Below are 68,326 nucleotides of genomic sequence, written 5' to 3'. Positions count from 1 at the left end.
CCAGAACCAAGGCCACGTCCTGTGGCTCCTGGCAGACCAGCATTTCACGCAGCACGGACAAAGCCTGTGCCTCCAGCTGCCCACCCAGGATGTTATTGATCTCCTGTGCCAGTGTCTCCACGACCCTCAGCTGCTGCCAGTTCAGCACCATCTCTGCATGCCGGATGTAGAGGAGCCGCTGGGCACCACCAGACGGGCACACATAGATAACTTGTGACTGGGAGCTGCCCTCCACCTTTGCCCCACTGTGCACCAGCACAGTGCAGATGTCCTTGCAGCACTGCACTTTCACCTGCTCCACTGCAAAGCCACCATCCCCCTCCATTCCCATCGTAGCCTTGGGGGTCTGCCACTGCAGCAGGGACTCCAGCCCCAGCCTAAACCACGGGGATACCAGCAGGGTCTGGAGACGCCTCTGCGCAGCGCACTGAGAGCCGTAATGACATGGCTGTGGACCACCCTCCTCCAGCTGCTTCTCTGTCACCTCTGAGAGTGCCCGCGGCCGCAGGTGCGGTGGCAGCCTTTGCAGCAGCCACCTGACATTACACCCAGACACTGGCAGCGCAGCCATGAGCACAAAGGTCTTCTCTAGGGCCCCAGCGGTCTCTGAGGGCACACAGTCATTGAAGCACAGTCTGTGGGATGGCTCCAGGCAGTCAGCAGTGCTCAGCAGGTACAGCTCAGCCACAGCAGAGCAATCGGGGGGCTCCGGTTCCTCCCGCAGCAGCTGGAAGAAATGCCGTGTGGCCAGCAGGACTGTCTTCTCCTGGCTACTGGAAAGGGTTCCACTGCCATGGCTCTCCTGGTAGATTTGGGCCAGGACACGGCTGTAGTGAGTCAGTGTGGGGACCAGGACGACACCAAGGTGTTGCAGGAGATCTCTAAAGGCAGCCACGTGGGGGTGAGGCGTGAGGAGGTAGGGGTAAAAGTCAGCCTCGTCCGGGAGTGATGTCACCACCTGCCGTGGCCTGGCCATGTCCCATGACTTGGCCAGCACCACGGGCAGCTCAGAGAGGTGCTCTGCGTCCACCTCCTTCAGACGGGTCTGCAGGAAGCTGTACATGCTATGGAGCACCCTGGCCCGTGTGCTTACCTGCAGTTCTGTCGAGCAGGCTGCCCTGCACACATGCTCCAGGTTGGCCACCACCAGGGCAGTGGGTATCTCTGCAAAGACTTCCATGGCCTCCAGGGACCGCTCCTCAAGTTCAAGGGATTCTGGCAGGATGGTGGCTGATGTCCACAGGAGCTCAGCCACATTTTTGCAGTAGGAAACGCTGCCTTTCAGAGCCACGGCCTTACTGCAGTCTGCAAAAGGAGGGTGGAGGTTCATCAAGTTTGGGGGGATATCCAGTGGAGGCAGGAATTGGATTGAGGCAATTTTCCTCAGGAAATTTTCCTCAGGATTTTCCAACAGGATTGCAAGTTGCTTGAGCATCTCCTGCTGTCGCTCCAGCAGTTCTGCAGCATGGCATGTAGTCTGAGTGGCTTCACGCTCTATCTCCTCAGCCAGCGCCACAAAGTCCTCTACAGAGAGGCTGGTGCGGACACCTGCCTTAAGGAAGAAATCCACAATTACTATGCAGTTCAAAGGCAGCTTCTTAAAGAAAGATTTAGGCGCAAAGCGGTTTTGGAGCCGCATGTCATGGTAGAAGTAGGAGGCCAGGCGCAGTGTTCTGTGGGCATCTGGTATAAAGGCCGCCTTCCGAAATGCTGCCACAATGGCGTCCACGCTCTGAGTGGAACAGATGGGTCGCAGGACAAAGAACAAGCGTACAGCTTCCATGAGGTCTTGCTGTGTGAGCTGGGACAGCCGGGGAAGTACCACAGTCATGAAGAGCTCTTGGTCATCGGTGAACTCCCCCTTCAAACGCTTGGCCAGCCATTTGGGGTCCTGGCTTAGTGTGAGAAGCAGCATGCTTCTCCATGGAGGAGCTGCTCCAGTGCACGTGAATCCAGCTTTCCCTCCTGGACAAACCTTAGCAGGGCTGACACGTCCTGCTCCCCTAAATCCCCCCAGCAGAGATCAGCTCTTGTGTCTGCCAGATGGGCCACTACAGCCCTGGCATCTGTGACCTGCAGTGCCCTTGGCTTCAGGCAACAGTAGGCAAAACTCCAGGGCAGCAGGGACTGCTGGAGCACAGGGATGCCCAGTTTGTGCAGCACCTTTTCTACTTTAGAGTGACACTCAAAAAGAACCTTGGAGAGGGAGGATAGTGGCAGTAGGTGCTTTGAGTCTGTCTTACTCCCCTGAATAGGCAGCACTGCCGTATTCTGGAGATGATTCATGAACGACTTCATGTCCACATCTGAAGTCCTGGAGGGGACCATCCTGTCAAAGAAGGTCCACAGCCCCTCGAGCCACCTTTCTCCCTCTGTGGTCCACTCCAGCTGACCCAATACCTCCTGGATGAGTGGTGTGGCCTCTGGGAGGTCAAGCTCCTTCACAAAGCAAGGTGGCATCCATTCAGGAATACACTTCCCCAAACGCCTATCTCTTCCTGGGATGCTCCAGTGCACTGGTTTTGGCTGGGATAGAGTTAATTTTCTTCCCAGAAGTGTGTCCAGGGCTACATTCAGGATTTAGCATGAGAACAGTGTTGGTTGCACACTGATGTTTGAGTTGCAGCCCAGTCAAGGACTTTTCAGTGTCCCACGCTCTGCCAGCAAGGGGCAGCATGGCCAGGAGACCTGACCCCAACTGGCCAGAGGGATATTCTGGACCACAGAACCTCCTGCCCAGTACAGAAACTGGGAGGGGGTTGGCCAAAAGCCTCCCCCCCTCTGCCCCCCAGAAAGAAAACCCCCACAGCCCCCTTCCCGCAACCGGTTCGGGAAAAATTTCCTCAGAGAGAAGTGGAGAAAACCTGTTTATTTAACAGGCAAAGCACTGTCCCGCGCAAAAAAATGAACAATACCAGATGACAAAACTCATTTGCTGCTCTGAAGAGATGACAAATTCAGAAAGTCTCTCCTGTGGCTGCTCGCTCTGTTATCAGTCCCTCCGGCACTGGGAAAGGCTGCTGCCCAGAGTAGGCCACAAAGTGCGAGCTCTCGGTGCTCCCCGGGTCCTGGTCCAGAGCAGGTTCGAATGGTTCCAGGAAAAGGGAAAGAAAGAAAGACAGTCCAGGGAAAACTTCACTGCCTCAGCTAGCTAAACTAACTAAAAAGCAAAGGAGCGCTCTGTTCTGCTCCATTTGTGCCCAGACAACACAGTCAAGCAGAATGTGGAGGAGTGCGATCTGGTAACAAACTCCGTGCTTCGTCTTCTCCCCTCCTTTGCTCTCAGAACCAGTCTTGAAGGCACTGAATACAATATCCAGCATAAACAGAACAGACGACTGGGGATACAAGCATCATAACATCACCCTAGGACAGAAAGAGAAACAGCACAATGGACTACTTAAGACGAGACAAGGGGTCTTGAGAGACTTATCCCACCAATTGGCAAGAACAAGCAATAGATAAGCTCTCGTGGCAGGGGAGATGCCCTGCCACACCAGGGAACCCTGCTGCACCTTGCCCGGTTTCTTACGGGCAGAGCCCAGCGGATGCACGGCCTGGGCTCTGCTCCAGCTCTCAGGCAGCCCTGTTGTTAAGGAAACTTCCCTGTCTGAGCATCCCCGAGGCACTCTGGCATTCACACTCCCATCACCAGACTGTTCCTGCAGGGACCAAATCCCCTTTGCAGTGGGTGGCTCAGGTGAGCCAAAGGGTGCCCCCATTGACTCCCTGCACTCCCCCCACTCTCACACAGTCAGGCCAGGTTTCCCACAGCAGAGTCTCACGTGTCTCATTCCAAAAAACAATTTATTTGCAGCACAGGAACACAGAAATAGCCCGAGCCGGTGCCTCCAGGGAGGGACCTCGAACCCCTGGGCTGTTACACCTTCACGGTCAGAGCACATCAAAGTCTCAGCTCTTCCTCCCGAGGCTTGGCATCTGCCCTGTCTCTGAGCGGCCACTGTCTCTGGCTGTGCCACAGGTCCTTGGGCTCTTTGTCATGCCAAGGGTCAGCAGGTCACGGGCTCTTCCCTTGGGCTCCTGCCAGCCAGAGCTCAGCCTGGAGCTGGCACTGCAGCTGCACCCCGAGCTACCTGCACCAGGTGTATTCCTCAGCACCTGTGCTTTGCAGCTGCCGAGGAACTGCACACAGGACCGCCCACTCGGCCTCCGGGACCGCACGCTGGAGCTGCTGGAGCTGCCTGAGCACTGCCCCAGCTGCGGGTGTGCGTGAATGCGCTGCGGGGCTCACGGCCCTCGTGGCTGAGCAGTCCACGTGGCCCAGGGAAGCTGGGGCTAAGCCAATGCTGCTCCTCCCCTGGCCAAGCTGGAGAAGAGCTGCAGCTGGAGCGTGTGCCAGGAACTGCTTTGGGAGCAGAGGAACAGCGTCCCTGGGCTGCGCCCCTCGCTGTTTCCCAAGAGCCCCGTGGTGATCAATCACTGCACCTCCAACAGATTGCTCTGCCTGTCTCTTGCCTTTGTGCAAAGAGCGAGGCTGGCAGGGCTCTGTAGGGTGAAAGCTGCCCCAAGGAACCAGACAGGCTGGAGGAACGGGCGCCAGAGACCTCGCCACATCCAGCCAAGAAGGGGTAGGAACAGAGAGTGTCACCAAACAGGAAAAAGGGAACTTATCCAATACCAATTTGATGTGAATAAGCAGACACTTCTTTATTCAGGTGCTGGGAACACAGGGATAACTCCTCTGGAAGTGTGTTCCACTTAACAAACAAAACCCATCCATTTTATTTACTTTTTCTGCTGAATCATCATTATGTGCCTTCTTTTACATACTGCGCATACTATGCCCACTCTTAAATTTAACCTTTACATTGATTGGTTCTAAGAGTTAATAACTTCGCCAATATTCTAAACCAATCATTGCTCATCTCTCCTGAGGTCTACTGACTGGAATCCTTAATCTTAAAATCAAGATGGGAAGGATAGTGGGTTTCCAAGCAGTGTTACTGGTGAGCGTGACTGCAACAGAAGGGTCCAGTAACTTCCTGGGGAGGTTTCACCAGTTACATTCCAAACACAGCGCTCCTGACATTTCTATACCTTATACTTCACAACTGTCTACTTATAATCATAGTAACCCTTTTATATGATCTGATTATTTGATCAAAGCATTCATCACAAGAGCAGACAGGAACAGCAGAAGCCAGAGCAGGGGAGACTGGGAAGGTGGCAGAGAGGTGTCTGGGCTGAAGGGGATCCTGAGGAAAGGGGAGGAGAAGGCTTTCCCTCAGCCCGTGCTTCTCTTCTCTTTCTCAAAACATGACCAAGGAATCTCACGTTGCCAGGGATGGGCCAAATATCCAGTTTTCTGCAATTTCCCCAGCCGTTGCTGCTTGGCCATGACAGGGAAGAAGCCCTAAAAAGGGAAAGGAGGAAAAGCAGCCCCCAAACTGGGCATCTTTGGCGTGGCAATTCCTCCCATTCCTTCCTGTTGGTGAGGAAGCTTTGCCTGACAGAATGACACAACAGGGGAGGGGGGAAGGGGCCTGTGGACAGGAGCACCACAAGAGCTCTTGGAAGGAGCTGTGGAGCTCCATCTCACTGCTGGTGTCCTGCCAAAAGGCAGAGGCACTGCTGAGTGCACTGGGAATGACGGGGAGGAAAGCAGTGGGCTGATAGAGAGAGCTCAGCCGCTGAGCCTGGGGCATGCGGGTCTGCTCTAGGCCTAAGGACCCTCAAGAGCCTCAGCTCCTTCTCCTGCACCTGCTGTGCAGGAGGCTTCTTGAGCTACTGCCCAAGTGTCTGTGTCTTCACAGATTGGCCCCGGAACGCCACACCTGGGAGACTGAGCCACCGGGCTGATGGATTCTGACCTGCTGGACCTCCCACTCGGAGTCAAGATCTAGGTGAAGCCCAAGTCCAACTCTGTCTTCTGCAAGGGAAAGCTGGGGGAAAAGGTAAGGAAATAAAAGAGCGCAGAAAAGCTCTCCTCTTTCATGGGGTCCTCATCATGCACAGAAGTTCTTGTGGCCACCTCCTCTACAGCAGGAGCTGCAGCCCTACAGTCAGGCAGGGCTGGGCAGCAGAGGGAAGCTCCAGGCTGACACAGCCCTTGAGCCTGCCTAACCCGAGGAGACTGGTTTCATCCCCTCTCCACTGTCTGCATTTGAAGCACTGGGCCTGACCTTTTCAGCTGGAAGGTTCATTTGTGGGTGGGTCAGCAGTTCTTCCTGGTGGCCTAAGGTGTCTATTTGCTGCTGGGGTTTGTTTTCTCTCCCTCAGCCCATCCCATCACAGCCCAGCCTGGCCCAGCACGGCCCCGCAGTCTTTCTGTGAGGGTCTCTGTGTCTTCAGAAGGATGGTCTTCAAAGTGTTGGTCTTCAAAGTACCTTGCTCTTTCCACAGGTACCGCATGGCACCTCTTTACAGCTCTCCGGCCTCCTTCATACTCTGGGAAATGTCTCTTACAGCTTCACTGGCAATGTCCTTCTTTCAGTCTGGACGACCCCTACATGCACCACCTGAACCTGCAATACAACTGCCTGCATGACCCCCACCTTCAGGACTACCACAAGCGCAAGGACATCCTGCGGATGCTGAAGAAACAGGGCTGCAGCACCAGTGACAACAAGGTAGGTTTGGACATCAGGCTGATCAAGAACAGCCCTCTTCAAGCAGGGCTCCCACAGCCCCTGCTGCAGCCGCCTGCTGCTGCCAGAGGACAGAGCCGTGCGCTGGTGTCTCTGGGAGCAGAAGCAGCGCCAACATCGCCCTGGCAAGCCCCAGTCCTGCCCTTCTCAGCCTGCCCCACGCTGCCTCTTCAGCCCTGGCTGGGGGGACATCAGTGGCCCCAACACCAGGGTATGGGGGGAGGGCTTGGGGGCAGCTCCTCTCCCACTGAGGTCAGGCTGTTTTGGGGAAGGCTGACAGCATGGCTTGACAGTTTCTGGGAGATTCTGTCCTCATCCCTCCACAGGTGATTTGCACTGTGAAGGAGTTCAACGAGTGCAGGCAGTGCCTGACCAGGACCAAGCTGCAGTCGGAGCAGATCTTGGGGCGGCAAGAGGTAGGCAAAGCGTTGTGTTCAGGGCCATGGGACTGTGCAGGGCTGTGCTGCTGGGCTGGGTGCTGTGGTGTGGAAAGGACTCCACGGCTGGGAGCTGAGCCAGCGCAGGGCGCTGAGCTGGGCACGGGCAGCAGGGCCATGTGCAGGCACACCCCGTGCTGAGGGAAGCCCTTCTCTCCTGCCCTCGTGGCCTGGCTGAAGCAGAGTGCCGGCCTGGGCCCGCAGGAATCCTCAGCACGCAGGGGCTGAGTGCTTGTCCAGGCGCCATGACCCACAACCTGGTGTCACCTTTCTGGAAGGGCTTCTGCCACTTTTGGCCAAATTAAAGGATGGTCCCAAACTGTCAGGAACCACTGACACTTCCTGCAGGGCACAGCGGCAGCTGCAGCCTCAGAAACCTTCCTGCCCACCTCCACAGAAGAGCAAAGAGACCCCCCTGAAATCAGGGAGATTCAGAAGAGTGAAAGCACCTTTAGACAAGGGCCAAACCCACTCCACAGCTGAGCTGGCTCAGGAAGATGCCAGCAGAGCCGCTGGCTCCCAGAGGAAGCCGGACAACACTGCCGATGGCCTCTTTAAAGCTGTCTTTGAGCAGCTGACCACAGCAGAAGGCCAGAAGCTCCAAGAGCTGGTTGAGACCATTGTGTACAAAGTGTTTGCGAGGCAGAAGGTTCCTTGGGACCAGCGTGTCAGTGTCTTAAGAAACACTGCTCAGGGGATCAGAGGAAGAGTTTTTGGCAGCTCTGTGAGAACAGAGCCTGCAGAGCCACCACTAGACCGCCAACAGGAAATAGAACTGGTGGCCAAGGAGCTTCCAGCGATGGTGTTGGAGATCTTGGGGGACCATCTGGAGTCCAAAGCTTCTGAGTCAGGGAGGGCAGCCAGGCAGAAGGAGCAGCTTGTTGATGGAGGAGCCACCCAAGCAGACACACCCAAGGAAGCTGAAACAGACAGAGGACGTTTACACGCTTGCCTTGACTATCTCACCATCCAAGTTGTCAAGAATATTCCCTGCCTCTAGAAATCCATGGTAGCTTCTCAGTTTGGAGGAGACTCCAGCTGTGACTACACCAAAATCCTGAAGCTTCCCAAGGGTAAGGTCTCCAGAGGACAGATGCCACCAGGATTCCCTGGAGCATCTGAAAAACAGAGCCAGGAAGAAAGCACGGGAGTAAAGCTGCCTGCCTTAGGAACACAGCTCCATGCAAAAGGGACAGGCTATGCCAAAACCATGGAGCCCGAGTATCCAGCAATGGTGAAGGGGGACTTGGTGAGAGAAAGGAATCCAGCAATCTCAGGCAACACTTGGGACATAAGGACCATGGCAAATTGGATCGTTCAGTCTGTATTAGGGTGGGTTGTTCGGCATAGGCCTGCACCAACCTGCAGGCAGAATTTCCAATGGCCTGTCCCAAACCCAGCCACGTGCCAAGGCAGAGAGGAGAGCTGTGCTGCTGAGGACACTCTCCCCTCCTTGGACCCACAGTTTTCCCCACAGCCCATCCCTCCGGAGGGTCCAACGCCCCCTGCCCAGGACAGAGCACGGCACAGATCAGTGCACTCAAAGCTCGTCTGAGGCGAGCAAGGCGTGTGGCAGGAGAGCTGAAGGGCCTCTAGACAGCAAACTTCACACCCTTGTTCCATCAATAAAGAGTTTATCCATAAGGCCTTGCTTGTGCTTCCTCCAAACCAGGCCAAACTGCATCCACGCATTTTCCCTGTTCCCCCATCTCTCCCCCGCAGTCTGCTCCCACAACCTGCCCAGAAGCCCCCAGGATCTCCCAGGACCTCCCCAGAGCCACCCAGGACCCGACCATCTCCCCTCCTATATCTCCCACCCAGGACTCTGTACTACCCATCTGCCTCCCATATATCTCTTCCCAGCCCATCCAGGACTGCCTGAATCCCCTCAAGGAGTCCTCAGCTCCCTGTGCCTCTCATATCTCTCCTATGTCTCCCTTCCATGAGGCCCCCAGGACCCTGTACCCCCTGTATCCCCCCCCATTTCTCCAGCCATATCCCCACTCGGGACCCCATAGCTTCCTGTATTCCCTCATATTCCCCCCATATCTCCCCCTGTTTCCCCTATCAGACCCCTGAAGGACCCTCTCAGCCCCCTCCAGATAGCCAGAGATCCCCCGAGCCCTGCCCTAGGACTGCCCCAGGATGGCTTGTACCTGATGGTGGAGAGCCAGTGTCCCCCATATCTTCCCCCACAGAGCCCCCAGGATCCTCCCCAGATCCCCCCCGGCAGTGGAGTGCCACCCACCGAGGATGAGGGTGTGGGAGGGGGGTGGAAGACCATGGAGTAGCTGGTGGTGGGCAGGTGGAGGGCTTCCCCTTCCCCCAAGCCCCAACCACTCCCAAGGGCCCCCCCTCACAGCGGGAACTGGAACAGCTCTGAGGAGAAAACATCCTCAGATGTGCAGCCTGGGGAGGGGACCCCAAAATCAGGAAGGGACCCTGGACCCTAAGAAGTTGGGACCCCTAAAGCCCCCACCCAGATGAGAGGAGAAAATGGCCTGAGCTGTGTGGTCCCCGCCCAAAAATCAGGAGGGGCCCCAAAATCAGCCTCCCCAGCCCCCTCCACACCTCCGAAGATATAGAGCAAGTCGCCCACCAGCCACCCCAGCCCTCCCATATCTCCCCTATTCCAAATGTCCTCCAGCCCCCCCAGATCCCCTGAAGCTCTCCCAGCCCATTTAGCCCTGCCCAAAGTTCCCCAGAGCTCCCCTCAGACTCCCTGAAGCTCCTCCCCATCTCCAAACAAGGAGACCCAGTTGTCTCCCAGCCCTTCAAAAGCCCCCAACCACCCGTCCCCAAATTCCTCCAGCACCTCCAACCCCTCCAGCCCCCCCTCCATCCTGTAGAACCCCAAAACCTTCCCTAAACCCCCCTAGAACGCCCCTCAGGGCTCCTCCTGACCTCCAGTCATGTAGAGCTGCCAACCCCAGCCCCCCAGACGCCACCACCTTGCCCCCATTCTGAATTTTCCCTGACTCCCCCAAACTCCCCAGGCCCCCTTGTCTTGTAGCTGCCCCAAATCCCCCTAGGATTCACCCAGGACCCCCGAGCCCCCTCCCCACCTCCAAACACATAGAGCCATTCATCCACCAGTGCAGCAAGGGTTGGGGGGTCTCTGGGGAGGTTTTGGGGGTCTGGAGAAGGTGACATCACCTTCATCACCTTTATACAGTTACATCACCGAGATACATGCATATTCGTGTGTTTTGTACATTAGTCAAACATTCTTTTGAACTTTCTGAGGTTTCGGGAACTCCTTTGTTTGATTTCTTCACACTCCGGCTTGTCTGCATAACATCCTGGGTATCAGGTCAATATATTTTATTTCTTCTTGTGTCTCCATCCTGCTGTTTTACATCCTCTGTTAAGGATTTAGTGTGTCCTCCTTAAATGGAACATGGCATTCTCTAATTGTCCTCCGGTGCTCTGGTTTGTGTGACGGTTATCTTATCACTTGGACGGGTCGGTCAGTGGACGGCCTTACATTGTTCTTCTTAGTTACACAAAAGCCTTTTCTATTCTACAATACGTTCATCACACTCTTATTTCCATAACTGCTACACAGATATTATATTCATTACACTATTTCTATGAGCAATACAGTGCACACTTAAGCTGATAGATTCTATTATATTCACAAGCAGCTAAAAAGAGTTACAGTTGGTACTATTTCTAAATACTTATAATCACTGACCACATGCAAAAGCTAATACGTAAAGGTGAAAGCCAATATTATGTAGTCATTTTACACAGACTTTTGCTGCAATTTTGTTCAGGTTTAATAAACCTTTGGAATTTTAAAAGTGAGCATAATTTCTCACAAAGTTAATATTCAAAACCCTATTAAGTCTTTATTCTTCTTCCCTGAGAAGAAGTCCATGGCAATTAGTAAAGCTTTCTAAAATAAATTAATGGATTCAGCTGATTGCAATGATCATGGCTTGTGTGTCTTACAGAGGGCACATACTAAGGGGGACACGGATAGGCGGATCAGGAAGTCCCGAGTACCTCCCAAGTAGCTCAGCCAAAGGGGAAAGGGACTGAGGAGAAAATGCAGCCGGGAAAGGAGAAAAGAAGGCTGCTTGCTCCAGCTAATTGAGAGAGACCCTGATGGACTCCCTCCCTTTGTTCCAGCCAAGGGACTTTTACAGGACTCCTCTGTCTCCTTTGTGGACACGACCCTCGAGCCACGTGAATTTGACGCTCTGGGCGGTGGGGGGTGCTGGAACTCCACTACCTGGGCAGGGGGGAGAATAAACCAGCATAAACCAGTCCAGACTGGGGCAGCTGGGCAAAGTTCAGAGTCACAAGGGGCCGCTGGCAGCGAGGCAGGGGAGCGGCGGCAGTGATGGGCAAGGGGAGGGCGGGGAGGAGTTCCGGCCTCAGCCCGACCCCCCTCAGTGAGTGACAACGGGGAAAAGTGCCCTCAGGGATTGGCTGGGAGGGTACGCAAAATGACCCCAAAAAGCCTCAAAACCTCCTCGAAATTTACACAAAACTGACCAAAATGGAATAAATTTGAATAAGTAGGAAATATTTCAGGCTATATTTTAGTTCCATTTAGACAATGGAGTGTGGGAAAGGCAGACTATGCACTGAAACGTGGCAAAACCAAGAAAAACCCCAAAGGCCCTTTAAGAATCCCTGAAAATTAAGTAAAATTGAGTAGAGGCATAACAAATATCAATAAATATAAATCAGTTAAAGCCATAATTAACATATCAGTATAAAAGGGGGATGTGTAATATGGGGCTTGGGGTGCTCAAATGCCTCAAGAAAGTACCAGGAAACCCCAAGCACCACATTCCCCTCATGCTTGGGCTGGCTGTTGAGCAGCTCAAGTAGAAGAGTCCTCCAGGAACTGAAGGGAGCAGCAGCCCTCGTGCTGAGGCACAGCCTGTGGAAAAAGGGCTCGGTGGCCCAAATGTGTGCTTTGGAAATCAGAGTTGGGTTCCTAAATCCCCTCAGAACTCTCTCTAACAGACCTGTGGTGGCTGAGGGATGTCCGTGGGAAGGCTTTGCCAGCCTTGAACTGGACCTGTTGATCATCTGAGCTCTGCTCTGTGTGGGAGCCTGTTCCCTTCCCCTTGCCCCAGGGCAGAGAGTTGGTGAGGGCTGGAGTTGGAGGCTGTGTCTGCCCCGAGAGCCGGTACCGTGGGGCTGCAGGTGCTCCTGCCAGCGTGGGCTTGTCTGAGCCGGGCCTTGTGCCTCTTTCAGGTGTCCCTGCTGCAGTCACAGCTGGCCCAAGACCGACAGGACCACCGGCAGAACTACACTGAGAGCTGTGCAAGGACCAGGCAGGAGCTGTCAGACCTTCAGCAGGAGCTGTCCTGCTCCTTTGCAGCTCTGCTCAAGGAGCCCAAAGCTGCTCTTGTGGAAGCAGACACTTGAAGCTGCATCGGTCTCTGAACCTTAACTTGGCAGTGACATCCAGGGGCTGTCCGTCTCTGGAGAGACAGGCCCTGCAGAAGACAGGTGCAGTTCTTCTCTTCCACGCAGGATTTGTGCCCTGCTCAGAAGCCAATTCCTGTCGACTGGGGCACAAAATTCCTCCCTAGGTCACAGATGAACGCTATCGAAGATGAGGGCAAAAAATACCTGCCAAAGCTTTTACAAGCAGGCTCATTTAGTTCTTGAAGGTCTGTTCCTAGAGAGGAATCTCTGATGTAAGCAGCAAGACTTTTCTTCTGCCTAGAAAACCTAGTGATATATTGCCAAACAGAGAGCAGAGAAAAAAAATGCACTTGTGGTTGTCTCAGCATTCTTAATCACTTTTATAAGCCTTAAACACTGCAGCTCTTGGCATTTCTCTGTAGGAATTTGAAAAGCCCCTGAAACACCATTCTTCCTCCTCATGCGGCTGTTCTAAAGGCAAAGCTTTACTTTCATGAATATTTGTCAGCAGCAAGAACCTTTGCAGGCTTTTTCTTCCATCTCTCCTTTGTCAGGAAAGACAGAAGAATTCCTGTGGCTCAGGAACCAAGCACATCCCTAAAGAGCCCGCAGGTCTTGAGAACGCTGAGCCTTAAAACTGACACTGTCTGCACCAGCAACTTTGAACTCATGTTATGAGCCAGGTCCCTGCCCAGCTGCCCAACAGGGCTCTGGGGACACGGGGGAGGCAGGGCCCGTGCCAGTGGTATAAATAAATTTGTTTTAATAGGCCGGCTTAATAATAGTTCATCGTTTTAATGAGTTGTAATGAATTGCTAATTAATATAATTAATTGTTGGAATTGATGTAGTAAGTTACAAAGTTAAAGGTATTGTCGGTCAAGTGTGCGTGCATAGCTGTCAATCACGGAAAAGAGGGGTCGGAAAAGGTGTCAAGGCAAGAATCTTCTAGACGGGTTACATCATGGAGCGATGTCAGCAACTCAACCTATGACTGGGAGACTAACCAGCCAATAGTGCCTCAGAATTCCAGGATGATTGGCCAGGAATGCGCTGTCTTATGGAGCAACCAGCTACCAGGAGGTGGACCAATCAACAAGTGGATCAAAAGTGCACCAGTCTTGCACCTTTCAGAGACTTTAAAAACCCCTGGGTGCCGAGCACCCGGGTCTTTCTGCAGAACTAGTATCCACAGAAACTCCCTGTGTAGCACAGAGTTACTTGGATCTCTGACTTGCCCCTGAGGCCCTGGGCTTATCCTGGGGCCTCGTCTTCAGTTGTCTTTGTTTTTAATAAACAGGCCCAGGCCTTTTAAAATGTCTTGGCTCCAGTTCGCCTGCTTTTAACACCAGGACCAGCAGGAAGATGGGATGGGGGGAGAGCCAGGGAGGGCCTCTCCAAGAGCCCCTGGAATGCTGGGCTATGGACCCTGGTAACCATCGCAAAGGCTGTGGAATGTTGGGAGTTGGAGCCTGACAACTGTCACAAAGGCCATGGAATGTTGGGGGTTGGAGCCCGAGAACTGTCACAAAGGCCATGGAATGTTGGGGCTTAGACCCTGGCGACAACCAACAGCTCCTGGCTATTGGGGTTTGGACCCTGGAGCTGTCAACAGCTCATGAGCTTTGGGGCTTGGACTTTGCAAAGGCCAAGGGCACGTGGATTGTGTGCTATTGACCCTGCAAAGGCCAAGAGCCTTTGGATATTGGGGTTTAGACCCTACAAAGGCCAAGGGCCTTTGGATATTGGGGTTTAGACCCTGCTAAGTCCAAGGGCCTTTGGGCATTGCTGTTTACTCTCTGCTCGTGCCAAGGGGAGGATGGAGACCCGGCGGGTGAGTGAGAAAGCCACTGCTCTCCTTGTGCCAAGCCCAGCAGGGACCTGGGAGGGCCTGGGCTGGGCCTCGGGGAACAGTTCCCTTTGGCAATAGCAAGGGATTAACAGTTGGCTGTTCCGGAGCTGGCAGCAGCTTTGGTGCTCGCTGTGGGGACAGGTGTGGGAGGGAATGGGTGGCTCCTGGCCATCCCAGAGCACAGCCACATCTCCTCCTCCATCCTTGTCCCACTGGAGGCTGTGGGCACAAACAAGGGAGCAGCTTTTCATTGCCTTCCCCTCACCCAAATTACAGCACAGCCTCAGTGCTTCCCAGAGTCCAGAATGAGTTTCTCCCAGACATCTCTGAAATGATCCCTAGTGGCCCAGAGGAGGTCACAAGCATGATAGGAAGATGCTCCAAGGGCTGGAGCACCAGTGGCAAGGGAAAAGGATGCAAGAGTTGGGGTTGTCCAGCCTGGAGAAGGTTCCAGGGTGACCTTAGAGCCCCTTCCAATGCATGAAAGGGCTGCATGAGAGCTGGAGATGGACTTAAGCCAGTGGCCTGCAGGGACAGGACAAATGACAAAAGCTTCCCACCAAGACAGGGCAGGGATGGATGGGATATTGGGAGGGAGTTCTGCCCTCTGAGGGTGCTGAGGCCCTGGCACCCAGGCTTGAGGTTTCCCAGAGAAGCTGTGGCTGCCCCTGGATCCCTGGGAGTGTTCAAGGCCAGACTGGCTGGGGCTCTGGGCAACTCCCCTTCTGGTGCTCTTAGAAGTGATGAAACACCTTCCAGCATGTTCATTTCTGCTGCTGTCAAACTACTGGGCTGAAAATATTCCCAAGGAGGGGAGGAAGAGCTCAGCTGGAATTGCTGTGCTCTGGGACAGGCTGGGAGGCACTCAGAGGCGACTGCCTCAGGGGCAGCCATGCAGTCTGAGTGTGCTCTTCCCCGTGCTCTTGCAGGGAGCTCGAGGGCTTTCTCAGCAGGGACGTTCCTCCGGAGCCCCTGAGGTGAGTAAAGTGTGCTGAGCTGGCTGGCATTTTGAAACTGGTTCTCCATGAATGGATGCTGGTTCTTGTGGGATCAGAAAAGAGGTATCTCAGTGCTGCTTTGGAATGGGAACAGAACACCTGACTAACAGCTGGATGTGGGCTTTCAGGCGCTGGTAGGCGACAGTGACAGCATGGCCAATTCCATCATCTGCACCGACAATCCTGGGAACATCCTCTCAACTCTGACATCCACTGATGAACAGCATCCTTTTGAATTGGTTCGGGAAGCTACAGAGAACTGGGGGCGCATGCAGCGGCATTTTGATCAAATGGAGGAGAGAACTCAGAGGATCAGAAGCCGCTGCCAGCTGATAGACTCTCTGCTAGAAGAAATCAGTAGGTGAGTCTTTCCTCCTCCTCCTCCTCCTCCTCCTGCATTCCAGAAACAATCTGCTTCCAGGCCAGGGAGTTCAGAGGAGTCCCTGGTGAAGAAGTCACCTGCCTACCATGTGTAGTCCTCAGTGTGGCCCTCGAGCATCGTCCTGTCTGGTTTTTCCATGCTCTTCTGTGACTCCCAAGGCTGTCTGGGAGCTGCAGAGCCATGTTGCAATAGGAGACTCCTTCTCGCCGTGCTGCTTCCCTGAATTCTGTTCTTTAAGTGCCCCTGCCCAGCCATAGCTTCTCACTGAAAGAAGGCAGCCTCTGGAGGATTTTCCTGGGAGGGAAAGAGCAAGGTCTTCCTTAGCCCACTGCCCCCAGCTCCATCCTGGAGAGCTGAAAATGGCATTGCTGACTCTTCAGGCCTCTTGATTCTTCTGACTGAGCCTTGTCTCTGCAGTGACTGTGCAAACCTTGAGAAGTCCAGGGAAATGCTGCTGCAATGCACTGGAATCCCGGAGACAGGAGCCTTGTGTCTGCATCTGAAGAACACCAAGCAGCGGAAGGAAGCATCAGCCCAGGCCGAACAGGCAGAGCAGCAGGACAGGATGGAGGTTGGTTTTGGAAATGAGACTGCTTTTCCCTTGAAAACTCGTCTTGCCCCTTCTTCTACATTGGAGGACTTGGCTGCACTCGAGGGAGAAGACCCATTGTTGCAGAGCGAGCTGGAAGTCAAGAGGCAGTCATTGGAGGAATTGCAGCTTCAGAGGGATCTGCTGCAGCAGGAGAGGGATGATGTTAGCACGGCTCTGAACACCTTATTGCTCGGCAGCACCTGTGGGAGGGGGAGTTGTGGCAGCCAGATCAGCCCAGATGCTGTTGCTGGCAGGAGAAGACGGGCACACTGCTGTGCACACCTGGCTCAAGACGGCACATGCGTTTATGAGCCAGGGATATGCGTGTTCATCAGCAAAGTGTTGCATGCTTCTGCAAAATGTGTTGCTTTGGGCAGCCACAGAGCCTCTAAAACGGGGATCGGAGCTGGGGAAGGGTCTGGAGCACAGGTGTGACCAGGAGCAGCTGAGGGAGCTGGGGGGGCTCAGCCTGGAGAAAAGGAGGCTCAGGGGGCACCTTCTTGCCTTCTACAGCTCTCTGTGACAGGAAGCTGCAGCCAGGTGAGGGTCAGGCTCTGCTCCCAGGGAACAAGGGACAGGACAAGAGGAAACAGCCCCAAGGTGTGCCAGAGGAGGTTTAGATTGGGTGTTACAGGATAGCTGCAAGAGAAGGCTTTGTTTCTGATGGTCTCTGTCAGACAGTCTCAGTTCTGGGGAATGTGATAGGTTGGGCAAATGCACAGCAGACGTTCTGATTTGGCCACATCAGGCAGGCGTCCACAAGTCACAAAATGTCTGCTCAGCACAAGAGCCATTTCCAGGCGAGGCATCCTCTCCTTGCAGAGAGCTGCGTAGAATATGTGAGGAGGAGAAACTTAGACGAGAGTTTTGATGTGGCAGGGGGAAATCCTGTATATTTCCCCTTGATTCAGCAAGCAAATTTGTTTTCACAAATCTTCCTGAAAATGTCCAGCAATGAAATACATCCAGATAATAATTTTGTTTCCCAAGTGGCAGTTGCAGAAGATGCAGTATTTTTGGGTGACAACACGGAGTTTGGAGTGGGGATGTTTGTTGGGAAGGAGCTGTCTGGTCCCAGGCAAGCCAGCAGGGCCTGACACAGCACTTCCAAGGTAACAGTGCCAGAGGCTTTTGGCAGCCCCGGCTATCAGAGCTGCATAGGGCAGATGCTGTGAAACTTTGAGCCCAGAGCACAGGTGCTCCTTGTCCTCTGGCTGCCTGCGAGGTGCCACTGGCTGGCTCTGCACAGGCCTCCCGAGGAAGGGCTCGAGCTGTACCTTGTCCCACTTCCAGGTTTCCCAGGAGCAAGATTCATCGAGCTGCTCTCTGGAGCAGCTGGGCCCGGAATCCTCTGGCCAAGGGCACGCACTGGCCCAGGTGTGCCGAGAGCAGGAGCTGCTGGGCCAGAAGGCTGACCTTGAGGGCCGACTGGCAGCCATGGAGTGGCTCCAACAAGACCTTTCCAGGCAGCTGGAGGAGACCAGGTAAAGGCAGGGAGCAGAACCTTTTCAGATCTATTTACATTCCATGGACAGAATATGGAAGAGTCCCAAGAACAAAAATATGCCACAATGTGAAGGTTCTTTTTCTGACACCTAAAGCCAGCAAAGCTCTCGTGAGCCTTGGGCTCCTGTTTGTGCTGCCGAGCACACTCCTGTGGGAAGTCCAAAGCAATCCACCCAGCCCTGAACTGAGTAGTAGGTAAACCATGCAGATGCTGAGTGAAACCTCAGGTTTCTCTTGGCTTTGGTTTCTTCTTCTGGGCATTGAACGTCCCTCATTCCTTAGCAAGTAGCTTGACATGATCCTGATCTTCAGAACTGAAGCTTCGTCTTCAGCATTCCAGGCTCCGACCTTGGCACGTTGGGGGTAGCACACTGCCATTCAGGGGGAAGCCAGAGGCTCCTGCTGAAAATCTTGAGGGCTTTCTGCTTCCAAGCACACTCTTGAGAAGTGTGGGACAGGCCCTAGAGCTGGCTGGAGAGCAGCAGGGAAAGCTCTTTGGAATTCTCAACAGCCTCTGGGGATTCTTGCTGATTGTTGATGGGCACCCAGCTGCCAAACCTGCCAACCTCCCTTTGGATGGTCCCTCTCACTCTGTAAAGAAGGACAAGTGCCTCGGGCTACTGCCTGCTTGCCCCGCAACACTAAAATAAAGGTGGCAAGTCTACTCCATGACCTTGCAAGAGTTTAAACTGCAGTCTCTGCATTCAGGTAGTTGTTCTTCAGACAAAAGGGTGGCCTGATTTTTTACAAGTGCTGCTATGAGATGACCATGAGATTTTACTGTGTCACGCAAAGTAGTTCTGAAGCCACATAAATACAGGGTGTCTGGAAGATGATGGACCTTTATGTCCATTATCAAGAGCATTAAAAAGTCAGCAGTCAGCAAGGACAAGAGTCTGTTGTGTCCCCCTGCAGAGAAGCTTGGAAGTGCTGATGAGAGAAGGGCTGTGAGCAGAGGCTGGGCTTTTGCTCGTCGCCCCAGCCTGTTTGGACACAGCTAGCCAGTGTCATAGATCAGGATCAGCAACTGAAGGTTTGGCTGTTGAGGCCAAGTTGGGCTGGGCTGTCTGTGCTGTGCCAGGCCATAGGGAAGGCCTGGGCAGTCCCTCAGAGGGCCCTGCTCTGCTGTTGAGATGGCACAAATGTGCCTTGCCTGGGCGAGTTTCCACGTGGCCCATTTCCCATACTCAGGTGTGGGGATCTTGAGCCACGTTGTCCTGGAATACCCGGCTGTGGGTGTCTGGAGCAAGCAACTCATGTCTCTCCGTATGTGCAACTCATAGGTCAGCAAAGGAGAGCCTGGAATCCAGGCTGAGTGCTGCTCAGCAGCAGATATCTCAGCTGGAGACCACCAGGAACCATCTGGAGGCTCAAGTGCTCACAGTCACACAGGCCAAGGAGGTGATAGAAGGTGAGAACCTCGTGTGCTTTGTTTGTGGTGCTGCCCCTGCCTAGAGAACTAAGCACCCTGTAAAGCTGCCTCTGTCCACAGAGCTTCTGAGAAGTGGTGGGGCTGGTGGCACTGAAAGGGCCTGAGGTCAGTAAAGTCAGTAAAGACTCTGACTCTTGCTGTTGGTCGTGTTTGTAGGAGAAGTGAAGTGCCTGCAAGATGAGCTGGAAGCAGAGAGATCTCTCAGGAGGCAGGAACGGGAAGACACAGCTCAACAGCTCCTGCAGGCAGAGCAGCAGCATCACAAAAGCCTCAGGCTTCAGGGAACTGCTCAGCAACTGGAAATAAAGAAGCTCCTGCAAGACCTGGTAGGGGACAGTACACTTCTGGAGTGTCCAAGCCAGCCCTGTGGGTTGGTTTAGCACAAGCAGAGCCTGAGGGTGTGAAAGGGCAGCAATCCTCTGCCAAGGCCTCCCGCTGCTGGGCCGGGCAGCAGAGGCAGCAGCTTGGACTTGGAGGTGCCTGAGAGCCCCCAGGATGGTGCTGGGACAGTAAATGCAGCCACAGCTTCAGTGAGGGCGTAAGAGGAGTTCCAGAGCAGGTTGGGCAGTGCCCACCCAAAGCGTGGCAGCCCAGGGCAGGATTGTCCCTGAGTCCCACCTGCCACGGAGCAGATGCCAGCGTGGAGCACTTGCCGGCATGGAGCAGATGCCAACAGTGCTGCTGGCTGCAGGCGTGGGAACTCGGTTCCTTTCTTGCTGTGCTTCCATGGTGGACAGAGGGATTAGCTTTGGGCTGGAAGCAAAGGGAACAGGCCCCTTGTCCCTGGTCCTTCAGTCCTTGTGACTGGGGTGTCAGGGAAGGGAAGGTGACACCTCCTTTTCTGAGCACTTGGACTCGACGCTTGGGAAGGTCTTTGCCAACAGAAGAGATTCCACGAGTCTGTGATTCTTGCACCTGCTGAGCCTCCTTTTGAATTCCATGACAGGACACGGTTTCTGGAGTGCTGTTGTCTTTTCCGGTTGGGGGTTGTGGGAGGGATGAAGCTTCACCTTTTTCAGCAGGGAGCTTGCCTGGGACTTCATCTTGCAAATTTCTCCTCCCCTCCTCAGGCAAGTGAGCGCGAAAGGCACCGTGCAGAGATGCAGGAGACGCTGGAGCAATGGGAAAAAGAGAAGGCAGAGAGAGAGCAGGAGCACAAGAAGGTGCTGTTTGAGATGAGGCAGAAAGATGCCACCCTGCTGGCCCAACAAGAAGAACTAAGGAGATTTGAAAATGCCAAGCGACAGGTAATGACTGAGAGAGGAGAACTGGTGTGATTTTTTGCAAGGCTGGAGCTGTGGGAGATGGCAGGACATGGGGCTGTGTGGAGCATGCCCTCCGTGTCTTCTACATTGAACTGGGGGAGGTGAAAGCTGAACGGGGCTGTCTTTGGGACCAGCAATGAGCCCTCTCATAGGAAGCCAGGCAGAAACATCAGCTATCAGCTGAGATCTTTGTGCTGCTCTTGTGCTCTGTTGTTCTAAGATGTACCTCAGGGTACCTTCGCTGTTCTCTTTCCGCTCCCCTTTTGGTGTGTACTGGTAGGTGTTCACAGCTAAAGTGAGTTTGTAGCTCTTTTCTTATGTGGAAACGGGGGGGGAGGGGGGTGCAGCAGCAACACTGACAAGAGAAAAATCTTTTTAAAGACTTGCCTGGAGTATTTCTGAACAGTAACCCAGAGATGTCTTCTGGGCTGTGTTTTAAGTCACTTCCTGGGAAGCTGTGTTGGCCCCGGGGCAGGCAGTGGCCCAGGGGAGCAGCAGCCGAGTGCTGTGAGAGCACGTGAGCCCATCAGTCTTTGCCTCTGCTACACGGATGCTGCAGGAGAAGTGTGAAGCCCTCTGCTCTTTCCTTCGGTGCAGGTGCTGCTGGAAGAGCAGAAGGAGAAGAGTGCTTTATCAGAGGCACTGCTCCAGACTCAGGGAGAGCTCAGCCGAGCCCACCAGCAGGTCCAGCAGCTCAGGCAGGAGGTGAAAGAGCTGCAAGAGAAGGGGCAGGTAAGTGTGAGTAGGCAGGCAACAGAGGGCAGGGCAGGGACAAGGGCACAAAAGGCAGCTCCTGGGACTGAGGAGGCAAGGGCTGCTTCAGGCCCTGGGAGCACAGAGCCTGGTAAGCTCCAGAGCTCAGCCCCAGGAAGGAAGGCTTGCAGTGGAAGCAGAGCTGGCTAGAGAAGCCAAAAGAAGCAGCTGAAGGAATGGGATTTTGAGGCAGCACGTGGAACAAGCTGAGCCTGAGGGTAGGTCCCAGGAAGTTGCTCTGCATTTTGTTGCCAGACCATCAAGGCAAATCTGCAAGCTGAGCTGCAGGAAGCTCGCAGTGAAGTCCAGGCAGTGCAGAGGAGGCACAAGGAAGAGCTACACGGCCTCAAAGAGGAAATGAATCTGCTCCTTGAGCAGAGGGAGGCTCTACAAAAGCAGGTGAGTGAAACAGCACTGGCATGGCAGCCATGCAGCGAGGGGTCTGTGGCCTTCTTGCTTTTCCATGGCAGAGCAGCAGCTGGTGGGGTGATCCCTGGGGCTGTCTCGGGCTCTGGGGGCTCCATGGCAGCTGCTCTGTAGGACACACAGTGCTCTGCTGAATCTCAGCTGCTGCTCTGGACAGCTGGGCTAGTCCTCTGGGCTGTTGGCCAGCAACCATCAGCATGGATTCCTGCTGGCCTCTCCTTGCCAGCCTTGGTTTGGGAGGTGCTTTTTCAGGTGCCCTTGGTGGTGGGCCACTTAGAGACTGAAACAAGTTGTCCATATCCAGTGTGAATCTGGTGCTCTCAGGACAGGGAGAAATGGAAAGTTGTCCTTTGCCTTTCCTCTCAGCCTGTGCTGTGGCTGACAGTGACAAGCTGTGGCTGCAGCCCCTGACTGCTTTGTTCCCTTTGACTGGAGGTGGGAGAGTTGACATCTCAGCTGGCAGCCTCCCGAGAGTCCCGGGAAACGACTGTCCAGAGAGCCCAGCAAGAGGTGAGGGAGGCCCAGGAAGAGTCCAGGCAGAAGCTGTCGGAGGTTGAGCACGTCCAGAAGATCCTGGAGGAGGCAGAAAATCTGAACAAGGAGCTGCAAGTGCATGTGGAGTCCTTGAAGAGGGAAAGGAATCGCTGGGAAGAAGTGGCTCAGCAAAATTCAGAATTGCAGGCTTCGGTGGATGTCCTAGAGAGTGAAAAAGCCAGGTAAATGAAAGCCTGTAGGACTCTGCATTGTGGTGAATGGATTCCCTCTTTGCCCTCTTTGCACCTGCCAGGGGCTCTGGCAGCATTTCCTAAGTGGCAGATTCTGAACTCTCCGTGCAGACACTTCTCCTTGTCTGGATGTTGTCTTTCATTTTCTTTACTTTTAAGACTTCAAACAGAGTTTTTCTGCAGAGAAAGGATTTGGGGGTAGCTCTTTCCCTCTAGGGGGTATTGTGTTTTTAGGTGGGTGTGTTGACACTGCCCGAGCTGCATTGTAAGGAGCTGGATACATCCATCAGCTCCACCTTGGGTCCTGTAATTTGAAGCCTCTGGGATGTGGATCAGCCTGGCCTCTGATGCTTTTTCTGGGCAGAACCATCTGAAGGCCCTGATTGCTGATCTAGGCCAGATTGCCCTCGGAGGCAGCCCAGCAACAAGAGCGGCTCTGTTGCATGGTTCCTCATAAAATGTGCCCCGGTGCCTGGAGGGCGTCTTCATTGCAAGACTTTGTTAGGTTTGTATTCACATTCCCACCTCAAAAAGAAGGTAGGGCATGTAGGCAGGAACTCCCTGTTCTTTCAGGGCCAAAAGCAGAGTAGGCACATGCTGGGCTTTGACTGCAGGGAGAACAAACAGCCAAGTTGTTTAGACAGACCTCATCAGACAGAGGAGTTTTTCCTTGAGGTGCTGCAAGTCCTGAGAGTTTATAAAATCTGATACCGTGTAGCAATGAGTTGCTTGCTTCCCTTCTAGGCTGATAGTGTCTCTGGAGGAGAAGAACCAGCGCCTCAGAACTCTGGAAAAACAGAACCTGCTTCTGAACTATCAGGTGTCTCAGTATCACTCTGCTCTTCAGCAGGCAGAGCAGCTCTCTTCTCACCGCGCTGGACAACTGCGGGAGCTCAACACCCAGGTAAGCTGTGCAGTGGCATCCTCTTCTCCAGGGACACACAACAGCACCTTTGCCTTGGAGGCCCCAACCTCTTTCCCCTCCCAGCAGCACGCACAGCTGCCGTCTTCTGCCCGGGGCTGCTGCTGCACCCTGAGGCCGAGGCTGGATCTGCTGTCTGCTGCCCAAGTTTTGCACCGTTCTCTCCCGGCTCCCAGCAGGAAATCTGGGAGGGGAGCAGCAGCAGACTCCTCTGGAGCCTCTGTGTCCCTCAGTTAGCAGTGTTGTCCCAGACAGAGTTGGTGCCTGTGCCGGGCACTGAGCAATGTGGGGACACAGAGGTGGCTATGGCAGGCTGGGCAGGGCACTTCCAGCGCAGCCATCTCAGCTGCTGTTCAGAGCTGCAGCCTCAAGGATGCCCATTGCCTCCCTTTCCCTCTTTTCTCTACATTGGTCTCCTTTGGGATCCTTGCTTTTCTGCCTTTTGGTTTGGCATGGTTTTTGTCTGAAATCATTTCTTCTTTGCTGCTCTCCCTGCGGCCCACTCTGCAGCCTCAGGAGCAGCCCTGTCCCTGAGGCTCTGTGCATCCATCTTCCAGATCCAGGCCCTGCAGGACACAGTGCTGCAGATGGAGGCTTCCCAAACAACTCGAAAGAAGCAGCTGCTGCAGACGTTTGAGGAGTCTCGAGCAGGCGAATGGGCTTTGAGGGACTCTGTGGACGTGCTGGAGGCTGAGGTGTCTGAGCTGCGTGTGAGGCTCCAGAGCTCTGAGGAAAGAGCAGAGGCCATGGCCATACAGTGTAAGGACGTGGAGCTGGAGCTGAGGAAGACACAGGCTCAGAGGGACCATCTCAGAGCCCACAATCAGGAGCTGCTGAAACAGCTGGAGCAAAGTGAGCAAGGTACAGCTTCTCCTCTCCCACCCACTGCCCCATCCTGCCTCACCTGCGGGGATCTCGCTGATGGCTCGCAGAGGAAAAGTGCCCAGAGATGGCAGAGGGGAAAAACAACCAGCAGGAGATTTATCCATCCAAGTGCCAGTGAAAGCTTTTTTTTGAGAAAGATGCTGTGGCTGCCAGTGCCATCCAGCTGTGTCATGGCTGATCCCGTGCACAGCTGGAGCCTTCCAGGTGCCGTGTCTGTGCTGAGGAGCTGTAGGAGGATGCCTCAGCTCGATTCCCCCAAACTCCAGGCCCTACCAGAGCCTCCAGGCTACTGGCTTCTCTGGAGCAGGGCTGCACAGGCATCCCCTCTCCTTTGTCTCTCTTGGATTGCTCACTCTGCACAAGGCCAAGAGCAAACACCCTTTCCTGTCCCTCTGAACCTTGCCCCTTTCATTCCTGCTTTTTTCTCTGCCTGCAAATTTCCTTCATTTCTGTCAGATTTGGAGCCCTTGTGGGCTCAGGGCCTGGCAAACCCAGGCAGGCAGAGAAGTCAGTGCTGTTGTCTCTGCAGGATGCACATCAGTTTGCCTTTGCTTTGCTTTTCCCCTTCTCCTTTCTCCTGTTCCTTCCCCCTCCCTGCTGCAGATTTGTGGGAGGCAGCAGTCAAGCACACCTCTCGAGAAACTGCCCTGGATGAAGAGGCCTGTGAAAGGCAGGAAGAGGCTGTGACTCTTCGTCAGGAGGTGGCATCTCTGCAGAGGAAATTGGAGAGCCTGCAGAAGGAAAGGATGGATGTGCTGGTGAGATTGGCGGATGCCACAAAGGGCCATTTCCTAGCTGTGTTTGCACATTCAGTTAATAGTTCTAAGGAGCACCTTTTTCCAGTTAAACTTCTCCAACTGCGTTCTTCTGAATAAGGAGGAGAAGATGTTGTAGTCATGTCAAAGCCAGTTAATGCTGAGCCTGCTGATTTTCCTCCATGCTGGGCTTCTGTGCCCTAGAAGCTTTAGTCCTCAATGTCCACACTGCCTCTATGGACATTGCATGCTTTGGGGAATTCCTCGTGTCCAAACCCATGTCCAGATTCCTAAATATCTGGATCTGGAAGGAGGGGTGAGAAGACCAAGTTTGCTGTGAATAGAAAGGTGTTTGGCCTTGGCCATCTGAGAGCAGCCAGTGGGGAGAGAAGAGAGGAAAGCCAAGTGCTGATCCACACCAGGACGTGTGCCTGCAAGGGGAGAACTCGTCCTGAGTGGCAGCAGAGGATGACAGAGGGATCTGGCCATTGCTGCTCCAAGAGAGGGCAGTGGGGCTCTCGGGGATGGAGCCATGGAAACTCTACACAGCAGAGCTGGAAAACCACTGCTGTCAGCCCAAGCCCAGGGAAGGAAATGCTGGCGGTGTTTGCTCTTCCCTTCCTCCCTGATGGAGAGCACATCCTCGTGGCACTGCCTAAATCCTGCTTAGCATGGACTTGAAATCCTGGCTGCAGTTCTGGCAGCTCCTCCCCAGAGGAGCACTGGAGTGGGGCTGCAAGAGCTTGGGGAAGGGCAGAAAGGAAGCTGGGACAGGCTGAGGGAAGGAGCGGTATCAAGGGGGGAAGACCAGCAAAGGTCTGCAGCATCCCGAGGGGCAGAGAGAGAGGGGCAGCCAGTGCCTGCCCCTGCAGCAGGAGTCCAGATCTGGTCTGAAAAGCAAACCGAGGGGGCGATAGAGTGACCCTTTTTCTCCCTGTTTTGGCAGCATGGACAGGAATTGAACCAGCAGCACATGAGAGATGTGGAAGAGAAGAATGAAATGCATGCAGCTGAGTTAAGATATCATAAGGAAAATACTCAAGAATGGGAAGTGGAGAGAGAAGGCGAGCAGGAAGAGTTGGAGCATGGGGCTGCTTCTTTGAAGAAATGGAGAGAGAACACCCAAGTACTGAGTGCTGCACTGAAGAAAAGTGAAATTGCCAAAGGGACTCTGATGAAACACTTGTACATCCTGAAGGGAAAGTCTGGTATCCAGGCAGGCACTGACATTGAGCCCCAGTCCACTCCAGGGTCCCTGAATTATTCCAGTGCTGTTTCCCATGAGGAGGTGGGTCTCTATCCCTGTCAGTCCAGGCCTGCTTGGGTAAAGCAGCCCGGGCTGCAGCAGGCAGCCTTGTCTGTCTGCCTGGCTCCAGCCAGAGACCATTGACTGCCAGATTGTTTCCTGGCTCGCCCAGAAAGACTGCTCCAGCTCTGGAGCTTACTGTTCCAGTCTGCTCCAGGCCAAAAGCTAGGCATGGGGAGCTGCTTTTCCTGTGCCCATGCAACACATGGGGGTTTGGATTTGGTGTGGGAAGTAATGGAGCAGGTGAGCAGAGGGATGCACTAAACCCAGCTGAGTTTTGTACTGAGAGGGCTGAAGAGCAGCTGCACTGCTGGTGCTTCGAGGATGCTTCCTGAGATGGAGATTCCTGAGGGACAGCTTCTGTGGTGTTTGAAATATGGGCATCATCTCCTCTCTAAATACCCTGCAGGCTGTTGGAGCACAAGTGGAACAGCTGTTACGTGGCTCAGGGACCATCCTGGAACCCAAGCAACCAATTGCATCACTAGAAGAGGAGAAGAGAGAGAGGCCTGAATTAACCACTGAGCCCAGAAGTGGCGAGCGGGTAAATTGGGCTTTCACTGCCTCTGCCGAGCCTCAGGCTCCTCTGGAACTTGGCACGTTAGCCCAGGCAGTGCTTTGGAGACCTCTGCTTGTTTCCTTGCCTCTCCCTGTCCCTGCTGTGGGCACACCCTTTTGTTTGTCCTCTCTCTTGGGGCAGCCCATGGCTTTCACAAGGGCACCTTCACTCCGCTGCCTCCCTCCCTGGCCCTGTGTCCCCGCACACACACTGGCCTCTCTTGCACAGCCCCCAGCGAGAGCTTTTTGCCCCCAGTGTTGTCTAGTGCAATTCAGGGTCTCAGAGCAGAGATCTCCTTGCCATGATGTCCACAGGTCTTTTTGCTCCGTGTTTGCTGACAGGTTTCTGTGACCCTCTCTCCCATCCAACGTGCAGGTGGAACCTGAAAGGAGAAGAAACAGAACTTTTAGGAGAGTGTTCCCCCCAGATTGCTTTACGTTTCCTGTCCACAAGCCTGCCTATCGAAATCGTCGACTTCTACAACAGAAGACTCCTCCAGTAGCTCAGGGAAGCAGCAGCCCTCCTGCTGATGCACAGCCTGTGGAGAAAGGGGTCAGTGGCCCAAATTTGGAAATCAGAGTTGGGTTCCTAAATCCCCTCGGAACTCTCTCTAACAGACCTGTGGTGGCTGGGGGATGTCCGTGGGAAGGCTTTGCCAGCCTTGAACTGGACCTGTTGATCATCTGAGCTCTGCTCTGTGTGGGAGCCTGTTCCCTTCCCCTTGCCCCAGGGCAGAGAGTTGGTGAGGGCTGGAGTTGGAGGCTGTGTCTGCCCCGAGAGCCGGTACCGTGGGGCTGCAGGTGCTCCTGCCAGCGTGGGCTTGTCTGAGCCGGGCCTTGTGCCTCTTTCAGGTGTCCCTGCTGCAGTCACAGCTGGCCCAAGACCGACAGGACCACCTGGAGAGCTGTGCAGGGAGCAGGCAGGAGACACAAGGTGCAGAAGGGACCTCCTTGCTTCCTGAACGACTCAGAGAGCAGCCAGGGTGCAGCTGGATGCAGTCTTAGACTTAGTCAGTAGTTTATGTTTAAAGGATAGTATAGGTGAAATTGAACCTTTACACAACTGTGTTCCATAGGATGAAAGATATATTTATAGAAAAATAAAGAGTTTATGATGATCATGATTAAACTAATAGATCTTTATCAGGGTTATTTACTACCCAGTACAGAGACCTATAACTTCCAGTATAGTGCATTATGTTTTGAAGCAACATTGTAGCAATTCTAGTCAAGCCAGCAAAACCAATTCTTGAAGATTGATGCTACTCACCCAAAGCAAGGACCACGGGCAAACATTTCTCTCAGCCTCAAGGCATGACCTTGAGAAGCATCCTCACTCCAGGGTGGAATCTGCAGAAGGGAGACATGTGACATGAACCACTTTGGTGAGAGCAGGAGAAACCTGCCATGTGTGGAGCTTTGTCATTTGTCCTTAGGAAACTGCAGCCTGATTATTCTCAGAGTCCCAGAATCTCAGGCCGGGGGAGGCTGGAAGCACCTCTGCAGGTCACCTTGCCCAGCCCCTGCTCCATCAGGGCCACCCAGAGCCAGCTGCCCAGGATGTGTCCAGGTGGCTTTTGAGTCTCTCCAGGGATGGAGACTCCACCACCTCCCTGGGCACCTGCACCAGTGCTCGGCCACCCTCCCAGTGCAGAAGTGCCTCCTGAGCTCAGAGAGCCCCTCCTGTGTGTCACTTGGTGCCCGAGGCCCCTGGAATGTCCCTGGCTCTGTCCCCTCTGCAGCCTCCCCCCGGGTATTTATCCCCAGGGATGAGATGCTCTGAGCCTGCTCTGCTCCAGGCTGGGCAGTGCCAGCTCTCTCAGCCTCTCCTCACGGCAGAGATGCTCCAGTCCCTCCGTCACCTTCATGGCCCTGTGCTGGACTCTGTCCAGTCTGTCCCTGTCTCCTGTACTGGGCAGCCCAGCTCTGGGCCCAGCACTCCAGGGCTGGCCTCACTGCTGTGGAGCAGAGGGAAAGGATCCCCTCCCTCCAGCAGCTGTGTCGCAGCTCCCGGTGCAGCCCAGGACGCTGTTCTGCATTGCTGCAGGAGCACATTGCTGGCCCGTGGGCATCCTGGTGTCCAGCAGGACCCTGCCAAACTTTAGTTTTTCAACCGGGTGGCCCCCAGCAGATACCGGTGCCTGTGGTTGTTCCTTCCCAAGGACAGGACTCAGCACCTGTCATAGAACTGTCACCCTTGTTGAACTGTCCCTCGGGATGGCAGCACTTCTCTCTGGCAGAGCAGCCACCGCTCCCGGTTTGTGGGAGGGCACCCCCTGGCCCCATCACCCAGTTTACTGACAAAGGTGTCAGCAAGGACTGGACTCAGCATTGTCCTCCAGGCTCCACCGCTAGACTTTGTGCCACTGACCTCCAGGGTTCCAAGAAGGTAGATTCTGTGCAAGGCGTCTTTGCTTGTATGCACAAATTCAGAAAGAATTGGCAGGATTTACAACAGGGATTTCTGCTCCATATCTTAAGTGGGAAAAAATGTAATGATCCATGCTCCCTCTCACTGGCAGTGGCTAAAGGAAAAGAGGTCCTGTTGTTGGTGACAGTGGAGGTCACCTGCAGAGGAACTGTGCCAGACTGGTGTGACATACAAGGTCAAGGGTTGAGGGCATAATTTAAAATAACTTAGCAAAGTGAAAAGCAGAATCACAACCCTGGGTGATAGGAGATCAAGTGAACCGGAAACTTCTGACCAACCTCATCTCAGAAAGGAGGGATGTGGAAGAAGAATCAAGTTATCCAGGGGGCGTGTACAGACATTGCTGTGGAAGCAGTTATGGAGTTAAGAGGAAGCCTGCCCTGCATCATGTGAGCAAGAATGCTGAGAAATGGGGAAGAAAGCTGATTACACACGATCTGAAAACTGGAAAGGCGTCCTGATTGTCAAGCCTGTAAACCTTGTGAGAAGAAGAACAAGCCGTCAAAAGGACGGATTTATTACAGGCCTGCAACCGCTTTTGAGCAAACTGCTGAGCACAGTTTCTCACAATAAAATGTATAAATAATGTCTTAACTTTGCAATAAACCCAATTCACTTGCTTCTAGCTTGTGTCTCTCACATTCATATGCCACAGCAGTAGGGAAGGGGGAGAATAGTTAGGGAGAATAGTTAGAATCTTAAGCCAGGCATACACCAGGTCTAAGGACTGGAGGAAGCTACGTCAGCTGTCCATTGTCTTCAGAAGAGCCTGGCCAGTGCAGGTGGTTCCTGAGAACTTCCTGAGAACTACAGCAGTCTTAAAGATGGGCACAAAGGAGGGTCTGAAGACCTACAGGCTAATCAGCTGCTTTGGAATCCCTGGGAAAGTGATGGAGCAAATCCTCCTGGACACCCTTTCAAGCAACTGAGAGAGAAGGGCATTGGGAACAGCCAGCACAGATTTAGCACAGGGACATGGTGCCTGGCCAACCTGAGCGACTCTGCAAATTACGGGAGACCAGGCATGGTGTTGCCCGACATTGCAAAACATTCAGCAGCCACGCAGTCCCCTTACAGCCCGACTGGTGAGATATGGACTGAGTGAATGGCCAAGGGAAAACCGCCCAAACCAGCGGGCTCAGTGCTGCTGGATCAGATGTATGAAGTGGCCAGGCTGTGGTGACACCACCCACTCCAGATCATCCCTGGAGCCAGCATTACTGTTGATTAATGACTAATATTTATATGCAGAGAATGTCTCCTCTAATCGAAGAAACTTTACAACAGGGGGTTTATTCCACCATGATCATACATATCACAAGGTAGTTCCTAGCTCATACATAAACATTACTTTTCATAGAACTATTTTACCCACCTCTGCCTCTTGCTGGAAGTCCCTTTATGGTCTTGGAGGGTCATCTAAAGAGGTCTCTGGTGGTCATATTCACAGTGAGCCCTCAAAACTGGAAGTGCCCTTGCCTTGAACTTCTCTTAGGGCATGCACTGTTGTTTCTTGTTACATAACTTTGCCACAAAACCCACTTGGGTGCCTTATAATCTGTTTTTCCACTGCTTCCAGCTCTGTTCAACATCCCGTCTGTCTACTTTTACATTCTTTTATCTCATTTGCTAGTTAGTCTTTAAGCTGTATTTTGCAACCAACACTTTCTGTTTTCCACGTTTTCTGTCACGGTGAGTGGCAGCAATGCGTCTTCCTGGCTGGAGCCACCCCCATTTCTGTGGTCCCTGCGGCTGACAGACATGCCACGCACTGATGTCATGTCCAGCCTCAGCTCAGCTCGCATCCCTTGCCCAGACAGGGGAGAACCACAGGCAGGAGAGGCAGAAGCCATGTGCTCAGGCTGCCCCGCCTTGAAGGCACAAGAGCCTCCAGCTTCTACCGGTCAAGGGTCAGGGCACCTGACAGTGAGCCTTCAGCACTGAGTGATGGCATCCCACTTCTGCAGCTTTGGCCCAGTCAGATGACCCTGTCTCCTCAGGAGCTGCCCTTTGACCTTGCCAGGGACCACTCAATGGACATGATGCCATGGCAGCTTGGCAACCCCTGGATTTGGCATCAACTATGGTGATGTTTCACCTCAGCATAGAATCCCCGACTGGCTTGGGCTGGAGAGACCTCAAAGCTCATCCTATTCCACCCCCCGCCATGGGCAGGGACACCTGCCACCAGACCAGGTTGCTCCAAGCCGCCTCCAACCTGGCCTCGGACACGTGCAGGGACGGGACAGCCACAGCTGCTCTGGGCAACCTGTGCCAGTGTCTTACCATCCCCACAGGGAAGAGTTTCTTCTAACCCTGCCCTCTGCCAGTGGAAAGCCATTCCCCTTGTCCTGGCGTTCCAAGCCCTTGTCCAAGGTCAGCCCTCAGCTCTCTTAGAGTCCCTTTAGGCATTGGAAATGTCTCTAAGGTCTCCCTGAAGCCTTCTCTTCTCCAGGCTGAACACTCCCAGCTCTCCCAGCTCGGCTCAGAGCAGAGGGGCTCCAGACCTTGGAGCATCTCTTTGGCCTCTCTGGACTCACTCCAGCAGCTCCACATCCTTCTGATGCTGGACCCGAGGGCTGGAGGCAGCTCTGCAGGTGGGGTCTCACCTGAGCAGGGCAGAGGTGCAGAATCCCCCTTGTCCCCTGCTGCCCACTCTGTGGGGCCAGCCCAGGACATGGGGCTTTCTGGGTGACAGCGCAAGGGGTTGGGGCACACTGGGACTTCTGTCCACCAACATGCCCCAGTCCTTCTGCTCAGAGCTGCTCTCAACCCCTGCCCTGCCCAGCCTGAGTCTGTGCTTGGGATTGCCCTGGCCCAGGGGCAGGCCATGTCCTTGGCCTCATACCAGCAGAGTCACACTGGGACTTTGGTGATGGTCTCTGGGCCTATGGCAATGACTCCAGCTCCTTGAAACTTTTAAGCTCCTCTTGCTGCTTCCCCTACCTCATGCTTTTCTTGAGAACCCCATGCTCCCTTTGGTACTGCCTCATCATCCTTGTCGCAGGTTTGCGTGGTCACATCCGGGTAGCAGGGGCCCGCAGGGTGACCCTCTATGAGAAGACACCAGAAGCTGCTCCCGTGTTGGGCAGAGCCGGCTCCAGAGGGCTCCAGGAGGGACCTGCCACTGGCTAAGGCTGAGCCAACCAGTGATGCTGGGAGGGCCTCTGGGATTAGGTACTAAAAAAGGGCTAAACACTGCTGTGCAACAGCAGCTGGCAGGGAGGAAGAAGATGGGAAAGCAACAGTGGATTTTGACCCATAGCCCGTGTAGGTGAGCAGAGGAACAGATCCCCAGTGCAGCCCATGTGAGGAGCCCACAGCACAGCGGGTGGGGATGCCCTGAAGGGATCTGCAGCCTGGAAGGAGCCCACGCTCCAGCAGGTATTGTAAAGGCAGGCGAACCCAGTGGGAAGAATGATGATGTCTGACTCAGTTCAGAAGGCTGAACGATTTCTTTATTATAACTATGCTATAATACATTCATTGACTATATAAAGGAGGATACTAAAACTACATGCTACTTTCTCTAACACTACTAAATCTAACTAACCAACAGCTTGTGACCCTGTTCTCCAGAGTCCAGACACAGGTGGATCCGATTGGCATCAGGCCCAAACAATTCTGACCAGAATCCAATCCAGCAATCACCCCAGGTAAACAACTCTCCAAACACATTCCACAAGGAAAAACAAGGAGCAGAAATAGAAACTGTTTTCTCCTTCTTTCTCTCTGTGCACCTCTAAGAAAAATCCTGAGAGAGAGAGAAATGTGCTTGCCACAAGCGGGCTCCTGGCAGGGGCTATGCTCTGTGGAGAGGAGTCCATGCAGGAGTTGGCAGAACACTGGAGCAGGCTGTTCCTGAAGGACTGGACCCCAGGGAAAGGCACCTTGCTGGAGCAGTTCTTAGAGAACTGCAGCCCGTGGGAAGGACCCACATTGGGAAAGTTGGTGCAGGACTGTCTCCCATGGAGAGGGGAATCTATGAGGAGAAAGGAGCAGCAGAGACAAGTGTTATGAGCTGACAGCAATCCACGTTCCCCATCTTGCGCACTGCTCAAGGGGAGGAGGTAAAAGAGTTGGGAGTAAAGCTGAGTCTGGGAAGAAGGGAGGGTAGGGGGAGGTGGTTTTAGGTTTATTCTTAGTTCTCATTTTCCTACTTTGTTTAAGTGGTTATAAAATAAATTAATTTCCCCGAGGTGAGTCTGCTTTGACTGTGGCAGTAATTGGTGAGTGATCTCCCTGACCCGTGGGATTTTTATCACATTTTCTTCTCCTTTTCAGTCAAAGAGGGGAAGTAATGGAGTGGCTCAGTGAGCACCTGGCTAGCCAAAATTGACCAACCACAGTTCTCCAAACTCCTTCATCACCACCTCCACCTTCAACACCCATTGCCCATGACTTCTTCATGTCCCTGACTCCACTGTCAGTGAAGGGTCTTCCAGCATTGCAGCATTTATTTTGCACTTTATTTACTGCACACTCCAGACATGCCAATGGCACAGGCAACTCTGTGATGTCCAGTGCTCTGGGCCCGCGTCTGCCACCAGAACTCCCCTGCCAGGGCTGGACAGTCTGGAATTGGCTGTGGCAGGTCTGTGGCACGCCCACGGCAAGTCCACAACAGGTCCATGGTGGGTCTCTGATGGGCGCCTGATGGTCCTTTGGCCCAGGTGCCGTGCGCCTTGGTGGGGAGCTGTCACTTTCTGCCCACGTGGTCCTTCAGTGTTACCAGCACTTTTTGTGCCCGCTTCAGGACCTCCTCCTCATCCACGCTGGGGAAGGCCTCACTGGGGGTCATGGGAAAGGGATGGTAACTCGGGTACTGTGTGGCCTTGCCGTCCGTGCCACGGTCACACAACCACTGCACGTCCAGGACAAGGCCCCTCAGCTCCGGCTCCTCCGCCTCCAGCCTTTGGGCCGTACCCATCGGCCCCCTGTGGCCCGCAAAAGCTTCACCACGGCAAAGCACGGCCGCCACCAGTGCCCTCTCCAGGGCCTGGTGCACTTTGAAGAGCACCCAGTTGGGGCAGCAGTGCCGGATGTCATTGCGGGCTGCCTGCAGGTCACTCGTGGCCTGACACAGCCAACGCAGGGCCTCGGGGACGGATGGAGTCAGGGCCATGAGCTCCTCACTGCTCAGCCAGGAGCCACAGCCTCCCTGTCTGTGGTGCTGGGCAGCACTCACAGGTTTGTATTGGACCCACACCTTTGGCCCCCTGACACCATGCAGAGGCCTCAAGGCTGGCAGGCTGGGAGCCTTCCATGGATCAGCTTCAGCCTCCTCCTGCAGCCTTTTCTCTGGCTCTGGTGCAGCACCCACCAGTGCCACGTTGTTCGCCTCCAGAACCAAGGCCACGTCCTGTGGCTCCTGGCAGACCAGCATTTCACGCAGCACGGACAAAGCCTGTGCCTCCAGCTGCCCACCCAGGATGTTATTGATCTCCTGTGCCAGTGTCTCCACGACCCTCAGCTGCTGCCAGTTCAGCACCATCTCTGCATGCCGGATGTAGAGGAGCCGCTGGGCACCACCAGACGGGCACACATAGATAACTTGTGACTGGGAGCTGCCCTCCACCTTTGCCCCACTGTGCACCAGCACAGTGCAGATGTCCTTGCAGCACTGCACTTTCACCTGCTCCACTGCAAAGCCACCATCCCCCTCCATTCCCATCGTAGCCTTGGGGGTCTGCCACTGCAGCAGGGACTCCAGCCCCAGCCTAAACCACGGGGATACCAGCAGGGTCTGGAGACGCCTCTGCGCAGCGCACTGAGAGCCGTAATGACATGGCTGCGGACCACCCTCCTCCAGCTGCTTCTCTGTCACCTCTGAGAGTGCCCGCGGCCGCAGGTGCGGTGGCAGCCTTTGCAGCAGCCACCTGACATTACACCCAGACACTGGCAGCGCAGCCATGAGCACAAAGGTCTTCTCTAGGGCCCGAGCGGTCTCTGAGGGCACACAGTCATTGAAGCACAGTCTGTGGGATGGCTCCAGGCAGTCAGCAGTGCTCAGCAGGTACAGCTCAGCCACAGCAGAGCAATCGGGGGGCTCCGGTTCCTCCCGCAGCAGCTGGAAGAAATGCCGTGTGGCCAGCAGGACTGTCTTCTCCTGGCTACTGGAAAGGGTTCCACTGCCATGGCTCTCCTGGTAGATTTGGGCCAGGACACGGCTGTAGTGAGTCAGTGTGGGGACCAGGACGACACCAAGGTGTTGCAGGAGATCTCCAAAGGCAGCCACGTGGGGGTGAGGCGTGAGGAGGTAGGGGTAAAAGTCAGCCTCGTCCGGGAGTGATGTCACCACCTGCCGTGGCCTGGCCATGTCCCATGACTTGGCCAGCACCACGGGCAGCTCAGAGAGGTGCTCTGCGTCCACCTCCTTCAGACGGGTCTGCAGGAAGCTGTACATGCTATGGAGCACCCTGGCCCGTGTGCTTACCTGCAGTTCTGTCGAGCAGGCTGCCCTGCACACATGCTCCAGGTTGGCCACCACCAGGGCAGTGGGTATCTCTGCAAAGACTTCCATGGCCTCCAGGGACCGCTCCTCAAGTTCAAGGGATTCTGGCAGGATGGTGGCTGATGTCCACAGGAGCTCAGCCACATTTTTGCAGTAGGAAACGCTGCCTTTCAGAGCCACGGCCTTAGTGCAGTCTGTAAAAGGAGGGTGAAGGTTCATCAAGTTTGGGGGGATATCCAGTGGAGGCAGGAATTGGATTGAGGCAATTTTCCTCAGGAAATTTTCCTCAGGATTTTCCAACAGGATTGCAAGTTGCTTGAGCATCTCCTGCTGTCGCTCCAGCAGTTCTGCAGCATGGCATGTAGTCTGAGTGGCTTCACGCTCTATCTCCTCAGCCAGCGCCACAAAGTCCTCTACAGAGAGGCTGGTGCGGACACCTGCCTTAAGGAAGAAATCCACAATTACTATGCAGTTCGAAGGTAGCTTCTTAAAGAAAGATTTAGGCGCAAAGCGGTTTTGGAGCCGCATGTCATGGTAGAAGTAGGAGGCCAGGCGCAGTGTTCTGTGGGCATCTGGTATAAAGGCCGCCTTCCGAAATGCTGCCACAATGGCGTCCACGCTCTGAGTGGAACAGATGGGTCGCAGGACAAAGAACGAGCGTACAGCTTCCATGAGGTCTTGCTGTGTGAGCTGGGACAGCCGGGGAAGTACCACAGTCATGAAGAGCTCTTGGTCATCGGTGAACTCCCCCTTCAAACGCTTGGCCAGCCATTTGGGGTCCTGGCTTAGTGTGAGAAGCAGCATGCTTCTCCATGGAGGAGCTGCTCCAGTGCACGTGAATCCAGCTTTCCCTCCTGGACAAACCTTAGCAGGGCGGACACGTCCTGCTCCCCTAAATCCCCCCAGCAGAGATCAGCTCTTGTGTCTGCCAGATGGGCCACTACAGCCCTGGCATCTGTGACCTGCAGTGCCCTTGGCTTCAGGCAACAGTAGGCAAAACTCCAGGGCAGCAGGGACTGCTGGAGCACAGGGATGCCCAGTTTGTGCAGCACCTTTTCTACTTTAGAGTGACACTCAAAAAGAACCTTGGAGAGGGAGGATAGTGGCAGTAGGTGCTTTGAGTCTGTCTTACTCCCCTGAATAGGCAGCACTGCCGTATTCTGGAGATGATTCATGAACGACTTCATGTCCACATCTGAAGTCCTGGAGGGGACCATCCTGTCAAAGAAGGTCCACAGCCCCTCGAGCCACCTTTCTCCCTCTGTGGTCCACTCCAGCTGACCCAATACCTCCTGGATGAGTGGTGTGGCCTCTGGGAGGTCAAGCTCCTTCACAAAGCAAGGTGGCATCCATTCAGGAATACACTTCCCCAAACGCCTATCTCTTCCTGGGATGCTCCAGTGCACTGGTTTTGGCTGGGATAGAGTTAATTTTCTTCCCAGAAGTGTGTCCAGGGCTACATTCAGGATTTAGCATGAGAACAGTGTTGGTTGCACACTGATGTTTGAGTTGCAGCCCAGTCAAGGACTTTTCAGTGTCCCACGCTCTGCCAGCAAGGGGCAGCATGGCCAGGAGACCTGACCCCAACTGGCCAGAGGGATATTCTGGACCACAGAACCTCCTGCCCAGTACAGAAACTGGGAGGGGGTTGGCCAAAAGCCTCCCCCCCTCTGCCCCCCAGAAAGAAAACCCCCACAGCCCCCTTCCCGCAACCGGTTCGGGAAAAATTTCCTCAGAGAGAAGTGGAGAAAACCTGTTTATTTAACAGGCAAAGCACTGTCCCGTGCAAAAAAATGAACAATACCAGATGACAAAACTCATTTGCTGCTCTGAAGAGATGACAAATTCAGAAAGTCTCTCCTGTGGCTGCTCGCTCTGTTATCAGTCCCTCCGGCACTGGGAAAGGCTGCTGCCCAGAGTAGGCCACAAAGTGCGAGCTCTCGGTGCTCCCCGGGTCCTGGTCCAGAGCAGGTTCGAATGGTTCCAGGAAAAGGGAAAGAAAGAAAGACAGTCCAGGGAAAACTTCACTGCCTCAGCTAGCTAAACTAACTAAAAAGCAAAGGAGCGCTCTGTTCTGCTCCATTTGTGCCCAGACAACACAGTCAAGCAGAATGTGGAGGAGTGCGATCTGGTAACAAACTCCGTGCTTCGTCTTCTCCCCTCCTTTGCTCTCAGAACCAGTCTTGAAGGCACTGAATACAATATCCAGCATAAACAGAACAGACGACTGGGGATACAAGCATCATAACATCACCCTAGGACAGAAAGAGAAACAGCACAATGGACTACTTAAGACGAGACAAGGGGTCTTGAGAGAGTTATCCCACCAATTGGCAAGAACAAGCAATAGATAAGCTCTCGTGGCAGGGGAGATGCCCTGCCACACCAGGGAACCCTGCTGCACCTTGCCCGGTTTCTTACGGGCAGAGCCCAGCGGATGCACGGCCTGGGCTCTGCTCCAGCTCTCAGGCAGCCCTGTTGTTAAGGAAACTTCCCTGTCTGAGCATCCCCGAGGCACTCTGGCATTCACACTCCCATCACCAGACTGTTCCTGCGGGGACCAAATCCCCTTTGCAGTGGGTGGCTCAGGTGAGCCAAAGGGTGCCCCCATTGACTCCCTGCACTCCCCCCACTCTCACACAGTCAGGCCAGGTTTCCCACAGCAGAGTCTCACGTGTCTCATTCCAAAAAACAATTTATTTGCAGCACAGGAACACAGAAATAGCCCGAGCCGGTGCCTCCAGGGAGGGACCTCGAACCCCTGGGCTGTTACGCCTTCACGGTCAGAGCACATCAAAGTCTCAGCTCTTCCTCCCGAGGCTTGGCATCTGCCCTGTCTCTGAGCGGCCACTGTCTCTGGCTGTGCCACAGGTCCTTGGGCTCTTTGTCCTGCCAAGGGTCAGCAGGTCACGGGCTCTTCCCTTTGGGCTCCTGCCAGCCAGAGCTCAGCCTGGAGCTGGCACTGCAGCTGCACCCCGAGCTACCTGCACCAGGTGTATTCCTCAGCACCTGTGCTTTGCAGCTGCCGAGGAACTGCACACAGGACCGCCCACTCGGCCTCCGGGACCGCACGCTGGAGCTGCTGGAGCTGCCTGAGCACTGCCCCAGCTGCGGGTGTGCGTGAACGCGCTGCGGGGCTCACGGCCCTCGTGGCTGAGCAGTTCACGTGGCCCAGGGAAGCTGGGGCACAGCCAATGCTGCTCCTCCCCTGGCCAAGCTGGAGAAGAGCTGCAGCTGGAGCGTGTGCCAGGAACTGCTTTGGGAGCAGAGGAACAGTGTCCCTGGGCTGCGCCCCTCGCTGTTTCCCAAGAGCCCCGTGGTGATCAATCACTGCACCTCCAACAGATTGCTCTGCCTGTCTCTTGCCTTTGTGCAAAGAGCGAGGCTGGCAGGGCTCTGTAGGGTGAAAGCTGCCCCAAGGAACCAGACAGGCTGGAGGAACGGGCGCCAGAGACCTCGCCACATCCAGCCAAGAAGGGGTAGGAACAGAGAGTGTCACCAAACAGGAAAAAGGGAACTTATCCAATACCAATTTGATGTGAATAAGCAGACACTTCTTTATTCAGGTGCTGGGAACACAGGGATAACTCCTCTGGAAGTGTGTTCCACTTAACAAACAAAACCCATCCATTTTATTTACTTTTTCTGCTGAATCATCATTATGTGCCTTCTTTTACATACTGCGCATACTATGCCCACTCTTAAATTTAACCTTTACATTGATTGGTTCTAAGAGTTAATAACTTCGCCAATATTCTAAACCAATCATTGCTCATCTCTCCTGAGGTCTACTGACTGGAATCCTTAATCTTAAAATCAAGATGGGAAGGATAGTGGGTTTCCAAGCAGTGTTACTGGTGAGCATGACTGCAACAGAAGGGTCCAGTAACTTCCTGGGGAGGTTTCACCAGTTACATTCCAAACACAGCGCTCCTGACATTTCTATACCTTATACTTCACAACTGTCTACTTATAATCATAGTAACCCTTTTATATGATCTGATTATTTGATCAAAGCATTCATCACAAGAGCAGACAGGAACAGCAGAAGCCAGAGCAGGGGAGACTGGGAAGGTGGCAGAGAGGTGTCTGGGCTGAAGGGGATCCTGAGGAAAGGGGAGGAGAAGGCTTTCCCTCAGCCCGTGCTTCTCTTCTCTTTCTCAAAACATGACCAAGGAATCTCACGTTGCCAGGGATGGGCCAAATATCCAGTTTTCTGCAATTTCCCCAGCCGTTGCTGCTTGGCCATGACAGGGAAGAAGCCCTAAAAAGGGAAAGGAGGAAAAGCAGCCCCCAAACTGGGCATCTTTGGCGTGGCAATTCCTCCCATTCCTTCCTGTTGGTGAGGAAGCTTTGCCTGACAGAATGACACAACAGGGGAGGGGGGAAGGGGCCTGTGGACAGGAGCACCACAAGAGCTCTTGGAAGGAGCTGTGGAGCTCCATCTCACTGCTGGTGTCCTGCCAAAAGGCAGAGGCACTGCTGAGTGCACTGGGAATGACGGGGAGGAAAGCAGTGGGCTGATAGAGAGAGCTCAGCCGCTGAGCCTGGGGCATGCGGGTCTGCTCTAGGCCTAAGGACCCTCAAGAGCCTCAGCTCCTTCTCCTGCACCTGCTGTGCAGGAGGCTTCTTGAGCTACTGCCCAAGTGTCTGTGTCTTCACAGATTGGCCCCGGAACGCCACACCTGGGAGACTGAGCCACCGGGCTGATGGATTCTGACCTGCTGGACCTCCCACTCGGAGTCAAGATCTAGGTGAAGCCCAAGTCCAACTCTGTCTTCTGCAAGGGAAAGCTGGGGGAAAAGGTAAGGAAATAAAAGAGCGCAGAAAAGCTCTCCTCTTTCATGGGGTCCTCATCATGCACAGAAGTTCTTGTGGCCACCTCCTCTACAGCAGGAGCTGCAGCCCTACAGTCAGGCAGGGCTGGGCAGCAGAGGGAAGCTCCAGGCTGACACAGCCCTTGAGCCTGCCTAACCCGAGGAGACTGGTTTCATCCCCTCTCCACTGTCTGCATTTGAAGCACTGGGCCTGACCTTTTCAGCTGGAAGGTTCATTTGTGGGTGGGTCAGCAGTTCTTCCTGGTGGCCTAAGGTGTCTATTTGCTGCTGGGGTTTGTTTTCTCTCCCTCAGCCCATCCCATCACAGCCCAGCCTGGCCCAGCACGGCCCCGCAGTCTTTCTGTGAGGGTCTCTGTGTCTTCAGAAGGATGGTCTTCAAAGTGTTGGTCTTCAAAGTACCTTGCTCTTTCCACAGGTACCGCATGGCACCTCTTTACAGCTCTCCGGCCTCCTTCATACTCTGGGAAATGTCTCTTACAGCTTCACTGGCAATGTCCTTCTTTCAGTCTGGACGACCCCTACATGCACCACCTGAACCTGCAATACAACTGCCTGCATGACCCCCACCTTCAGGACTACCACAAGCGCAAGGACATCCTGCGGATGCTGAAGAAACAGGGCTGCAGCACCAGTGACAACAAGGTAGGTTTGGACATCAGGCTGATCAAGAACAGCCCTCTTCAAGCAGGGCTCCCACAGCCCCTGCTGCAGCCGCCTGCTGCTGCCAGAGGACAGAGCCGTGCGCTGGTGTCTCTGGGAGCAGAAGCAGCGCCAACATCGCCCTGGCAAGCCCCAGTCCTGCCCTTCTCAGCCTGCCCCACGCTGCCTCTTCAGCCCTGGCTGGGGGGACATCACTGGCCCCAACACCAGGGTATGGGGGGAGGGCTTGGGGGCAGCTCCTCTCCCACTGAGGTCAGGCTGTTTTGGGGAAGGCTGACAGCATGGCTTGACAGTTTCTGGGGGATTCTGTCCTCATCCCTCCACAGGTGATTTGCACTGTGAAGGAGTTCAACGAGTGCAGGCAGTGCCTGACCAGGACCAAGCTGCAGTCGGAGCAGATCTTGGGGCGGCAAGAGGTAGGCAAAGCGTTGTGTTCAGGGCCATGGGACTGTGCAGGGCTGTGCTGCTGGGCTGGGTGCTGTGGTGTGGAAAGGACTCCACGGCTGGGAGCTGAGCCAGCGCAGGGCGCTGAGCTGGGCACGGGCAGCAGGGCCATGTGCAGGCACACCCCGTGCTGAGGGAAGCCCTTCTCTCCTGCCCTCGTGGCCTGGCTGAAGCAGAGTGCCGGCCTGGGCCCGCAGGAATCCTCAGCACGCAGGGGCTGAGTGCTTGTCCAGGCGCCATGACCCACAACCTGGTGTCACCTTTCTGGAAGGGCTTCTGCCACTTTTGGCCAAATTAAAGGATGGTCCCAAACTGTCAGGAACCACTGACACTTCCTGCAGGGCACAGCGGCAGCTGCAGCCTCAGAAACCTTCCTGCCCACCTCCACAGAAGAGCAAAGAGACCCCCCCTGAAATCAGGGAGATTCAGAAGAGTGAAAGCACCTTTAGACAAGGGCCAAACCCACTCCACAGCTGAGCTGGCTCAGAAAGATGCCAGCAGAGCCGCTGGCTCCCAGAGGAAGCCGGACAACACTGCCGATGGCCTCTTTAAAGCTGTCTTTGAGCAGCTGACCACAGCAGAAGGCCAGAAGCTCCAAGAGCTGGTTGAGACCATTGTGTACAAAGTGTTTGCGAGGCAGAAGGTTCCTTGGGACCAGCGTGTCAGTGTCTTAAGAAACACTGCTCAGGGGATCAGAGGAAGAGTTTTTGGCAGCTCTGTGAGAACAGAGCCTGCAGAGCCACCACTAGACCGCCAACAGGAAATAGAACTGGTGGCCAAGGAGCTTCCAGCGATGGTGTTGGAGATCTTGGGGGACCATCTGGAGTCCAAAGCTTCTGAGTCAGGGAGGGCAGCCAGGCAGAAGGAGCAGCTTGTTGATGGAGGAGCCACCCAAGCAGACACACCCAAGGAAGCTGAAACAGACAGAGGACGTTTACACGCTTGCCTTGACTATCTCACCATCCAAGTTGTCAAGAATATTCCCTGCCTCTAGAAATCCATGGTAGCTTCTCAGTTTGGAGGAGACTCCAGCTGTGACTACACCAAAATCCTGAAGCTTCCCAAGGGTAAGGTCTCCAGAGGACAGATGCCACCAGGATTCCCTGGAGCATCTGAAAAACAGAGCCAGGAAGAAAGCACGGGAGTAAAGCTGCCTGCCTTAGGAACACAGCTCCATGCAAAAGGGACAGGCTATGCCAAAACCATGGAGCCCGAGTATCCAGCAATGGTGAAGGGGAACTTGGTGAGAGAAAGGAATCCAGCAATCTCAGGCAACACTTGGGACATAAGGACCATGGCAAATTGGATCGTTCAGTCTGTATTAGGGTGGGTTGTTCGGCATAGGCCTGCACCAACCTGCAGGCAGAATTTCCAATGGCCTGTCCCAAACCCAGCCACGTGCCAAGGCAGAGAGGAGAGCTGTGCTGCTGAGGACACTCTCCCCTCCTTGGACCCACAGTTTTCCCCACAGCCCATCCCTCCGGAGGGTCCAACGCCCCCTGCCCAGGACAGAGCACGGCACAGATCAGTGCACTCAAAGCTCGTCTGAGGCGAGCAAGGCGTGTGGCAGGAGAGCTGAAGGGCCTCTAGACAGCAAACTTCACACCCTTGTTCCATCAATAAAGAGTTTATCCATAAGGCCTTGCTTGTGCTTCCTCCAAACCAGGCCAAACTGCATCCACGCATTTTCCCTGTTCCCCCATCTCTCCCCCGCAGTCTGCTCCCACAACCTGCCCAGAAGCCCCCAGGATCTCCCAGGACCTCCCCAGAGCCACCCAGGACCCGACCATCTCCCCTCCTTCATCTCCCACCCAGGACTCTGTACTACCCATCTGCCTCCCATATATCTCTTCCCAGCCCATCCAGGACTGCCTGAATCCCCTCAAGGAGTCCTCAGCTCCCTGTGCCTCTCATATCTCTCCTATGTCTCCCTTCCATGAGGCCCCCAGGACCCTGTACCCCCTGTATCCCCCCCCATTTCTCCAGCCATATCCCCACTCGGGACCCCATAGCTTCCTGTATTCCCTCATATTCCCCCCATATCTCCCCCTGTTTCCCCTACCAGACCCCTGAAGGACCCTCTCAGCCCCCTCCAGATAGCCAGAGATCCCCCGAGCCCTGCCCTAGGACTGCCCCAGGATGGCTTGTACCTGATGGTGGAGAGCCAGTGTCCCCCATATCTTCCCCCACAGAGCCCCCAGGATCCTCCCCAGATCCCCCCCGGCAGTGGAGTGCCACCCACCGAGGATGAGGGTGTGGGAGGGGGGTGGAAGACCATGGAGTAGCTGGTGGTGGGCAGGTGGAGGGCTTCCCCCTCCCCCAAGCCCCAACCACTCCCAAGGGCCCCCCCTCCCAGCGGGAACTGGAACAGCTCTGAGGAGAAAACATCCTCAGATGTGCAGCCTGGGGAGGGGACCCCAAAATCAGGAAGGGACCCTGGACCCTAAGAAGTTGGGACCCCTAAAGCCCCCACCCAGATGAGAGGAGAAAATGGCCTGAGCTGTGTGGTCCCCGCCCAAAAATCAGGAGGGGCCCCAAAATCAGCCTCCCCAGCCCCCTCCACACCTCCGAAGATATAGAGTAAGTCGCCCACCAGCCACCCCAGCCCTCCCATATCTCCCCTATTCCAAATGTCCTCCAGCCCCCCCAGATCCCCTGAAGCTCTCCCAGCCCATTTAGCCCTGCCCAAAGTTCCCCAGAGCTCCCCTCAGACTCCCTGAAGCTCCTCCCCATCTCCAAACAAGGAGACCCAGTTGTCTCCCAGCCCTTCAAAAGCCCCCAACCACCCGTCCCCAAATTCCTCCAGCACCTCCAACCCCTCCAGCCCCGCCTCCATCCTGTAGAACCCCAAAACCTTCCCTAAACCCCCCTAGAACGCCCCTCAGGGCTCCTCCTGACCTCCAGTCATGTAGAGCTGCCAACCCCAGCCCCCCAGACGCCACCACCTTGCCCCCATTCTGAATTTTCCCTGACTCCCCCAAACTCCCCAGGCCCCCTTGTCTTGTAGCTGCCCCAAATCCCCCTAGGATTCACCCAGGACCCCCGAGCCCCCTCCCCACCTCCAAACACATAGAGCCATTCATCCACCAGTGCAGCAAGGGTTGGGGGGTCTCTGGGGAGGTTTTGGGGGTCTGGAGAAGGTGACATCACCTTCATCACCTTTATACAGTTACATCACCGAGATACATGCATATTCGTGTGTTTTGTACATTAGTCAAACATTCTTTTGAACTTTCTGAGGTTTCGGGAACTCCTTTGTTTGATTTCTTCACACTCCGGCTTGTCTGCATAACATCCTGGGTATCAGGTCAATATATTTTATTTCTTCCTGTGTCTCCATCCTGCCGTTTTACATCCTCTGTTAAGGATTTAGTGTGTCCTCCTTAAATGGAACATGGCATTCTCTAATTGTCCTCCGGTGCTCTGGTTTGTGTGACGGTTATCTTATCACTTGGACGGGTCGGTCAGTGGACGGCCTTACATTGTTCTTCTTAGTTACACAAAAGCCTTTTCTATTCTACAATACGTTCATCACACTCTTATTTCCATAACTGCTACACAGATATTATATTCATTACACTATTTCTATGAGCAATACAATGCACACTTAAGCTGATAGATTCTATTATATTCACAAGCAGCTAAAAAGAGTTACAGTTGGTACTATTTCTAAATACTTATAATCACTGACCACATGCAAAAGCTAATACGTAAAGGTGAAAGCCAATATTATGTAGTCATTTTACACAGACTTTTGCTGCAATTTTGTTCAGGTTTAATAAACCTTTGGAATTTTAAAAGTGAGCATAATTTCTCACAAAGTTAATATTCAAAACCCTATTAAGTCTTTATTCTTCTTCCCTGAGAAGAAGTCCATGGCAATTAGTAAAGCTTTCTAAAATAAATTAATGGATTCAGCTGATTGCAATGATCATGGCTTGTGTGTCTTACAGAGGGCACATACTAAGGGGGACACGGATAGGCGGATCGGGAAGTCCCGAGTACCTCCCAAGTAGCTCAGCCAAAGGGGAAAGGGACTGAGGAGAAAATGCAGCCGGGAAAGGAGAAAAGAAGGCTGCTTGCTCCAGCTAATTGAGAGAGACCCTGATGGACTCCCTCCCTTTGTTCCAGCCAAGGGACTTTTACAGGACTCCTCTGTCTCCTTTGTGGACACGACCCTCGAGCCACGTGAATTTGACGCTCTGGGCGGTGGGGGGTGCTGGAACTCCACTACCTGGGCAGGGGGGAGAATAAACCAGCATAAACCAGTCCAGACTGGGGCAGCTGGGCAAAGTTCAGAGTCACAAGGGGCCACTGGCAGCGAGGCAGGGGAGCGGCGGCAGTGATGGGCAAGGGGAGGGCGGGGAGGAGTTCCGGCCTCAGCCCGACCCCCCTCAGTGAGTGACAACGGGGAAAAGTGCCCTCAGGGATTGGCTGGGAGGGTACGCAAAATGACCCCAAAAAGCCTCAAAACCTCCTCGAAATTTACACAAAACTGACCAAAATGGAATAAATTTGAATAAGTAGGAAATATTTAAGGCTATATTTTAGTTCCATTTAGACAATGGAGTGTGGGAAAGGCAGACTGTGCACTGAAACATGGCAAGACCAAGAAAAACCCCAAAGGCCCTTTAAGAATCCCTGAAAATTAAGTAAAATTGAGTAGAGGCATAATAAATATCAATAAATATAAATCGGTTAAAGCCATAATTAACATATCAGTATAAAAGGGGGACGTGTAATATGGGGCTTGGGGTGCTCAAATGCCTCAAGAAAGTACCAGGAAACCCCAAGCACCACATTCCCCTCATGCTTGGGCTGGCTGTTGAGCAGCTCAAGTAGAAGAGTCCTCCAGGAACTGAAGGGAGCAGCAGCCCTCGTGCTGAGGCACAGCCTGTGGAAAAAGGGCTCGGTGGCCCAAATGTGTGCTTTGGAAATCAGAGTTGGGTTCCTAAATCCCCTTGGAACTCTCTCTAACAGACCTGTGGTGGCTGAGGGATGTCCGTGGGAAGGCTTTGTCAGCCTTGAACTGGACCTGTTGATCATCTGAGCTCTGCTCTGTGTGGGAGCCTGTTCCCTTCCCCTTGCCCCAGGGCAGAGAGTTGGTGAGGGCTGGAGTTGGAGGCTGTGTCTGCCCCGAGAGCCGGTACCGTGGGGCTGCAGGTGCTCCTGCCAGCGTGGGCTTGTCTGAGCCGGGCCTTGTGCCTCTTTCAGGTGTCCCTGCTGCAGTCACAGCTGGCCCAAGACCGACAGGACCACCGGCAGAACTACACTGAGAGCTGTGCAAGGACCAGGCAGGAGCTGTCAGACCTTCAGCAGGAGCTGTCCTGCTCCTTTGCAGCTCTGCTCAAGGAGCCCAAAGCTGCTCTTGTGGAAGCAGACACTTGAAGCTGCATCGGTCTCTGAACCTTAACTTGGCAGTGACATCCAGGGGCTGTCCGTCTCTGGAGAGACAGGCCCTGCAGAAGGCAGGTGCAGCTCTTCTCTTCCACGCAGGATTTGTGCCCTGCTCAGAAGCCAATTCCTGTCAACTGGGGCACAAAATTCCTCCCTAGGTCACAGATGAACGCTATCGAAGATGAGGGCAAAAAATACCTGCCAAAGTTTTTACAAGCAGGCTCATTTAGTTCTTGAAGGTCTGTTCCTAGAGAGGAATCTCTGATGTAAGCAGCAAGACTTTTCTTCTGCCTAGAAAACCTAGTGATATATTGCCAAACAGAGAGCAGAGAAAAAAAATGCACTTGTGGTTGTCTCAGCATTCTTAATCACTTTTATGAGCCTTAAACACTGCAGCTCTTGGCATTTCTCTGTAGGAATTTGAAAAGCCCCTGAAACACCATTCTTCCTCCTCATGCGGCTGTTCTAAAGGCAAAGCTTTACTTTCATGAATATTTGTCAGCAGCAAGAACCTTTGCAGGCTTTTTCTTCCATCTCTCCTTTGTCAGGAAAGACAGAAGAATTCCTGTAACTCAGGAACCAAGCGCATCCCTAAAGAGCCTGCAGGTCTTGAGAACGCTGAGCCTTAAAACTGACACTGTCTGCACCAGCAACTTTGAACTCATGTTATGAGCCAGGTCCCTGCCCAGCTGCCCAACAGGGCTCTGGGGACACGGGGGAGGCAGGGCCCGTGCCAGTGGTATAAATAAATTTGTTTTAATAGGCCGGCTTAATAATAGTTCATCGTTTTAATGAGTTGTAATGAATTGCTAATTAATATAATTAATTGTTGGAATTGATGTAGTAAGTTACAAAGTTAAAGGTATTGTCGGTCAAGTGTGCGTGCATAGCTGTCAATCACGGAAAAGAGGGGTCGGAAAAGGTGTCAAGGCAAGAATCTTCTAGACGGGTTACATCATGGAGCGATGTCAGCAACTCAACCTATGACTGGGGGACTAACCAGCCAATAGTGCCTCAGAATTCCAGGATGATTGGCCAGGAATGCGCTGTCTTATGGAGCAACCAGCTACCAGGAGGTGGACCAATCAACAAGTGGATCAAAAGTGCACCAGTCTCGCACCTTTCAGAGACTTTAAAAACCCCTGGGTGCCGAGCACCCGGGTCTTTCTGCAGAATCAGTATCCACAGAAACTCCCTGTGTAGCACAGAGTTACTTGGATCTCTGACTTGCCCCTGAGGCCCTGGGCTTATCCTGGGGCCTCGTCTTCAGTTGTCTTTGTTTTTAATAAACAGGCCCAGGCCTTTTAAAATGTCTTGGCTCCAGTTCGCCTGCTTTTAACACCAGGACCGGCAGGAAGCTGGGATGGGGGGAGAGCCAGGGAGGGCCTCTCCAAGAGCCCCTGGAATGCTGGGCTATGGACCCTGGTAACCATCGCAAAAGCTGTGGAAAGTTGGGAGTTGGAGCCTGACAACTGTCACAAAGGCCATGGAATGTTGGGAGTTGGAGCCTGACAACTGTCACAAAGGCCATGGAATGTTGGGGGTTGGAGCCCGAGAACTGTCACAAAGGCCATGGAATGTTGGGGCTTAGACCCTGGCGACAACCAACAGCTCCTGGCTATTGGGGTTTGGACCCTGGAGCTGTCAACAGCTCATGAGCTTTGGGGCTTGGACTTTGCAAAGGCCAAGGGCACGTGGATTGTGTGCTATTGACCCTGCAAAGGCCAAGAGCCTTTGGATATTGGGGTTTAGACCCTGCAAAGGCCAAGGGCCTTTGGATATTGGGGTTTAGACCCTGCTAAGGCCAAGGGCCTTTGGATATTGGGGTTTACACCCTGCTAGGGCCAAGGGCCTTTGGGCATTGCTGTTTACTCTCTGCTCGTGCCAAGGGGAGGATGGAGACCCGGCGGGTGAGTGAGAAAGCCACTGCTCTCCTTGTGCCAAGCCCAGCAGGGACCTGGGAGGGCCTGGGCTGGGCCTCGGGGAATAGTTCCCTTTGGCAATAGCAAGGGATTAACAGTTGGCTGTTCCGGAGCTGGCAGCAGCTTTGGTGCTCGCTGTGGGGACAGGTGTGGGAGGGAATGGGTGGCTCCTGGCCATCCCAGAGCACAGCCACATCTCCTCCTCCATCCTTGTCCCACTGGAGGCTGTGGGCACAAACAAGGGAGCAGCTTTTCATTGCCTTCCCCTCACCCAAATTACAGCACAGCCTCAGTGCTTCCCAGAGTCCAGAATGAGTTTCTCCCAGACATCTCTGAAATGATCCCTAGTGGCCCAGAGGAGGTCACAAGCATGATAGGAAGATGCTCCAAGGGCTGGAGCACCAGTGGCAAGGGAAAAGGATGCAAGAGTTGGGGTTGTCCAGCCTGGAGAAGGTTCCAGGGTGACCTTAGAGCCCCTTCCAATGCATGAAAGGGCTGCATGAGAGCTGGAGATGGACTTAAGCCAGAGGCCTGCAGGGACAGGACAAATGACAAAAGCTTCCCACCAAGACAGGGCAGGGATGGATGGGATATTGGGAGGGAGTTCTGCCCTCTGAGGGTGCTGAGGCCCTGGCACCCAGGCTTGAGGTTTCCCAGAGAAGCTGTGGCTGCCCCTGGATCCCTGGGAGTGTTCAAGGCCAGACTGGCTGGGGCTCTGGGCAACTCCCCTTCTGGTGCTCTTAGAAGTGATGAAACACCTTCCAGCATGTTCATTTCTGCTGCTGTCAAACTACTGGGCTGAAAATATTCCCAAGGAGGGGAGGAAGAGCTCAGCTGGAATTGCTGTGCTCTGGGACAGGCTGGGAGGCACTCAGGGGCGACTGCCTCAGGGGCAGCCATGCAGTCTGAGTGTGCTCTTCCCCGTGCTCTTGCAGGGAGCTCGAGGGCTTTCTCAGCAGGGACGTTCCTCCGGAGCCCCTGAGGTGAGTAAAGTGTGCTGAGCTGGCTGGCATTTTGAAACTGGTTCTCCATGAATGGATGCTGGTTCTTGTGGGATCAGAAAAGAGGTATCTCAGTGCTGCTTTGGAATGGGAACAGAACACCTGACTAACAGCTGGATGTGGGCTTTCAGGCGCTGGTAGGCGACAGTGACAGCATGGCCAATTCCATCATCTGCACCGACAATCCTGGGAACATCCTCTCAACTCTGACATCCACTGATGAACAGCATCCTTTTGAATGGGTTCGGGAAGCTACAGAGAACTGGGGGCGCATGCAGCGGCATTTTGATCAAATGGAGGAGAGAACTCAGAGGATCAGAAGCCGCTGCCAGCTGATAGACTCTCTGCTAGAAGAAATCAGTAGGTGAGTCTTTCCTCCTCCTCCTCCTCCTCCTCCTCCTCCTGCATTCCAGAAACAATCTGCTTCCAGGCCGGGGAGTTCAGAGGAGTCCCTGGTGAAGAAGTCACCTGCCTACCATGTGTAGTCCTCAGTGTGGCCCTCGAGCATCGTCCTGTCTGGTTTTTCCATGCTCTTCTGTGACTCCCAAGGCTGTCTGAGAGCTGCAGAGCCATGTTGGAATAGGAGACTCCTTCTCCTCGCCGTGCTGCTTCCCTGAATTCTGTTCTTTAAGTGCCCCTGCCCAGCCATAGCTTCTCACTGAAAGAAGGCAGCCTCTGGAGGATTTTCCTGGGAGGGAAAGAGCAAGGTCTTCCTTAGCCCACTGCCCCCAGCTCCATCCTGGAGAGCTGAAAATGGCATTGCTGACTCTTCAGGCCTCTTGATTCTTCTGACTGAGCCTTGTCTCTGCAGTGACTGTGCAAACCTTGAGAAGTCCAGGGAAATGCTGCTGCAATGCACTGGAATCCCGGAGACAGGAGCCTTGTGTCTGCATCTGAAGAACACCAAGCAGCGGAAGGAAGCATCAGCCCAGGCCGAACAGGCAGAGCAGCAGGACAGGATGGAGGTTGGTTTTGGAAATGAGACTGGTTTTCCCTTGAAAACTCGTCTTGCCCCTTCTTCTACACTGGAGGACTTGGCTGCACTCGAGGGAGAAGACCCATTGTTGCAGAGCGAGCTGGAAGTCAAGAGGCAGTCATTGGAGGAATTGCAGCTTCAGAGGGATCTGCTGCAGCAGGAGAGGGATGATGTTAGCATGGCTCTGAACACCTTATTGCTCGGCAGCACCTGTGGGAGGGGGAGTTGTGGCAGCCAGATCAGCCCAGATGCTGTTGCTGGCAGGAGAAGACGGGCACACTGCTGTGCACACCTGGCTCAAGACGGCACATGCGTTTATGAGCCAGGGATATGCGTGTTCATCAGCAAAGTGTTGCGTGCTTCTGCAAAATGTGTTGCTTTGGGCAGCCACAGAGCCTCTAAAACGGGGATCGGAGCTGGGGAAGGGTCTGGAGCACAGGTGTGACCAGGAGCAGCTGAGGGAGCTGGGGGGGCTCAGCCTGGAGAAAAGGAGGCTCAGGGGGCACCTTCTTGCCTTCTACAGCTCTCTGTGACAGGAAGCTGCAGCCAGGTGAGGGTCAGGCTCTGCTCCCAGGGAACAAGGGACAGGACAAGAGGAAACAGCCCCAAGCTGTGCCAGAGGAGGTTTAGATTGGGTGTTACAGGATAGCTGCAAGAGAAGGCTTTGTTTCTGATGGTCTCTGTCAGACAGTCTCAGTTCTGGGGAATGTGATAGGTTGGGCAAATGCACAGCAGACGTTCTGATTTGGCCACATCAGGCAGGCGTCCACAAGTCACAAAATGTCTGCTCAGCACAAGAGCCATTTCCCGGCGAGGCATCCTCTCCTTGCAGAGAGCTGCGTAGAATATGTGAGGAGGAGAAACTTAGACGAGAGTTTTGTTGTGGCAGGGGGAAATCCTGTATATTTCCCCTTGATTCAGCAAGCAAATTTGTTTTCACAAATCTTCCTGAAAATGTCCAGCAATGAAATATATCCAGATAATAATTTTGTTTCCCAAGTGGCAGTTGCAGAAGATGCAGTATTTTTGGGTGACAACACGGAGTTTGGAGTGGGGATGTTTGTTGGGAAGGAGCTGTCTGGTCCCAGGCAAGCCAGCAGGGCCTGACACAGCACTTCCAAGGTAACAGTGCCAGAGGCTTTTGGCAGCCCCGGCTATCAGAGCTGCATAGGGCAGATGCTGTGAAACTTTGAGCCCAGAGCACAGGTGCTCCTTGTCCTCTGGCTGCCTGCGAGGTGCCACTGGCTGGCTCTGCACAGGCCTCCCGAGGAAGGGCTCGAGCTGTACCTTGTCCCACTTCCAGGTTTCCCAGGAGCAAGATTCATCGAGCTGCTCTCTGGAGCAGCTGAGCCCGGAATCCTCTGGCCAAGGGCACGCACTGGCCCAGGTGTGCCGAGAGCAGGAGCTGCTGGGCCAGAAGGCTGACCTTGAGGGCCGACTGGCAGCCATGGAGTGGCTCCAACAAGACCTTTCCAGGCAGCTGAAGGAGACCAGGTAAAGGCAGGGAGCAGAACCTTTTCAGATCTATTTACATTCCATGGACAGAATATGGAAGAGTCCCAAGAACAAAAATATGCCCCAATGTGAAGGTTCTTTTTCTGACACCTAAAGCCAGCAAAGCTCTCGTGAGCCTTGGGCTCCTGTTTGTGCTGCCGAGCACACTCCTGTGGGAAGTCCAAAGCAATCCACCCAGCCCTGAACTGAGTAGTAGTTAAACCATGCAGATGCTGAGTGAAACCTCAGGTTTCTCTTGGCTTTGGTTTCTTCTTCTGGGCATTGAACGTCCCTCATTCCTTAGCAAGTAGCTTGACATGATCCTGATCTTCAGAACTGAAGCTTCGTCTTCAGCATTCCAGGCTCCGACCTTGGCACGTTGGGGGTAGCACACTGCCATTCAGGGGGAAGCCAGAGGCTCCTGCTGAAAATCTTGAGGGCTTTCTGCTTCCAAGCACACTCTTGAGAAGTGTGGGACAGGCCCTAGAGCTGGCTGGAGAGCAGCAGGGAAAGCTCTTTGGAATTCTCAACAGCCTCTGGGGATTCTTGCTGATTGTTGATGGGCACCCAGCTGCCAAACCTGCCAACCTCCCTTTGGATGGTCCCTCTCACTCTGTAAAGAAGGACAAGTGCCTCGGGCTACTGCCTGCTTGGCCCGCAACACTAAAATAAAGGTGGCAAGTCTACTCCATGACCTTGCAAGAGTTTAAACTGCAGTCTCTGCATTCAGGTAGTTGTTGTTCAGACAAAAGGGCGTCCTGATTTTTTACAAGTGCTGCTATGAGATGACCATGAGATTTTACTGTGTCACGCAAAGTAGTTCTGAAGCCACATAAATACAGGGTGTCTGGAAGATGATGGACCTTTATGTCCATTATCAAGAGCATTAAAAAGTCAGCAGTCAGCAAGGACAAGAGTCTGTTGTGTCCCCCTGCAGAGAAGCTTGGAAGTGCTGATGAGAGAAGGGCTGTGAGCAGAGGCTGGGCTTTTGCTCGTCGCCCCAGCCTGTTTGGACACAGCTAGCCAGTGTCATAGATCAGGATCAGCAGCTGAAGGTTTGGCTGTTGAGGCCAAGTTGGGCTGGGCTGTCTGTGCTGTGCCAGGCCATAGGGAAGGCCTGGGCAGTCCCTCAGAGGGCCCTGCTCTGCTGTTGAGATGGCACAAATGTGCCTTGCCTGGGCGAATTTCCACGTGGCCCATTTCCCATACTCAGGTGTGGGGATCTTGAGCCACGTTGTCCTGGAATACCCGGCTGTGGGTGTCTGGAGCAAGCAACTCATGTCTCTCCGTATGTGCAACTCATAGGTCAGCAAAGGAGAGCCTGGAATCCAGGCTGATTGCTGCTCAGCAGCAGATATCTCAGCTGGAGACCACCAGGAACCATCTGGAGGCTCAAGTGCTCACAGTCACACAGGCCAAGGAGGTGATAGAAGGTGAGAACCTCGTGTGCTTTGTTTGTGGTGCTGCCCCTGCCTAGAGAACTAAGCACCCTGTAAAGCTGCCTCTGTCCACAGAGCTTCTGAGGAGTGGTGGGGCTTGGTGGCACTGAAAGGGCCTGAGGTCAGTAAAGTCAGTAAAGACTCTGACTCTTGCTGTTGGTCGTGTTTGTAGGAGAAGTGAAGTGCCTGCAAGATGAGCTGGAAGCAGAGAGATCTCTCAGGAGGCAGGAACGGGAAGACACAGCTCAACAGCTCCTGCAGGCAGAGCAGCAGCATCACGAAAGCCTCAGGCTTCAGGGAACTGCTCAGCAACTGGAAATAAAGAAGCTCCTGCAAGACCTGGTAGGGGACAGTACACTTCTGGAGTGTCCAAGCCAGCCCTGTGGGTTGGTTTAGCACAAGCAGAGCCTGAGGGTGTGAAAGGGCAGCAATCCTCTGCCAAGGCCTCCCGCTGCTGGACCGGGCAGCAGAGGCAGCAGCTTGGACTTGGAGGTGCCTGAGAGCCCCCAGGATGGTGCTGGGACAGTAAATGCAGCCACAGCTTCAGTGAGGGCGTAAGAGGAGTTCCAGAGCAGGTTGGGCAGTGCCCACCCAAAGCGTGGCAGCCCAGGGCAGGATTGTCCCTGAGTCCCACCTGGCACGGAGCAGATGCCAGCGTGGAGCACTTGCCGGCATGGAGCAGATGCCAACAGTGCTGCTGGCTGCAGGCGTGGGAACTCGGTTCCTTTCTTGCTGTGCTTCCATGGTGGACAGAGGGATTAGCTTTGGGCTGGAAGCAAAGGGAACAGGCCCCTTGTCCCTGGTCCTTCAGTCCTTGTGACTGGGGTGTCAGGGAAGGGAAGGTGACACCTCCTTTTCTGAGCACTTGGACTCAACGCTTGGGAAGGTCTTTGCCAACAGAAGAGATTCCACGAGTCTTTGATTCTTGCACCTGCTGAGCCTCCTTTTGAATTCCATGACAGGACACGGTTTCTGGAGTGCTGTTGTCTTTTCCGGTTGGGGGTTGTGGGAGGGATGAAGCTTCACCTTTTTCAGCAGGGAGCTTGCCTGGGACTTCATCTTGCAAATTTCTCCTCCCCTCCTCAGGCAAGTGAGCGCGAAAGGCACCGTGCAGAGATGCAGGAGACGCTGGAGCAATGGGAAAAAGAGAAGGCAGAGAGAGAGCAGGAGCACAAGAAGGTGCTGTTTGAGATGAGGCAGAAAGATGCCACCCTGCTGGCCCAACAAGAAGAACTAAGGAGATTTGAAAATGCCAAGCGACAGGTAATGACTGAGAGAGGAGAACTGGTGTGATTTTTTGCAAGGCTGGAGCTGTGGGAGATGGCAGGACATGGGGCTGTGTGGAGCATGCCCTCCGTGTCTTCTACATTGAACTGGGGGAGGTGAAAGCTGAACGGGGCTGTCTTTGGGACCAGCAATGAGCCCTCTCATAGGAAGCCAGGCAGAAACATCAGCTATCAGCTGAGATCTTTGTGCTGCTCTTGTGCTCTGTTGTTCTAAGATGTACCTCAGGGTACCTTCGCTGTTCTCTTTCCGCTCCCCTTTTGGTGTGTACTGGTAGGTGTTCACAGCCAAAGTGAGTTTGTAGCTCTTTTCTTATGTGGAAACGGGGGGTGAGGGGGGTGCAGCAGCAACATTGACAAGAGAAAAATCTTTTTAAAGACTTGCCTGGAGTATTTCTGAACAGTAACCCAGAGATGTCTTCTGGGCTGTGTTTTAAGTCACTTCCTGGGAAGCTGTGTTGGCCCCGGGGCAGGCAGTGGCCCAGGGGAGCAGCAGCCGAGTGCTGTGAGAGCACGTGAGCCCATCAGTCTTTGCCTCTGCCACACGGATGCTGCAGGAGAAGTGTGAAGCCCTCTGCTCTTTCCTTCGGTGCAGGTGCTGCTGGAAGAGCAGAAGGAGAAGAGTGCTTTATCAGAGGCACTGCTCCAGACTCAGGGAGAGCTCAGCCGAGCCCACCAGCAGGTCCAGCAGCTCAGGCAGGAGGTGAAAGAGCTGCAAGAGAAGGGGCAGGTAAGTGTGAGTAGGCAGGCAACAGAGGGCAGGGCAGGGACAAGGGCACAAAAGGCAGCTCCTGGGACTGAGGAGGCAAGGGCTGCTTCAGGCCCTGGGAGCACAGAGCCTGGTAAGCTCCAGAGCTCAGCCCCAGGAAGGAAGGCTTGCAGTGGAAGCAGAGCTGGCTAGAGAAGCCAAAAGAAGCAGCTGAAGGAATGGGATTTTGAGGCAGCACGTGGAACAAGCTGAGCCTGAGGGCAGGTCCCAGGAAGTTGCTCTGCATTTTGTTGCCAGACCATCAAGGCAAATCTGCAAGCTGAGCTGCAGGAAGCTCGCAGTGAAGTCCAGGCAGTGCAGAGGAGGCACAAGGAAGAGCTACACGGCCTCAAAGAGGAAATGAATCTGCTCCTTGAGCAGAGGGAGGCTCTACAAAAGCAGGTGAGTGAAACAGCACTGGCATGGCAGCCATGCAGCGAGGGGTCTGTGGCCTTCTTGCTTTTCCATGGCAGAGCAGCAGCTGGTGGGGTGATCCCTGGGGCTGTCTCGGGCTCTGGGGGCTCCATGGCAGCTGCTCTGTAGGACACACAGTGCTCTGCTGAATCTCAGCTGCTGCTCTGGACAGCTGGGCTAGTCCTCTGGGCTGTTGGCCAGCAACCATCAGCATGGATTCCTGCTGGCCTCTCCTTGCCAGCCTTGGTTTGGGAGGTGCTTTTTCAGGTGCCCTTGGTGGTGGGCCACTTAGAGACTGAAACAAGTTGTCCATATCCAGTGTGAATCTGGTGCTCTCAGGACAGGGAGAAATGGAAAGTTGTCCTTTGCCTTTCCTCTCAGCCTGTGCTGTGGCTGACAGTGACAAGCTGTGGCTGCAGCCCCTGACTGCTTTGTTCCCTTTGACTGGAGGTGGGAGAGTTGACATCTCAGCTGGCAGCCTCCCGAGAGTCCCGGGAAACGACTGTCCAGAGAGCCCAGCAAGAGGTGAGGGAGGCCCAGGAAGAGTCCAGGCAGAAGCTGTCGGAGGTTGAACACGTCCAGAAGATCCTGGAGGAGGCAGAAAATCTGAACAAGGAGCTGCAAGTGCATGTGGAGTCCTTGAAGAGGGAAAGGAATCGCTGGGAAGAAGTGGCTCAGCAAAATTCAGAATTGCAGGCTTCGGTGGATGTCCTAGAGAGTGAAAAAGCCAGGTAAATGAAAGCCTGTGGGACTCTGCATTGTGGTGAATGGATTCCCTCTTTGCCCTCTTTGCACCTGCCAGGGGCTCTGGCAGCATTTCCTAAGTGGCAGATTCTGAACTCTCCGTGCAGACACTTCTCCTTGTCTGGATGTTGTCTTTCATTTTCTTTACTTTTAAGACTTCAAACAGAGTTTTTCTGCAGAGAAAGGATTTGGGGGTAGCTCTTTCCCTCTAGGGGGTATTGTGTTTTTAGGTGGGCGTGTTGACACTGCCCGAGCTGCATTGTAAGGAGCTGGATACATCCATCAGCTCCACCTTGGGTCCTGTAACTTGAAGCCTCTGGGATTTGGATCAGCCTGGCCTCTGATGCTTTTTCTGGGCAGAACCATCTGAAGGCCCTGATTGCTGATCTAGGCCAGATTGCCCTCGGAGGCAGCCCAGCAACAAGAGCGGCTCTGTTGCATGGTTCCTCATAAAATGTGCCCCGGTGCCTGGAGGGCGTCTTCATTGCAAGACTTTGTTAGGTTTGTATTCACATTCCCACCTCAAAAAGAAGGTAGGGCATGTAGGCAGGAACTCCCTGTTCTTTCAGGGCCAAAAGCAGAGTAGGCACATGCTGGGCTTTGACTGCAGGGAGAACAAACAGCCAAGTTGTTTAGACAGACCTCATCAGACAGAGGAGTTTTTCCCTGAGGTGCTGCAAGTCCTGAGAGTTTATAAAATCTGATACCGTGTAGCAATGAGTTGCTTGCTTCCCTTCTAGGCTGATAGTGTCTCTGGAGGAGAAGAACCAGCGCCTCAGAACTCTGGAAAAACAGAACCTGCTGCTGAACAATCGCGTATCTCGGTTATTTTCTGCTCTTAAGCAGGCAGAGCAGCTCTGTTCTGAGCATAGAAGACAAAGGCAGGAGCTCAACACCCAGGTAAGCTGTGCAGTGGCATCCTCTTCTCCAGGGACACACAACAGCACCTTTGCCTTGGAGGCCCCAACCTCTTTCCCCTCCCAGCAGCACGCACAGCTGCCGTCTTCTGCCCGGGGCTGCTGCTGCACCCTGAGGCCGAGGCTGGATCTGCTGTCTGCTGCCCAAGTTTTGCACCGTTCTCTCCCGGCTCCCAGCAGGAAATCTGGGAGGGGAGCAGCAGCAGACTCCTCTGGAGCCTCTGTGTCCCTCAGTTAGCAGTGTTGTCCCAGACAGAGTTGGTGCCTGTGCCGGGCACTGAGCAATGTGGGGACACAGAGGTGGCTATGGCAGGCTGGGCAGGGCACTTCCAGCGCAGCCATCTCAGCTGCTGTTCAGAGCTGCAGCCTCAAGGATGCCCATTGCCTCCCTTTCCCTCTTTTCTCTACATTGGTCTCCTTTGGAATCCTTGCTTTTCTGCCTTTTGGTTTTGGCATGGTTTTTGCCTGAAATCATTTCTTCTTTGCTGCTCTCCCTGCGGCCCACTCTGCAGCCTCAGGAGCAGCCCTGTCCCTGAGGCTCTGTGCATCCATCTTCCAGATCCAGGCCAAGCTGCTGGCAGAGATAGAGCAGACAGCTCACCAGGCAACTCAAGAGAAGCAGCTGCTGGAAACTGAGGTGTCTGAGCTGCGTGTGAGGCTCCAGAGCTCTGAGGAAAGAGCAGAGGCCATGGCCATACAGTGTAAGGACGTGGAGCTGGAGCTGAGGAAGACACAGGCTCAGAGGGACCATCTCAGAGCCCACAATCAGGAGCTGCTGAAACAGCTGGAGCAAAGTGAGCAAGGTACAGCTTCTCCTCTCCCACCCACTGCCCCATCCTGCCTCACCTGCGGGGATCTCGCTGATGGCTCGCAGAGGAAAAGTGCCCAGAGATGGCAGAGGGAAAAACAACCAGCAGGAGATTTATCCATCCAAGTGCCAGTGAAAGCTTTTTCTTGAGAAAGATGCTGTGGCTGGCAGTGCCATCCGGCTGTGCCATGGCTGATCCCGTGCACAGCTGGAGCCTTCCAGGTGCCGTGTCTGTGCTGAGGAGCTGTAGCTGGATGCCTCAGCTCGATTCCCCCAAACTCCAGGCCCTGCCAGAGCCTCCAGGCTACTGGCCTCTCTGGAGCAGGGCTGCACAGGCATCCCCTCTCCTTTGTCTCTCTTGGATTGCTCACTCTGCACAAGGCCAAGAGCAAACACACTTTCCCGTCCCTCTGAACATTTCCCCTTTCATTCCTGCTTTTTTCTCTGCCTGCAAATTTCCTTCATTTCTGTCAGCTTTGGAGCCCTTGTGGGCTCAGGGCCTGGCACACTGACGCAGGCAGAGAAGACACTGCTGTTGTCTCTGCAGGATGCACATCAGTTTGCCTTTGCTTTGCTTTTCCCCTTCTCCTTTCTCCTGTTCCTTCCCCCTCCCTGCTGCAGATTTGTGGGAGGCAGCAGTCAAGCACACCTCTCGAGAAACTGCCCTGGAGAAAGAGGCCTGTGAAAGGCAGGAAGAGGCTGTGACTCTTCGTCAGGAGGTGGCATCTCTGCAGAGGAAATTGGAGAGCCTGCAGAAGGAAAGGATGGATGTGCTGGTGAGATTGGCAGATGCCACAAAGGGCCATTTCCTAGCTGTGTTTGCACATTCAGTTAATAGTTCTAAGGAGCACCTTTTTCCAATTAAACTTCTCCAACTGCGTTCTTCTGAATAAGGAGGAGAAGATGTTGTAGTCATGTCAAAGCCAGTTAATGCTGAGCCTGCTGATTTTCCTCCATGCTGGGCTTCTGTGCCCTAGAAGCTTTAGTCCTCAATGTCCACACTGCCTCTATGGACATTGCATGCTTTGGGGAATTCCTCGTGTCCAAACCCATGTCCAGATTCCTAAATATCTGGATCTGGAAGGAGGGGTGAGAAGACCAAGTTTGCTGTGAATAGAAAGGTGTTTGGCCTTGGCCATCTGAGAGCAGCCAGTGGGGAGAGAAGAGAGGAAAGCCAAGTGCTGATCCACACCAGGACGTGTGCCTGCAAGGGGAGAACTCGTCCTGAGTGGCAGCAGAGGATGACAGAGGGATCTGGCCATTGCTGCTCCAAGAGAGGGCAGTGGGGCTCTCGGGGATGGAGCCATGGAAACTCTACACAGCAGAGCTGGAAAACCACTGCTGTCAGCCCAAGCCCAGGGAAGGAAATGCTGGCGATGTTTGCTCTTCCCTTCCTCCCTGATGGAGAGCACATCCTCGTGGCACTGCCTAAATCCTGCTTAGCATGGACTTGAAATCCTGGCTGCAGTTCTGGCAGCTCCTCCCCAGAGGAGCACTGGAGTGGGGCTGCAAGAGCTTGGGGAAGGGCAGAAAGGAAGCTGGGACAGGCTGAGGGAAGGAGCGGTATCAAGGGGGGAAGACCAGCAAAGGTCTGCAGCATCCCGAGGGGGAGAGAGAGAGGGGCAGCCAGTGCCTGCCCCTGCAGCAGGAGTCCAGATCTGGTCTGAAAAGCAAACCGAGGGGGTGAATGAGTGACCCTTTTTCTCCCTGTTTTGGCAGCATGGACAGGAATTGAACCAGCAGCACATGAGAGATGTGGAAGAGAAGAATGAAATGCATGCAGATGAGTTAAGATATCATAAGGAAAATACTCAAGAATGGGAAGTGGAGAGAGAAGGCGAGCAGGAAGAGTTGGAGCATGGGGCTGCTTCTTTGAAGAAATGGAGAGAGAACACCCAAGTACTGAGTGCTGCACTGAAGAAAAGTGAAATTGCCAAAGGGACTCTGATGAAACACTTGTACATCCTGATGGGAAAGTCTGGTATCCAGGAAGGCACTGGCATTGACCTTCAGTCCACTCCAGGGTCCCTGAATTATTCCAGTGCTGTTTCCCATGAGGAGGTGGGTCTCTATCCCTGTCAGTCCAGGCCTGCTTGGGTAAAGCAGCCCGGGCTGCAGCAGGCAGCCTTGTCTGTCTGCCTGGCTCCAGCCAGAGACCATTGACTGCCAGATTGTTTCCTGGCTCGCCCAGAAAGACTGCTCCAGCTCTGGAGCTTACTGTTCCAATCTGCTCCAGGCCAAAAGCTGGGCATGGGGAGCTGCTTTTCCTGTGCCCATGCAACAAATGGGGCTTTGGATTTGGTGTGGGAAGTAATGCAGCAGGTGAGCAGAGGGATGGACTAAACTGAGTGATGGACTAAAGTGGACCAATGGCTGAAAATCAGCTGCACTCCTGGTGCTTAGAGTAAATGGTATTGCCAGTTGTAGAAGATGCAGTATTTTTGGGTGACAACACGGAGTTTGGAGTGGGGATGTTTGTTGGGAAGGAGCTGTCTGGTCCCAGGCAAGCCAGCAGGGCCTGACACAGCACTTCCAAGGTAACAGTGCCAGAGGCTTTTGGCAGCCCCGGCTATCAGAGCTGCATAGGGCAGATGCTGTGAAACTTTGAGCCCAGAGCACAGGTGCTCCTTGTCCTCTGGCTGCCTGTGAGGTGCCACTGGCTGGCTCTGCACAGGCCTCCCGAGGAAGGGCTCGAGCTGTACCTTGTCCCACTTCCAGGTTTCCCAGGAGCAAGATTCATCGAGCTGCTCTCTGGAGCAGCTGGGCCCGGAATCCTCTGGCCAAGGGCACGCACTGGCCCAGGTGTGCCGAGAGCAGGAGCTGCTGGGCCAGAAGGCTGACCTTGAGGGCCTACTGGCAGCCATGGAGTGGCTCCAACAAGACCTTTCCAGGCAGCTGGAGGAGACCAGGTAAAGGCAGGGAGCAGAACCTTTTCAGATCTATTTACATTCCATGGACAGAATATGGAAGAGTCCCAAGAACAAAAATATGCCACAATGTGAAGGTTCTTTTTCTGACACCTAAAGCCAGCAAAGCTCTCTTGGGCTCCTGTTTGTGCTGCCGAGCACACTCCTGTGGGAAGTCCAAAGCAATCCACCCAGACCTGAACTGAGTAGTAGGTAAACCATGCAGATGCTGAGTGAAACCTCAGGTTTCTCTTGGCTTTGGTTTCTTCTTCTGGGCATTGAACGTCCCTCATTCCTTAGCAAGTAGCTTGACATGATCCTGATCTTCAGAACTGAAGCTTCGTCTTCAGCATTCCAGGCTCCGACCTTGGCACGTTGGAAGTAGCACACTGCCATTCAGGGGGAAGCCAGAGGCTCCTGCTGAAAATCTTGAGGGCTTTCTGCTTCCAAGCACACTCTTGAGAAGTGTGGGACAGGCCCTAGAGCTGGCTGGAGAGCAGCAGGGAAAGCTCTTTGGAATTCTCAACAGCCTCTGGGGATTCTTGCTGATTGTTGATGGGCACCCAGCTGCCAAACCTGCCAACCTCCCTTTGGATGGTCCCTCTCACTCTGTAAAGAAGGACAAGTGCCTCGGGCTACTGCCTGCTTGGCCCACAACACTAAAATAAAGGTGGCAAGTCTACTCCATGACCTTGCAAGAGTTTAAACTGCAGTCTCTGCATTCAGGTAGTTGTTGTTCAGACAAAAGGGCGTCCTGATTTTTTACAAGTGCTGCTATGAGATGACCATGAGATTTTACTGTGTCACGCAAAGTAGTTCTGAAGCCACATAAATACAGGGTGTCTGGAAGATGATGGACCTTTATGTCCATTATCAAGAGCATTAAAAAGTCAGCAGTCAGCAAGGACAAGAGTCTGTTGTGTCCCCCTGCAGAGAAGCTTGGAAGTGCTGATGAGAGAAGGGCTGTGAGCAGAGGCTGGGCTTTTGCTCGTCGCCCCAGCCTGTTTGGACACAGCTAGCCAGTGTCATAGATCAGGATCAGCAGCTGAAGGTTTGGCTGTTGAGGCCAAGTTGGGCTGGGCTGTCTGTGCTGTGCCAGGCCATAGGGAAGGCCTGGGCAGTCCCTCAGAGGGCCCTGCTCTGCTGTTGAGATGGCACAAATGTGCCTTGCCTGGGCGAATTTCCACGTGGCCCATTTCCCATACTCAGGTGTGGGGATCTTGAGCCACGTTGTCCTGGAATACCCGGCTGTGGGTGTCTGGAGCAAGCAACTCATGTCTCTCCGTATGTGCAACTCATAGGTCAGCAAAGGAGAGCCTGGAATCCAGGCTGATTGCTGCTCAGCAGCAGATATCTCAGCTGGAGACCACCAGGAACCATCTGGAGGCTCAAGTGCTCACAGTCACACAGGCCAAGGAGGTGATAGAAGGTGAGAACCTCGTGTGCTTTGTTTGTGGTGCTGCCCCTGCCTAGAGAACTAAGCACCCTGTAAAGCTGCCTCTGTCCACAGAGCTTCTGAGGAGTGGTGGGGCTTGGTGGCACTGAAAGGGCCTGAGGTCAGTAAAGTCAGTAAAGACTCTGACTCTTGCTGTTGGTCGTGTTTGTAGGAGAAGTGAAGTGCCTGCAAGATGAGCTGGAAGCAGAGAGATCTCTCAGGAGGCAGGAACGGGAAGACACAGCTCAACAGCTCCTGCAGGCAGAGCAGCAGCATCACGAAAGCCTCAGGCTTCAGGGAACTGCTCAGCAACTGGAAATAAAGAAGCTCCTGCAAGACCTGGTAGGGGACAGTACACTTCTGGAGTGTCCAAGCCAGCCCTGTGGGTTGGTTTAGCACAAGCAGAGCCTGAGGGTGTGAAAGGGCAGCAATCCTCTGCCAAGGCCTCCCGCTGCTGGACCGGGCAGCAGAGGCAGCAGCTTGGACTTGGAGGTGCCTGAGAGCCCCCAGGATGGTGCTGGGACAGTAAATGCAGCCACAGCTTCAGTGAGGGCGTAAGAGGAGTTCCAGAGCAGGTTGGGCAGTGCCCACCCAAAGCGTGGCAGCCCAGGGCAGGATTGTCCCTGAGTCCCACCTGGCACGGAGCAGATGCCAGCGTGGAGCACTTGCCGGCATGGAGCAGATGCCAACAGTGCTGCTGGCTGCAGGCGTGGGAACTCGGTTCCTTTCTTGCTGTGCTTCCATGGTGGACAGAGGGATTAGCTTTGGGCTGGAAGCAAAGGGAACAGGCCCCTTGTCCCTGGTCCTTCAGTCCTTGTGACTGGGGTGTCAGGGAAGGGAAGGTGACACCTCCTTTTCTGAGCACTTGGACTCAACGCTTGGGAAGGTCTTTGCCAACAGAAGAGATTCCACGAGTCTGTGATTCTTGCACCTGCTGAGCCTCCTTTTGAATTCCATGACAGGACACGGTTTCTGGAGTGCTGTTGTCTTTTCCGGTTGGGGGTTGTGGGAGGGATGAAGCTTCACCTTTTTCAGCAGGGAGCTTGCCTGGGACTTCATCTTGCAAATTTCTCCTCCCCTCCTCAGGCAAGTGAGCGCGAAAGGCACCGTGCAGAGATGCAGGAGACGCTGGAGCAATGGGAAAAAGAGAAGGCAGAGAGAGAGCAGGAGCACAAGAAGGTGCTGTTTGAGATGAGGCAGAAAGATGCCACCCTGCTGGCCCAACAAGAAGAACTAAGGAGATTTGAAAATGCCAAGCGACAGGTAATGACTGAGAGAGGAGAACTGGTGTGATTTTTTGCAAGGCTGGAGCTGTGGGAGATGGCAGGACATGGGGCTGTGTGGAGCATGCCCTCCGTGTCTTCTACATTGAACTGGGGGAGGTGAAAGCTGAACGGGGCTGTCTTTGGGACCAGCAATGAGCCCTCTCATAGGAAGCCAGGCAGAAACATCAGCTATCAGCTGAGATCTTTGTGCTGCTCTTGTGCTCTGTTGTTCTAAGATGTACCTCAGGGTACCTTCGCTGTTCTCTTTCCGCTCCCCTTTTGGTGTGTACTGGTAGGTGTTCACAGCCAAAGTGAGTTTGTAGCTCTTTTCTTATGTGGGAATGGGGAGGGTGCAGCAGGAACACTGACAAGAGAAAAATCTTTTTAAAGACTTGCCTGGAGTATTTCTGAACAGTAACCCAGAGATGTCTTCTGGGCTGTGTTTTAAGTCACTTCCTGGGAAGCTGTGTTGGCCCCGGGGCAGGCAGTGGCCCAGGGGAGCAGCAGCCGAGTGCTGTGAGAGCACGTGAGCCCATCAGTCTTTGCCTCTGCCACACGGATGCTGCAGGAGAAGTGTGAAGCCCTCTGCTCTTTCCTTCGGTGCAGGTGCTGCTGGAAGAGCAGAAGGAGAAGAGTGCTTTATCAGAGGCACTGCTCCAGACTCAGGGAGAGCTCAGCCGAGCCCACCAGCAGGTCCAGCAGCTCAGGCAGGAGGTGAAAGAGCTGCAAGAGAAGGGGCAGGTAAGTGTGAGTAGGCAGGCAACAGAGGGCAGGGCAGGGACAAGGGCACAAAAGGCAGCTCCTGGGACTGAGGAGGCAAGGGCTGCCTCAGGCCCTGGGAGCACAGAGCCTGGTAAGCTCCAGAGCTCAGCCCCAGGAAGGAAGGCTTGCAGTGGAAGCAGAGCTGGCTAGAGAAGCCAAAAGAAGCAGCTGAAGGAATGGGATTTTGAGGCAGCACGTGGAACAAGCTGAGCCTGAGGGCAGGTCCCAGGAAGTTGCTCTGCATTTTGTTGCCAGACCATCAAGGCAAATCTGCAAGCTGAGCTGCAGGAAGCTCACAGTGAAGTCCAGGCAGCACTGAGGAGGCACAAGGAAGAGCTACACGGCCTCAAAGAGGAAATGAATCTGCTCCTTGAGCAGAGGGAGGCTCTACAAAAGCAGGTGAGTGAAACAGCACTGGCACGGCAGCCATGCAGCGAGGGGTCTGTGGCCTTCTTGCTTTTCCTTGGCAGAGCAGCAGCTGGTGGGCTGATCCCTGGGGCTGTCTTGGGCTCTGGGGGCTCCATGGCAGCTGCTCTGCAGGACACACAGTGCTCTGCTGAATCTCAGCTGCTGCTCTGGACAGCTGGGCTAGTCCTCTGGGCTGTTGGCCAGCAACCATCAGCATGGATTCCTGCTGGCCTCTCCTTGCCAGCCTTGGTTTGGGAGGTGCTTTTTCAGGTGCCCTTGGTGGTGGGCCTCTTAGAGACTAAAACAAGTTGTCCATATCCAGTGTGAATCTGGTGCTCTCAGGACAGGGAGAAATGGAAAGTTGTCCTTTGCCTTTCCTCTCAGCCTGTGCTGTGGCTGACAGTGACAAGCTGTGGCTGCAGCCCCTGACTGCTTTGTTCCCTTTGACTGGAGGTGGGAGAGTTGACATCTCAGCTGGCAGCCTCCCGAGAGTCCCAGGAAACGACTGTCCAGAGAGCCCAGCAAGAGGTGAGGGAGGCCCAGGAAGAGTCCAGGCAGAAGCTGTTGGAGGTTGAGCACGTCCAGAAGATCCTGGAGGAGGCAGAAAATCAGAACAAGGAGCTGCAAGTGCATCTGGAATCCTTGGAGAGGGAAAGGAATCGCTGGGAAGAAGTGGCTCAGCAAAATTCAGAATTGCGGGCTTCGGTGAATGTCCTAGAGATTGAAAAAGCCAGGTAAATGAAAGCCTGTGGGACTCTGCATTGTGGTGAATGGATTCCCTCTTTGCCCTCTTTGCACCTGCCAGGGGCTCTGGCAGCATTTCCTAAGTGGCAGATTCTGAACTCTCCGTGCAGACACTTCTCCTTGTCTGGATGTTGTCTTTCATTTTCTTTACTTTTAAGACTTCAAACAGAGTTTTTCTGCAGAGAAAGGATTTGGGGGTAGCTCTTTCCCTCTAGGGGGTATTGTGTTTTTAGGTGGGTGTGTTGACACTGCCCGAGCTGCATTGTAAGGAGCAGGGTTCATCCATCAGCTCCACCTTGGGTCCTGTAACTTGAAGCCTCTGGGATGTGGATCAGCCTGGCCTCTGATGCTTTTTCTGGGCAGAACCATCTGAAGGCCCTGATTGCTGATCTAGGCCAGATTGCCCTCGGAGGCAGCCCAGCAACAAGAGCGGCTCTGTTGCATGGTTCCTCATAAAATGTGCCCCGGTGCCTGGAGGGGGTCAAGCAGGCTCCCTGCCACCCTGCCCAGTCACAGGCTTTACTGACTGTGCAAAGAATGCAAGAAACAGGACCAAGGTATGGGGGGCTCCTCCAGCTGATCAAGTCCTGCCAGTCTTCAGTGCCACAGGATTCTTCTTCCAAGAAGAAGGCAAAGGAAAGGCAGGGCACTCCTGCTTGCCTGGAGCCTTCTGCATCTTCCATCAGCTTTTGCTCCAAGCCTCTGTTGCCACTTGGGCCTTTGTTTCTCCGGATGAAAATAGGATGGGTTCTGGTAGATCTTAGGGAACTCGCCTGAGATCCCCTGGCTGTAGGGTGCTGCTCCTCCTACCTGGACATACAAAATGGGGGAAGGAAATGTCTCTTCCATGTTGACCAAACCTCCCTCCCTTGGAGCCGGGTTAGTCCAAAGAAGAAAATGGTTCCTCTCCTCTAATGTCTTCATTGCAAGACTTTGTTAGGTTTGTATTCACATTCCCACCTCAAAAAGAAGGTAGGGCATGTAGGCAGGAACTCCCTGTTCTTTTAGGGCCAAAAGCAGAGTAGGCACATGCTGGGCTTTGACTGCAGGGAGAACAAACAGCCAAGTTGTTTAGACAGACCTCATCAGACAGAGGAGTTTTTCCCTGAGGTGCTGCAAGTCCTGAGAGTTTATAAAATCTGATACCGTGTAGCAATGAGTTGCATATTCCCTTCTAGGCTGATAGTGTCTCTGGAGGAGAAGAACCAGCGCCTCAGAACTCTGGAAAAACAGAACCTGCTGCTGAACAATCGTGTGTCTCGGTTATTTTCTGCTCTTAAGCAGGAACAGCAGCTCTGTTCTGAGCATAGAAGACAAATGCAGGAGGTCAACACCCAGGTAAGCTGTGCAGTGGCATCCTCTTCTCCAGGGACACACAACAGCACCTTTGCCTTGGAGGCCCCAACCTCTTTCCCCTCCCAGCAGCACGCACAGCTGCCGTCTTCTGCCCGGGGCTGCTGCTGCACCCTGAGGCCGAGGCTGGATCTGCTGTCTGCTGCCCAAGTTTTGCACCGTTCTCTCCCGGCTCCCAGCAGGAAATCTGGGAGGGGAGCAGCAGCAGACTCCTCTGGAGCCTCTGTGTCCCTCAGTTAGCAGTGTTGTCCCAGACAGAGTTGGTGCCTGTGCCGGGCACTGAGCAATGTGGGGACACAGAGGTGGCTATGGCAGGCTGGGCAGGGCACTTCCAGCGCAGCCATCTCAGCTGCTGTTCAGAGCTGCAGCCTCAAGGATGCCCATTGCCTCCCTTTCCCTCTTTTCTCTACATTGGTCTCCTTTGGAATCCTTGCTTTTCTGCCTTTTGGTTTTGGCATGGTTTCTGCCTGAAATAATTTCTTCTTTGCTGCTCTCCCTGCGGCCCACTCTGCAGCCTCAGGAGCAGCCCTGTCCCTGAGGCTCTGTGCATCCATCTTCCAGATGCAGGCCGTGCTGCTGGCAGAGATAGAGCAGACAGCTCACCAGGCAACTCAAGAGAAGCAGCTGCTGGAAACTGAGGTGTCTGAGCTGCGTGTGAGGCTCCAGAGCTCTGAGGAAAGAGCAG

The 68,326-nt window shown here is 54.1% G+C and overlaps 3 protein-coding genes across 3 annotated transcripts; all 3 read left to right on the top strand.

Annotated features, from left to right (window-relative positions):
• The first annotated feature begins 14,260 nt into the window (after positions 1-14,260).
• LOC137466685 (centrosome-associated protein CEP250-like) lies at positions 14,261-19,583 on the top strand. Its single transcript, XM_068178376.1, has 7 exons — positions 14,261-14,275; positions 15,223-15,270; positions 15,420-15,648; positions 16,054-16,244; positions 17,559-17,749; positions 19,055-19,182; positions 19,360-19,583. The coding sequence occupies exons 1-7, from the start codon at positions 14,261-14,263 to the stop codon at positions 19,581-19,583; spliced, it is 1,026 nt and encodes a 341-aa protein (XP_068034477.1).
• Positions 19,584-22,966: 3,383 nt separating this feature from the next.
• Positions 22,967-54,250, top strand: LOC137466684 (centrosome-associated protein CEP250-like). The gene is made up of 8 exons (XM_068178375.1): positions 22,967-23,052; positions 23,117-23,276; positions 23,852-24,155; positions 24,783-24,937; positions 25,881-26,222; positions 52,225-52,415; positions 53,721-53,848; positions 54,027-54,250. The coding sequence occupies exons 1-8, from the start codon at positions 22,967-22,969 to the stop codon at positions 54,248-54,250; spliced, it is 1,590 nt and encodes a 529-aa protein (XP_068034476.1).
• Positions 54,251-58,501: 4,251 nt separating this feature from the next.
• Positions 58,502-64,697, top strand: LOC137466683 (centrosome-associated protein CEP250-like). Its single transcript, XM_068178374.1, has 8 exons — positions 58,502-58,763; positions 59,390-59,544; positions 60,488-60,829; positions 61,487-61,677; positions 62,976-63,103; positions 63,282-63,451; positions 64,196-64,372; positions 64,671-64,697. Exons 1-8 carry the CDS (start codon positions 58,649-58,651, stop codon positions 64,695-64,697), a joined length of 1,305 nt encoding a protein of 434 aa, XP_068034475.1. The 5' UTR covers positions 58,502-58,648.
• Positions 64,698-68,326: the final 3,629 nt, after the last annotated feature.

This window comes from Anomalospiza imberbis, unplaced genomic scaffold (assembly GCF_031753505.1).
Source record: "Anomalospiza imberbis isolate Cuckoo-Finch-1a 21T00152 unplaced genomic scaffold, ASM3175350v1 scaffold_396, whole genome shotgun sequence".
Taxonomy (NCBI): domain Eukaryota; kingdom Metazoa; phylum Chordata; class Aves; order Passeriformes; family Viduidae; genus Anomalospiza; species Anomalospiza imberbis.
This window is presented reverse-complemented; position numbering and strand designations above follow the sequence as displayed.

Bases quoted from the DNA above. Each gene is read 5' to 3' on its own strand.
- LOC137466685 (XM_068178376.1), top strand. The intron at 15,271-15,419 runs GTGAGTAAAGTG...GTGGGCTTTCAG, and splicing joins GTTCCTCCGGAGCCCCTGAG to GCGCTGGTAGGCGACAGTGA. The intron at 17,750-19,054 runs GTAAAGGCAGGG...TGCAACTCATAG, and splicing joins AGGCAGCTGGAGGAGACCAG to GTCAGCAAAGGAGAGCCTGG.
- LOC137466684 (XM_068178375.1), top strand. From the start codon at position 22,967: ATGCTGGGCTTTGACTGCAGGGAGAACAAACAGCCAAGTTGTTTAGAC. The intron at 23,277-23,851 runs GTAAGCTGTGCA...TCCATCTTCCAG, and splicing joins TGCGGGAGCTCAACACCCAG to ATCCAGGCCCTGCAGGACAC. The intron at 24,156-24,782 runs GTACAGCTTCTC...TCCCTGCTGCAG, and splicing joins GCTGGAGCAAAGTGAGCAAG to ATTTGTGGGAGGCAGCAGTC.
- LOC137466683 (XM_068178374.1), top strand. From the start codon at position 58,649: ATGGCCATACAGTGTAAGGACGTGGAGCTGGAGCTGAGGAAGACACAG. The intron at 59,545-60,487 runs GTGAGATTGGCA...CTGTTTTGGCAG, and splicing joins AGGAAAGGATGGATGTGCTG to CATGGACAGGAATTGAACCA. The intron at 64,373-64,670 runs GTAATGACTGAG...GTGTACTGGTAG, and splicing joins TTGAAAATGCCAAGCGACAG to GTGTTCACAGCCAAAGTGAG.